Genomic DNA, 72089 nt, shown 5'->3' with positions numbered 1-72089 from the left:
TATTAATCAATAAGATTGAAATATGACAAACCCTATCCATATGAGCCCATCGGATATAATCACGATCTAAAGCTGGATCATTTATTCTTTCGATCGGATCTAGAAATAACCGTGGCCATTGGTAATTATCAAGTCCAACGTCTTCCCAATTCTTGATCTCATGTAGCAACCACCTATCAAAAGAAGTCTCTACACAAGTCCATTTAGCTGATGGAAATGCACGTCGCAACATCACTATGTAAGAATCAATATGCTGTAACAGACATATGTAAATATAATGTGAAATCATTAATAATATAATAACATTAGAATGGATAAATAAACAAATAATCAGTGAATATATATTACGTACCCGATCCATCAGTCACTGATTATCTTCACATAATGTTTTCCATTAGTCATCTTTTCTGCATAGCCCATACAAAAAGGTATTCGCTGCAACATCAAAACTTTCCCCGTACCATTTTAAATATTCAATCATATTATCCTTTTCTCCATCAGGGTGTAAGGGTTTGAATACTTCTCATGCACATGGTTGTCTCAACGGATCAGTGTATGGACTCCGAAGCGAACGACCTTTCTTTACAATCTTTCCTCGTAAAGTCTTACGAGTATTAGATCGTTGTTGAATTGGTGTTTCTACCACATAACCTATTGATTGCTAAAGTTCCATTTCCTCTTACCAGAAAAACTCAATCACCACTTCAAGATCATCTTGAAATTTCAGAGAAAATATTATAAATTATCGTAAAAATATAACCACAAATTATGAAAGGGATTGCGTTATACATATGTTACAACTCAGATAACTTGGCTTCTATTGATGCTTGACGTGCTTCAAGACTCGTTTGCCGCTCCTCAATGTTTCCAAATCGCTCATCAACTTTTTGCATAAACCTTTCAATGAGATGCTGAAATTGATTGAGTTTATCTTCAATATTCGATGTGGGAGCAGGGGTAGTGACTTGGGGGGTTATTTCTGTAGTCAGCTGAAATGATGCCATGATGGGGCTATGTATAGATGAAGTTGATATAATAGGACTACGGATAGGTATACTTCAATGCCTATGAAGATCTGAATATGGAGATTGGATTCTTGGAAAAATCTTATAGGAACATGGGCATTATCATGCTCTTCGCTTTCACCAACATACTCTATAACATCATTGTAGCATGATAACTGTTGCTCAGTTATAGATGGAATCAAAATAGGAGTTACAACATCCTACAAAATATGATCAATTGGTTAGTCACAAAATTTCTAAAAATGGATATTTAAATTTATATAATTAGGTATGTAGGGTAATAACATACTTTCGAAGTTTCAAATATTGGATAAACATCCTCCTAACTTGGACCTTCTAAACTCTTTCATTATAACATTCGAGGAATACTGTCTCTAGTTTTACGAACTACGAAGCGCCCTAAATTATGCAACGTTTCATATATCCAAATCTACAATATTAACAATATCATATTAGATATATCTTTAACATAAATACATATTCAACATAAATATAAAATAAATTTAACATTGTATTACCTGAAATGCCACTGCATATCCTATTATCAAATATGATATGACTGGGATATCCTCTGAAAATGGTGGATATGCTCTTGAAACTTCTTCATTTTTTTCTCCAGAATCTGACTCATAGATTCTGCAGTCATCTTCCAAATAGGTGTCGCCCATGGATACATATTAAAAGCATCCCAATCATCAACAATACTTAATGTACGTTCTAATATAGCCTTTCTATTATCTGCTCCCATTAACTGTAATATCTTCAGGTATGTTTCAGAGGCATTTATATCTTTTGATCCTGTTTTAAGATATTTCCAATATATATATATATATATATATAAAATATGGACAAAAAATAAAATAAAATAAAGTTGTATATACATATAAATGGATATATATCCATATCTCAAGAGAGAAAAGACAAAAAGAAACATTTTAAGCCTCATTTTCCATCTTTTCCTGTCTCTTCCAGAAGAAGGCAGATTCCTTCTTACTTTTGTTGTGTTTTTGAAGAAAGGTGGGTGATTTGGAAGGGTTTTGGAAAATAAATAAGGAAAATAAGAGGAAGCACTTTGAGAGCCTTGATAACCAAAAGATCTCCTCATTTTCCCTTTACCTATGTTTATATATTGGATGTATTTTATATGAATATGTTAGTAAGTTTTGATGTTGATTTAAGGTGATTTTGGTGATAAAGGAAGCAAAACAAGGAGGAGGGAACCAACTTACAAAGATTGACTTGAAATAAGGTAAGGGGTATTATCCTTGATATGTTTCATTTTTTATGCTTTTGGTTCCTTGGATCTATGTTATAAATGATGATTTTGAAGTTGAGAAATGTTGTTTTGCCATTTGGGGTATCTATGTGTGTGATTTTGTTCATGGCAGAAAGTTGGATAATATTTACTATTTTGCCACTGAATTTGTCCCACGTTTTGACTGCCTTGTCTAATGAATTATGAGTGCTGTTATATCTTGTTGGAAAGCTCTTTGAATTCTCTTTTCAGTGATATATAACTTGTATGAATTAGAGACCGTTTGGAATGTTAAATTGCATGAACAAAAAAACTGTCTTACCAAACAAATAGTGAAGACAGTTTTTTGCCACAGACTTCATCCCACGTTTTGGCTGCCTTATCTGATGAATCATGAGTGCTATTATACCTTTTTGGAAATCTCTTTGAATCCTCTTTCCAATGATATATAGCTTGTATGAATTAAAGATCACTAGTACTGTTAAATATTGTATGAACCAAAAGGACTACTTTACCAAATAAACAGTGAAGACAATTTTTGCCACTGATTTCATCTCACATTTTGACTGTCTTATCTAATGAATTATGAGTACTGTTATATCTTGTTGGAAAACTCTTTGAATCCTTTTTCCAACGATATATAGTTTGTATGAATTAGAGACCGTTTGGGCTATTAAAGTGTATAAAAAAAAGGCTACCCTACCAAATAAACAGTTCTGTGAACAGTATTTACCAGTTTTTGGAAAGAAAGAAAGAAAGAAAGAAAGGAAAGAAAAGGAAAGGAAAGAAAGGAGAGAAAAAGAAATGGAATCTGGGGCTCAAGATTCAGAGGTCGTCCCAAGAGTATGGTTTGGTGAGTTATAAATAGATTTAGATGGAAGCAAGATTAGTAAGATATAAGACACGCATGCATGCTATGAACTATGAGGGGGCACTTTACACTACACTGCCCACAGTAGGGCACGTCCACAGTAGAATACGTTTGTAGTAGGACATAGACCCCCAGTAGGGTCTGCTTACATACTCGTAGTAGAGCTCAATCCAGATTTAGAAATAGTGTAGTGAGAGAAAGGAAGAGAGCTCGAGCTTAGAAAAGTATCAAATCTCTATAGTCAGCTTCTAGAAATTATCAAATAGACACCAGATATGACAAAGTATGACCCAAATAGTAAAGAATGAACTAGATTATCCCCTCAATTTCTTATGAAGGTTATGATGTGAGGTTGAGTCCTGAGAATGAGTTAGAACAGGAAAGAAGATAGTTTACTTAATTCTTTCCCCTTACTGAGTGTTCTTATCTCTCACTTCCTTTTCTTTCATGATTGTAGGTACAGGTGATCGAGGTAGCTGCGAGGTAGGGTCAGGTCAGCGAAAATAGATCTGATTGGAGTAGATTATCTCTGGTTGTTCTTGTTGACTTTTGACCTTTTTGAGATGATTGTACAGTTGTATATGATTACTTCATGTTTTTAGATGCTTTCATATGAGATATATACATCTTTTGTTCCCTTCCAGATTTTCAATTTTCTTAAAATAATTTCTAAATACTTTTAGTAATGAGTTGAGTTCCAAGTAGTTTTAAAAAATAAATAAATAATAGACGCTCCGGATATTAATTCATAACATTTCTCCTCCAATGGGTAGTACTTCTGGGGAGGGATGTTACATTAACCCATAGTGAAGCAAATACAAAACAGTTATTTTTACAGCATCCTCATTATTACTTCCCCATGTTTTTTTCTTTAAAAGCTTTTACCACATGACTATAGGTTACATGCTTAACCCCTAGAAAATACTTATTCCTTAGCTTTGAATCTCCTATAATCCTATCACTTCTATCCATCTCTTTACCAAATTTTAATCCTATTATCAGAGCAAATTCAACAAGACCAAATCTACAATCTACTCTATTCAGTCGGAACCAAAACTCTTTACCCAATACTCCTTTATTAATCTATCGAAATAATACAGAATGCATAAGAGGAGAATTATGTTTCAAAATTTCTAAACTAAAAAATTGCCCCAAACAACATTCTTTAAACATTTGTTTTTGTCGAGCAGTCAGTGCAGCCCTGATATGCTTCACTATTTCTACATGGCTTCTAACTTTGATTATAGCTGTAAAATTATAGGCATCATTGTAAGGTCATTCACAGAGCTCATTATTAACTGAAATTCCCTGAAAAGAATCCTGAAAAATAGAAAATTTGTAATTTAGGTAACGGTGCTTATGGGGTGCGTGGGTGCTTACGGGGTGTGTGAAGAGTGCATGCGGGGTGCGTGAACAACAAACATTTTCCTCTCCGTCACTGGTAACACAAACAGAATAAAATCTGACCAAATATACTATATAACAAACCTAATAAACTTTAAACTAAAAGCATGCATGACAGTCATCTCAATCACAATTACAGTTTTGACAAAGGCATCCAAAGATCCACGTACCTCAAACGAATCTGATGACATTCTCGATCACAATGCCGATCTCAGTAGAGCTAATGTAAATGGAAGTATGATAGGAGATGGGTGGGTTTAGTGTGTTTTGGGTATGCGGCGCTGGAAGGTAGGAACCAAATAGGTTGAATAACGCAATTAAATCGCGCACTCAAATCACACTCATACGTACTCACGCACCTTGCGCACCTTACCCACCCACGCACCCAACGCACTCTACGCACTGTACGCACTTTACGCACCTTATGCACCCCGCTTTGCCTAACTTTTCACTTTGTTAATATTTTCGATTAGACTGAGAATTGATATTTCGAATAAGTTTTTCAATCTTTGAATTGTCAATGTAACAAATATACGATGTTAAAAGCTTTTTGGAAAAAAAATTTTCATGTAATTAAGCTGGACGGTTATCTAATAAGCCAGAGAGGGTATTTTTGGAATTAAAAATAAATTTGCTTATAAAGGTAAAACCGCTGTACGTTTGCCTAAAAAAGTTTACGCAGAAAAAATTTTGTCGATTTTAATTAATATCCCAATATACAACCGAAAATCGTAAATTATAAGTCAATCATCTAAATCGCATTTTATTTATTTTTTCAAATGATGTATAATCATTTTAAATTACTAATTATCGTATCTAATTAAAAGAAATTCTTTAGTTTATCGATGTTATTATGATAAACTTATTTTATGTAACTTTGTCTTTGTGGCTTACCTTACATTTAGGCCAAAAAAATTATATTTCATACGTTTTACTAACGAAAAGAACTGACTAACTCATGCGCCTGGCCTTCAGATAGTATCATTTGTAATTTTTGTTATACATGTTATTATCATCATTCTCTTAATGTTTATTAACAATATAATTTCTTTTTTATTTTTATAATTTTATTAATTAATATTTTTTAAAATATTATCATAATGAAAATTTTTAATCTACTTTAAACAAAAAAAATTGTGCAAACGATTGTGACAACTTAACTTTTGTAAACTCAATTAATTGGGAATGAGTGTAGTGTAAATACTCTAACAGAGATCGTGTGAAGTTGTCTCAATCATTTGAACACTTTTTTCATTTAGAACTAAGTAAGTGTTTTCATTATCAAAATATTTAAAAGAAAATTAATAATTACCGAAATTGTAAAAGCAAAATAAAAACTAAATTGTTAATAGATATTAATGGAATGATGATAGTAGTGGGTATAGAAAAAATGTAAGAGACACTGTCAGACAACCACTCACGCGAGTTATTCAATTCTTTTTGGTGGTTGAGCATATGAAAAATAGGTGTACCAACTCAAGTGTCCAATAAGTTAAGTAGACGTAGTTAGAGAAAACAAATTCATCACAAAAACATCATTAAATTAAAGAATTTCTTTTAATTAGATACAATAATTAGTAATTTAAAATGATTATACATTATTTAAAAAAAAAAACAAAATGTGATTTGGAGGATCAATTTGCAAATTATGATCCTCGGTTATATTAATTTGAAAGGTAATTTATATTAGTAAATTTAAATATTTATTTAAATTTTTTTAAAATTATAAACGGATCGGTCGACATGTCGACCTGACCTTATAAACATAGGGTCGGGTTGGGTTGTGGGCCTTTTATATTTCTAGGGTCAGCCTAACCTATTGCCGCTCCTAATTTGGACCCATAGGAGTGTCTACAAGCTCGTATGGCTTGGGTAAATACTCAACGCATTCTTGAACTTGATTAAGTTCATCAAACTCATGAGCTTAACTAGACTTGAATAGAATTAACAACGAATAATATTGAGCTAGATGATGTTGACATTGGCACGGCCTATCATACCACGAGTCATCCATGTAATTTAGGCTTTAGTGGATTATGTTGGTCTATAAATTCAAAAGGTTTAGGGCATGCCCACCACATGATAAATTGTATCTTGATGGACTTTTTAATAGGTTGGGTTGTGTGCTTTGTGGTGTGTACCCATCAAAAATTATTTTTTATTTTTTTTATTTTAATTAATTTTTATAATTATTTTTCTAAAAAATAAGAATAGAGCATATGAAATTTTAGTGAAAAGCCATCTCTTATTGCAAAGGGAAATTGTGATCACATGGTTATAAAAATTAAGCTAATAAAATAAAATAACCTCATGATTTACATGAAAAAATAAACTTGTATGTACAATCATCATACATTTTAACTTTCATTTGTGTTTAAATTCTTGAATTTTCAAATATATCATCAACAACATAATTTTGTATCTTGAAATGCATCATCACTTTTTTTTTTCACTCAATATTTCATGTGCATGATATTTTTCAACAACACTTTGATTTAAGCTTGATCTTCTATTGTCTAATATACATCACTTGAATTAAATCAAAGGCATTAATAAATAACGTGTCAAAACGAAAAGTATAGGATAAAATTTTTCATGTGCATTCCACCATACAAGAATATTAAATTGATCATTTTTCATTCATAATTTCAAATAAATTATCGATATTTAAATCATTTTTAATTTATTAAATGAAAAACTTTTGTAAGATATAAATTCATGTTTCTATTTATGCACAAACACAAAACATACAAGATAGAAACTAGGATGATAATTTGCCGAATATAAACACTAACCTCTCATCATTGCTTGATGATTTTTTGCATAATAAACCACTGAAAACTTTAAATGTTATGTCTTCTAAGTGATCTAATTTTACAGTATATGGTTTATGCATGCTTTTCAAAAAATCATTCACCTAGGGACCTTGAAGATGGATTAAATACATCCTACCATAAAAGATGTAAACTGAAGAATGTGAAGGGGAAAGATTTACAGACCAATTAACCTCTTCAATGACTATTTAATTTTTGTATTAATTGTTTTAAACAGTTACCAAAATGATAAGGGACAGTTACCAAAATGAGGGAAAACTGACATTCTTCCACTTGATTTGTAATTCAAAAAATTTGCATACTAAAGGTAAATAAATAAAATACATGAATCATGATGGTAATTTCTCTAAGAACGAGTATTATCTTCCATGTATCACGATGTATCCGTTTTTTTATAACTTAATGAATAAACCTTACGTTTATTCTAGGTCCAAAACTTATTGTTATTCTCAACAAAAATGTGCACATAAAAATGAGAAAAACAAATCAATTGAATACTGAATAAAAATTTTATTATTAAAAAAATGTATATAAATCAGTCATACGGTATAACTAACTCCCATCACAATTACAATATGGGACCAAATCCTATTTGCGCTATATGATCCTTAAAACTTTTTGGTGGCATACCTTTTGTCAAAGGATCAATATTCATCAATTTAGTGTTGACATGTTTAATGACCATTTGATTCTCTTTTACACGTTTCTTTATGGCTAAATACTTAATGTTGATATGTTTACTTCAACTATTACTTTTATTATTTTTAGTCAAGAAAATAGCAACTGAATTATTACAATAAATTTTTATTGGCTTGAAAATAGAGTCAATAATCATAAGCCTAAATATGAAACTCTTTAGCCATATACCATGTAATATAGCCTCAAAATAAGAAACGAACTCAGTCTCTATGGTAAAAGTAGCAATCAATGACTGTTTGATACTCTTCTAAGATATCATTCCATCGACAAACATGAAGATATATTTAGATGTTAATTTTCTTAAATTAACACAACCACAAGATCTGAATCAGAATAACCAACTACCTCCAAATTATCAGTTCATCTATATATAAACATGTACTATTTGGTTTCTTGAAGGTATCACATCATTTTCTTTGTAGCTCTCTAATGTTTTATATCTGGGTTACTCTGATATCTTCCTAACATCCTAATAGCAAATGCAATGTTAGACCTTATGCAGATCTGAGTATACATCAGACTTCCAACAGTTGAAGCATAGGTAATGTTTTGCATTTGTTCATTTTTAAGTTTATTTTTAGGGCATTGGTTCAAATTGAACTTTTCATCCTTCATAATTAGTGCTATATTCGGTGAAGAATCTTTAATTTGAAAGCTCTCTAAAACTTTGTTGATATTGGTTTCTTAAGACAAACCTATAATATCTTGAGGTCTATTAGTATGAATCTTAATGCCAATGATATAAGATGCCACCCATATCCTTTATATCAAAATTTTTAGAGAAAAATTGTTTCTCTTCATAAAACAACCCCATATATTGGTTGCAAGTAATATATCATCCATATATAAAACAAGGAAACAAATTTTACTCTCATTAATCTTTTGGTATATGCATTGATCCATGTTCTCTACGAAATTGAATGAAGAGATAACCTTATGGAATTTTAAATACCATTGATAAGGGGCTTGTTTCAATCCATATATGGATTTCTTATGCTTGCATAACAAATGCTTATCATTACTAGAGGAGAATCCTTCAAGTTGTTTCATATAAAGTTTTTCCTTTAGATCCCCATCAAGGAATGTCATTTTCACATCTATCTGATGCAATTCTAAGTTAAAATGGGCCACCAATATCATAATTATATGGAAAAAATCTTTTTTAGATACAGAAGAAAAAGTCTTTGTGTAATTAATTCCCTTATTTTGAGTGAAACCCTTAGCAACGAATCTTGCTTTATATCTTTTAGTGTTACTGATAAATCTTTCTTTGTTTTGAAGACTCATTTACACCCAATAGCTTTTGCCCCATTAAGTAACTTAACAAAATCCTATACTCCATTACTCTTCATATATTCCATCTCATCTTCCATGGTATCGTACTAAAAAGCAGATTTACTACAATCCACTGTTTATGAAATCATTATATGATATCGACTTCTAAATTATGGTCAACTTTTTATAGATACACTATGTAATTACTAGATATAGTTGATTTCCTTATTCTCATTGATTTTGTTAATGTTATATCAATATCCTCTTAAGGAGTAAATTGTATAACTAGTGGTTCAATAATGTCTTAAATTTGTTGAATAGCTTAATCTACTAGACTATTATCGGTAATTTGTGGAATTTTAATTATTGGTTGTTCAATATCTATTTGAACTAAAGAGGTATTATGAATAATAACCAATATATTATTTGAAACGAATGGTTGAGTGTCTGAATGATCTTTCTCAAAAACTAAGTTTTAAGACTGATCACTCCCACTAATCAAGTCATTCTCAATAAATTTTGTATTTCGAGATTTCATGACTCTAGTGCTATGTGATGGATAGTAAAATTTGTAACCGTTAGACTTTTTGGCATATCCAATGAAATACCCACTTATAGTCCTTGGGTCCAATTTCTTTTCATGTGGATTATGAACTTTTACTTCATACGAGCATCTCTAAATGTGTATATGTCGCAAAGTTAGCTTCCAACCTTTAAATAACTCAAATAGTGTTTTAGAAACAACCTTGGTGGGAACTCGATTTAATATACATTGACGTTTTAAAAGCTTCAAGCTATAATGATTTAGGAAGTTTAGAGCTGCTAAGCATACTCTACACCATGTCTTATAAAGTTCAGTTTCTTTTTTCTACTACACCATTTTAGTTCGGAGAACTAGTCATGGTGCATTGGGTAACTATCCCATGCTCTTCAAGAAACCTTACAAATGGACCAAATGTTTGACCATCTTAAGTGTATCTACCATAATATTCTCCATCTCTATCTAATCTCACAATTTTAATTTGTTTTCTAGATTGTTTCTTTACTTTTTCCTTGAAAACCTTAAAGGCATCTAATGTTTTGTTCTTGTTATGAAATATGTAGAGATACAAGTATTATGAATAATCATCACCAAATGAGATGAAGTATTTTTGACTAGAAGAGTCTATATCCAAACAACAAATATTTGTATGTATGATTTCTAATATGTCTAAACTTTTCTTGACACATTTCTTTGACTTGTTGGTTTGTTTTCCCTTTATGCAATCCACAAAAGTATCAAAGTCAATAAAATCTAAAGTATCTAGTACCCCATCATTCATTAACCTTTTAATTCTTTCTATGGAGATATGACCCAATCTCTAATGCTACAACATAAAGGAATTTTCATTCATAACACTTTTTTTAATACCAATATTATTTTGAACGTGCATCAAATTAAATAAAACATTGTTTTATAAGTGAATTCAAAACAAATCACCAAACAATGTACCATTTCCTATACTATAGATTTATCAAACAAATTAAATGTAGTATCATAAAATGTAAAGGAATATTCAAAAGGTACAAGTTTTAATACAAAAATCAAGTTTTTGGAGAAAGTTGGAATATAAAAGGTTTGTTCTGAATCCAATACAAAATTAGTATCTAAAGATAATTTGCATGTCATGACTGTTTCGACATGTGAACACATCTTATTTTTTGAATAGATGCACTATTCATTAACCATCGACTTCCTTTGATTTAGAAAACCTTACACGTTATTTGAAACATTGATTGTAGAACCAAGATCAATCCACCAAGTGTTATAACATACATTAACCATATTAGATTCATAGCATACAAGTGAGATTGGATTAGCTTTATTTTCAAGCCAAACCTTAAATTTAAAGCAATCCTCTTTTACATGTCCTTTCTTTTTACAAAAAAAAAAAAAAAAAAGCATTTGGATTCCTTCTTGAATTTAGGTTAAACAAATATTTTATCTTTTCCCTTATGCTTAGCTTGGTTTTTCTTCTTCTTTCAATGAGTAACCATATATGCATTTTCTCCATTTTCATCAATAACCTTCATTCCTCTTATACACACATGGTTAGAAGCTCATTAATTGACCATTTCTCCTTATGTGTGTTATAAGAGATTTTGAAAGGTTTGTTTTATTGTGGAAGCGAATTTAGTATGAAGTGTACAAGGAAAGATTCAGACATCTCAATCTCAAGAGCCTTAAACTGAGCCATTATATCCCTCATTTGCATGATGTGCTCACGTACACCTCTAACACTGGTAAGCTTCATCAATCATAACTTTGTCATAAGAGTGTTGACAAGAGCTTTATATGAAAACTCAAACTGTTCATCAATAGCCTTTAGTAATTCCCAAACAATTTTACACTCATGGATTGAACCACGAATACTAGCAAATATGTGTGTCCTAATGAACATTGTACTTAAGCGATTAGATGACTCCCATCGTTCATACAAGGCAATGTCAACTTGAGTGCTAGTTTCTGCAGGTGTAGGAGGTTCATCCTTCCAAATGATATAATCAATGTCCATACACCTTAATTGAAAAAAAACTTTCTTCTTCCAAATTTTATAGTTATGACCACTCAAATAAGGAACATCACATATATTATTAAAGAAATTCACAGGTTGAATAATTACAAATAAATATAAACATGCACACTTAAGTCACAAAATGAAGGTATACAAATATTTATATCTGTTCTACTAATGTATAAACACGTTGCAAATAAATAAACCACATAACATAAAATCTGCCTATGGGCTAAATTTTTAATTTAAATAAGTTTACATACATATATTGAAAATCGTATGATGAAACTATTGAATTATATTTCTTTTATTAATTCTTGTGGGTAGATTAAGAAAAATAATTTGTCATTTCATCCTAATTAACCACGTAAATATAATAAAAATTTTTGTAGGATAAGATTTATCATATTTACAATGATTAATAACAATTAATGTCATATAACTATATGTAATCCTAGGATACTTGATATATAATTTTGATGTCATCAAAGATGTTGTGGCTACTTTTTGATTAATCAAAATCATACTAATCACTTGACATCTAATTTTATGCTTATATTCCTTAAGAAATTATTTGAAAATAATTTCATCTAAACCTTAATTATGCATCAAATTTATTCAATTAATTTAATTAATACTGCATAAATTGGATTGAAAAAATTGAAGTAATCTAATTGAAAAAACCCATTATGAAAATCAAATTTTTATATATATGCATTCTGGAGAAACATATTTAATAATTTCAAAATATTTGCCCATGCTGTAAAAAATGAATTCACTGCCTAGTAGAAAGCCGATTTCTACATAGGATTTGTAGACACATGTACGAGTCTCCGGAAATGCAACTTTTTGCAAAAACACAAGACATAAAATCTATGACAATTCAACAACAAACCAAAGCAGAGGTCATAGATGCTCTGATATCAAATGTAGGACATGAATTCATAATTCTGTCTATGCATAAACACAAAACATACAAGATAGAAAATAAAATGATAATTTATGGAATATAAACAGTTGCCTCCCGCCATTGCTTGATGATTTACTACAGAATAAACCACTAAAAATTTTGAATACTATGTCTTCTAGGTGATCTGATTTTTACAATATATGGTGTATGTGTGCTTTTCAAAAAATAATTTCCTAAAGACCTTAAAGATGGCTTAAATATATCCTACTATAAATGATGTAAATTGAAGAAGAATGCGAAGGACAAGAAGTTACAAACCAATCAACCACTCCAATGACTATTTAATTTCTATATTAATTGCTTTAAGCGGTTACCAAAAATAACAAGGGTTAGTTACCAAAATGAGGGAAAACTGAAAATTTGAACCTTTCAGTTGTTTACCTTTAGTGAGTATAAACCTAAGATGTTGTTTACCTTTAGAGGATTTTCAACTTAAGCATGATTATGATATATTTGTATTGTTTTCATATTTGACTTCATACTAATGTTGTTCATGATAAAGGGTCTCTAGATTTTTTTAAAATAAATTCTAACAAATTCGTTATTTATAATAAAATTGCCCAGACATCTAGCACAATAATAAAACAAACAATATAGATGTATGTTCCCAATATTTTTAAAAATTTTGCTCCATTATTTTTGCAATAAATCCAAAAAACTTTATGATTTCTATATTCTTTAAAACTAAAACTAATATTCATTATACAATATAAGACTAAATAGGTTGTACGATAATAAATACCGGAAAACATTTATCAGTAGAATTTTGTTAAAGTTATAAAATATTCATTAAATAAGATCAACCTTTCGAATCATTTTCAAGGAAAAAAGTTAGGATTGTTAGAAACTTTTGGTTGAATTAAAATATTGAGAAATAGTGTTTTCATAACGTTCACAATATTTTAATATTAAATATGTGGAGTTCCAATGAGTTTTAACATTAGTTTTTATTTTTTTTTCAAATTTCATTACACATCACATGATATTATTGTAAACATGAAAAAACTTAGAATATACATGACCTCTACATATTATTCTTGTACTTTATTTCCTATATTAGCTAAAATTTTCTTGCTTATTATTCTTGTACTTTATTTCTTATATTAGCTAGAATTTTCTTCTTTTTATAATATCGGCATTCCAATAAGGTTGATTGACTTTAGCCTAAAGTTTAGCCTTGTATTTGTCTAAATATGTATGTTTGTAATGAGAATTAGTATGAAGTAGTTTTTCCATTCGAAATTTTTCATGGTATTAGAGCATTGATCCTTCATTATTTTATTCTACAATGGATGATTCTAGCACCAAAGCAACATCAAAATCTTTAGATGTTGGAACATCAATTGCTTCAAACCATGAACCAAACTCTTCATCAACTTTTTATATTCAACATTTCGATAGTCTATGAACCATGTTAATCTCATAGCTTTTGGTAGGGGACAATTATCTCATATGGAGTCGTGTCATCACCATGGCCTTTGAAGCAAAAAACGAATTGGGATTCATTAATGGAAAAATCAAGGAGCGTGTTACAATATTGCTTACATATGACTATTTGAATTGTTATAATAGCATGGGTTTTTCTTGGTGGCTTAATTTTGTATCCAAAGAAATTGCCAACAGCGTAATCTTCATGAAGAAAGCCTCTGATGTATGAACAGATCTTCATGATCGATTCTCCCAACAAAATGCTAATCAAGATTTGAGATTCAGCAAGTTATATGTAATCATTTGCAAAGGAATGACTCAATGGCCACCTATTACATAGAAATTTATAATACTCGTCAAGCTTGTTCATGTGTGCAATCAAAGATCTCAACAATATTTAGGAATATGATAATCTTATTCAATTTCTAATAGGACTCAATGAGTTTTATTTTTATTTAAGAAGTCAACTTCTCATGATGAATCCTTTACCATTTGTATCAAAAGTCTATGTGTTGATTTTGCATGAAGAAAGGCAACGATCCATCTAAATGATTAATCCAATAGGTTGTCAAGACCAATTAGCCATGGCAGCCTCAACTCATGCTGTTTTTGCTTCCTTCAGTTCAAACTAACGAAATTAGCCAAGTGGAAAAAAGCCTCGTTATCATTGTGATTATTGCAGAAGAGATAGTCATTCTAAGTCATGATGTCGTATAAAGCCAGAATATGCAAATTATGACCCAAATTTTTGGCGAGTAAAATTACATTTAAAACAGCTCAATATGTGCAACAAAATGGTGAATTTGCTAAGCCCAATGCATCTTTCAATCATAAAACTAGTAAGACTCCTGTAGTTGTTGCAGACCAAGGGACATCCAATTCTAGTTCAAACCATGACTTGCCATTTACTCAATAACAAATATAGCTAATTCTAGCTTTAATATAACCATAAATGTTTGTGGTTACCATAGTCTTCCAATTAAATTACCTGATGGAGATCAAGTTCTTGTGACTCATTATGTTCTTGTAAATTTAATTTTCATATGCATTTAGACAATATTCTTTATGGTCCTTCTTTCAAATTTAATATCATGTCAATTAATAAAATAACTGAGGCTCTTAATTGTTCTGTAATGTTCTTTCCTTATTTTTGTGTTTTTTAGGACCTAGTGACGAAGAAATTGATAGGTTTGGCTAAGGAGCATGATATTTTTTATTACCTTGACACTAGTCCAAATAACCTAGCACCGATATCCCTTATTGCAACTGCAAATACCTCAGTTGTAGATTTTTGGCATTGGTTTCTTAGATATCATGATCAACATGTTTATAAGGAATTTTCTCTCATAGATCATAATATGTCTTTTTCAAATAAATGCCAATGAGTTATTTTTCCTTTAGCAAAATAAACTCGTTGGCCTTTTCATACTAGTTTTATCTCCATAAATGGATGTTTAACCTAATTTATTTGGATATTTGGGGGCCATATACAACCCCTTCTTTGAATGGTGAAAAATTGTTCTCACTATTGTAGATTATTTTTTTATTTGTGATACTTTGGCCTTTTTGTTGCAGCCTAAATCTTAAGTCCTAAATCTTAAGTTTGTGCTTATATTTAATTTTAATTTTCAATGGCCAAATTACAGTTTAATACCACATCTGCAGAGTTAGGAGTAGGGGTGGATTCAAATCAAACCGAACCTGAACATAGGTTCTTTTGAGTTTGCCTTGAATGATTTTAGAGTTTGGCTGAACCTAATTTATTTTGATATTTGGGGGGCCATATACAACCCCTTCTTTGAATGGTGAACAATTTTTCTCATTATTATGGATGATTTTTTTTGTGATACTCGGGCTTTTTTGTTATGGTCTAAATCTTAAGTTTGTATACTTATATTTAAGTTTAATTTTCAATGGCCAAATTACAGTTTAATACCACATCTGCAAAGTTAGGAGTAAAGGCACACTTAAATCAAACCAAACTTGAACATAAGTTAGTTTGAGTTTGGCTCTAATGATTTAGAGATAGTTCAAGTTTGGTTCGAGTTCGTCGAACTAATTAGAATGAAAGTTTGAGTTTAGTTCAAAAGAAAATTTTGAGGTTCATAGCTTAGTTCGAATCTATAACTGAGTTTGTAACTCGAATTTAATGTTCAAATTCGTGATTCAATTTTTTATTCGAGTTCAGTAAAAATATTTAACAAAAAATAACTTTGGCACAGGATGATTGCATGAATTGAGAATATGAGAGAACTAAGAAAGTGATGGAGAGATATGGAGAGAAAATGGTTCTTAGACGATTAAGAGCAAGAAGAGAATAAGTAATATTTACTATTGTAGGTCCTTCTCTTACACACTCTCTATTGGCATAATTTTTTTCTTTCATACTGTTTGCCTCTTTCTTTGGTGCACCAAAGTTCGATGAGCCATTTTCTTTTTATTGTCTATCTGTGTGAAGGAGAAATGAGTGTTAACAAAACTAAGAGGGACGAAAATGCTAGAAAGAAAGGTGAAGAAGAAAGTGTAGAGAGTTAATGGAAAGAGAAATCTTGATTGAGAGATATATGGATTTTTTAATTGAAAGTTGAAAAGTCAAAATAGGAAATGTAAAAAGGTGGAGGAGGCATAATTGAGAATTGCAAAAGTTGTAACTTTTTTCAAGGTAGCTGAGCCAGCTCTATGAGCCATCACTCAACTCAATCTGAGTCAAACTAATGGTTGGCTTGCAAGCCAAACTGAATTAAATTTAATTTGGTTCAAGTTCGGTTTGTTTTTTAGACAAGCCATGTTTTATGGTTCAAATTCGGCTTGAGTTCATACAAAATGAACTGTAATTGAGTTACTGTAAGCTGAGTCAACTTTTGACATCGATTTGGCTCAACTAGATTCAGTCCTAGTTGGGAGTGATAAGGGCATTGAATTTTTAAATAATGCCACCACTACCTTCTTTCATTCCTTTAGAGTTGTTCATAAACATAGTTGCGTCACACACTTTAACAAAACAATATTGTGGTGCATAAACATAGGCATTTGCTAAACATGGCTAGAGCATTTCGTTTTCAAGTTGGTTTAACATTTAAATTTTGAGGGAAATGCATTCTCATAGTTGTGTATCTTATTAATCTAACACCTTTTAAAGCGCTTAAGTGTAAGACACCTTTTGAGTTATTATTCAACAAACCAACCACTTTTCAAGACCTTTATGCATTTGGGTGTTTCTATTTTGGACTAAATGTCTATATATATTAAACATAAGTTTGACCAAAAAGCAACACCAAGAATTTTTATTGGTTATCCATTTGGTCAGAAGGGTTACAAAATTTTTTATCTTCACATATAAAAAATTATGTGTGTTGTTATGTAATTTTTCATGAACACAGTTTTTCATGCATGTCCAAAAAGTGCAATGATAATAGACTCCTTCTTTCTTTCCTATTAAAAGACACTAATCCAATAGATATATCCATTTTATCCTGATTGTCCCAAAATACTATTTCAACATATACAACCCTATCTACACTTCCACTTTCATGATGATTTCAGAAATTGGCATTAATTGGAAACCATCCATGGAGTAGGAATGATCGTTCTTGTAGTTTTATTCATAAAATAAAATAGGCATATCCTATTTGGCTCATTAATACCCTATTTTGCAAATCAAACAAAAGTGAGTGTGAAAAGACATTATTGGGATTATAGAGAAACATCAGAAGATCTTAGATGGCTAGACTCACCACAACCACATGAAGATTTAGCTCTTGTTAGAAGCCAAGTAAGTAGTTGCCCTCTCTTCTTTCTCTTATGTGGTTTGGTATATATCTTGATGGCTACAATTTTGTTAATTGATAGGTATGCATAAGAGTGTTATATAATGATGATTAAAGGACTTAGTACCAATATTTGAACCTAGAATCTAAAGAGATAACATGTTGGATTGTATTTATACATGCTTATGGGTTAGTAAGTTATGATTTATTGTATGATGATTTCATTCTAGGGTTAAAGGCGTGAGCAATCATTTGATATAGGATGAACACATGTTTACGGCATTACAAGATGAACGATAAAAGGAACAAGCGTTAATTCAAGGTAAGGATTAAAGGTATTAGTCAAGTGTTAGTGTGTCATTAGTCAATGGAAGGGTGAATGCCTATTCATAAAAGGAAGCACACTTATTCATGGGCTTAAAAGATGAACAATGAACAAGGGCTAGTGATGTTTATTCATGTAAAGCAAAAATGCCCATTTCACCCTTATGTTATTTGCTAAAGTAAGGATTAAGTTAGAAAGGCCTAGAGAATATGAAATTAAGATAACTAGCTAATGAAATATGTCCAATTGTGTGGAAGACAATATGGACCCTAACTGAGGTGGATTTAGGTGGAAACTAAAGAAAATTGAGGAAAGTGGTGTACACCTAGGTAACCATTAACTGTGTGCAAATGTGACATTATAAGTGAAAGCAATAGGGCTATGCAAGAGATAGATACCCATGAGATACATCATGCACTTAGCACCAAGGTGCATTATCCACTTGTTTTAGTTTAGGTACACTGGGTAAAGGATAGTGATATTCCAGTTACTTCTTTACGTGGTCAGTAAGATGCATCACATAGTCATCTATGATAAGGGTTATTCAAAGATGATTATCCAATTAGTGGCCTTGTAGTTATGGAAATATGGTAAGAGAGAGGTTGCAACCAATTTTTTTATATGACCATGATATCATAACTAGTTAATTTGATAGTTCGACTAACATTATGTATAAGGCATATTGATAGTAGACATCTAGAATGTCGATTGCTTTTATGAGAACATCAAATATATTGAATTCAATTTAGGCCTTAGCCATCTAGGATGACATTGCCTATGTTTTAAAGCATGAAAGTGTCATAAGGATATAAATGAGCATAAAAGGATGTCGGAAAACATTTGAAAGTAGTGATTAGTGATGGAACACAATGATTATGAGTTATGATATGAGAACGATGTCGATAGGTCACTTATTGAGTGTTTTTCACTCATGTGTTCCATTCTATGTTTTTGTAAGTATAAGTGAGTAATAGGGCATGTGAGGAGCCAATAGTCCAACTTAGGTCGTTGCATGAGAGGGAGAGGCATTTTTGTCTTTTTAGACATTTTATATTCATGTATTTTGTGTGATGGCATGAGACTTTGTGGAACATATGCACTATTTGTTTATGTTATGAGATTTCAAACACTTGTTATCTGAACTATTTTATGGCTTTAATGTCAAGGTTATTTAGTTATATATTTATGCACTTTTTTGCATGCATCTTGAGTAAGTGGTTGTAAGCATGTTTTTTATTCCATTATATTTAGTTAAGAGTTCAAATTATATATATATTTTTTGGTCATATTTCATGTAGAAGTATGTATATAAATAGAGGTGTTATATGTATAGTGATTGTGAATAATATATGGTGGTGAATAATCGATCAAAATCTCCTATTTTTAAACTCAATTTCACCAGTAATTGATTTTAAATCTATTCTAACACAAAATCATTGAAAATTTACATGAAAATCACAAATAATTCAAATTATTTTATACAAAAACTCAATCAAAAAAACCGTATATCAAAACCTATGAAATCTATGGGAAAAAAGGCTAAATATCAATATTATAAATAATAAAACATATGAATGAATGATGTACTAACTTTTTTTTATCCTATTTTAAGTATTGAAAAATGATTGAAATCGTAAAAAATGTCGTTAAAATTTTGTATGTACATTTTGTTTTTAGTATATGGTTTACCACGTGTGTTTTTTAATTATGAAAAATGAACTTCAAAGTTCATTTATATATGAATAGTTTCGTTAAAATTTAATGTGTTGATTATATACAAATAACCCTTATGATTTGGTTAATTTTTATATATGCCTTTAATTTTCATTAAGTTAATTAATAACCCTATATATGGAGTAAAATAGTATGATTTATGTATTTATTATTTAATTGTTAAAAATAAGTTTTGTTGAGTGCAAAAAATTGTTAATCACTGTTTTTTAACCTTTTTAAGTACATACAAGATAGAATATTGCTACAAGATTTAGTGAACTCGATGAAATGGGGATAACTCGGAATGTAGGATTAAAAACCATATGCTATTTATGTGTTTCAAAGCAAAGCAACAATATTATCAAATTTTCACAAAGATAGAATATACAGGAATGGAAAAAAAATGTTATAGGAGCATAATTATCTAAAAATACATTTGAAAAAATATAATCATAAAGATTGGATATAAAAAATATATATATATATATATATAAGAGGTATATATTCCGTTTAATATAGTTTATCATCAATAATACATTTATAAAATTACGTCAATATTAATAATAATTTTAACACTTTTTATAAAATAATTTGTTAAAATCATTCAACATCTTAAATCAAGGATATTGAACCAAACACCACCTATTGGGCTCACCTATACAATTCTACCACACTATTTTTCTATTAAATATTTTTACTACAAAGTTAGTTAAATATCTAAGCTACTCATATCTTCATTTTTATAAACAGAAGGAGAGATGTCCACATCAACATTAAAAAGCAAAATAATTTTTTCAAAGATCTTGCAGATAACTTATCTTAATCTAGATGAGTGTTGATCGATACCTCTTATTTTACGTATTTTTTTTTGTATAATAGTTAAAAATCATAAATTGTATACTAAAATAGATGATTTATGATAAATTTATAAAACAAGCCATTAATCAACAATCTTTTCGTTAGCGTCGGTTCAGCTTCTTCTCATCGACATCGGTGGATTTCCTTCTCATCGGCGTCGATCATTCACTGGTTGCAAACATAACACTTGGGCTTATGGTCTCCTGGGTTGCTTTTATAAGCTTTTCCCTTTTACAATATTTTCACTGAATAGTTTTTGCAATATTCTTCAGTTTTGTTTTTTCCCTTGTTTGGTTTTAGAAGGTATCCCCTATTTTGTGCATTCATGCGTGAACAATTATGAATGTGCCGGCTCTAACATTGGTCAACAATAGGGGTATTTTAAAAATTGTGCATATTTTATAGTATAATTATTTTGTGTCTAAAATATATGATAAAATTGTAAAAGCGGGTCTAAAAGGGGGCATTTTTTTGTCTACGTTTTTTCATGCAAAATAATAAATTACAAAAGGTATTGGTAAATTGTAGAATTCTATCATTAATTTTAGACAAATTAATGTTTTTTTATTATCCACGTTAATGGTCAAGCGAGTTTAATACTGTGCATTATTCTTCATTATTAGGCTAAAAGACTTAATCCGATCCAAGGTTTGGTTTCTCTTTAACTTCCCTATTTAAAAATCTAAAAATTTAAAAATTTATTATTATATTAAAATCTTCTATTAAGATTAAAGATAAAATTATTATTTAAAAGATTAATATTTTATTTTATTTTTTTTCTTAATTTAGAAAAGCTAACCATTTCCCTTAACCTAAGTTTTAAAAAATTACATTTTTTCCTAAAATTTCATTTTTTTCCAACATTTTCGACTAGCTTCTTCGTCGTCAGTGGCTTCTTCAACCCACCCATCCTCATGTCTGACACTCTCTCTCCCTCTTCACGCATCAAATTGTCGATTTCTACGAACCGAACAAGGACTAAACCAAACAAAATTGATGCATCTCATCTCCCTCCCTTTCACAATGGGTTGATTTCAAATGAAATTAAATGAATATAATTGGTTACAGAGTCTTCGTTTGGCCTATAAAAAGAGTCAATTTGGTGTGTCGAACTGAGTGTCGTATAGATAACAAAGAAGCAGTTTAGAAATATTAGAAAAAAGTAAAATCCTAAGAGAGAATATAATTTTTCAAAACTTACGATGAAGAAAAATTATCAGTTTTTTAATTTAAATGAGAAAATAAAATAAAATTATAGTTTTTAAATATTTTTATTAAATAACGATTTTACCTTTATTCCTAACAAAATTTTTTTTAATAAAATAATAAATTTTTAAAATTTTAAAATTTTACAATAAAATTTGAAAATTGACCAAAGCTTAGGTGCGGATAAGTTTATTATTATTATTTTAAGATGTTTTCTGGAAATACATATTTAAATTATTATTATTTTTAAAACGACTATTCTTCGGTCTTGAGTCTTCCACTTTTAAAGTAGGGCCATCCTGCTTGACGGCTAACCATAGTTAAAAGCGAAAGCAGGGGTTAGTCCCAACGGATGCGCGTCACCGTTTGACAGTCAAGGTGAAATGAAAATCAACGATAAAACACGAAACATGCGAAGTTCAAACGTCCAATCACAACTCTTTATCCAAATAAACCAAACCTAACAGTAAGCTTCTTCTTTATCTTCCCATCTGCTGGAAAATAAAACCTAATAGGCTAAATACCGTGTAATAATTCGGACCCTCTGGATCCGAACTACAATTTATCTCAATTTTCAACCCAAATCTACCCGGTCCTATCTGTTAATCCTTAATCGAAATGGCACGCCGATGCTCGCATTGCAGCCACAATGGCCACAACTCTCGGACATGTCCCAACCGTGGTGTCAAGCTCTTTGGAGTCCGACTAACCGATGGTTCCATCCGAAAGAGTGCTAGTATGGGCAATCTTAGCCACTACACTGGCTCCAATTTAAGTCAGAACAATCTTAACGGGTCAAACCCGGATGCTTCACCCGGTGAGACGCTGGATCATGCTGACGGGTACGCCTCCGAGGACTTCGTTCCCGGCTCGTCATCCAGTCGTGAACGAAAGAAAGGTTTTTCAGTTTTGGACTTGCTTAAATTCGCGTTTGGTTATAAGTTTATTTGATTCAAAATTTGAACAATTTTCTTTGGGTTTAAGATTAACTTCTTGGTTTCAAGTACTTGAATTGAAGTTGTATATGGATTTTATTGTTTTTGGCTTTTAACTGATATTTGATTTACCCATAGAGAGAGACATCTTTGAAGTTTGATTAAATAAGCTTAACTTAGCTTGTAACTTTTGTTGTACTACTTGTGTGTTTATGGAATTTGTTGTAGAATTGAATCGGAGATTATCACTGATTCCACTCAAATTATTGACTTCTAATTATGTGCTACCAGTCATATCAGGGAGTCCAAACGGATAAGTTTCGAAACTTATGCAAATGTTGTTTTAAATTACCAAATTTAAAAATTGGCATTAGCGGTAAATTCTGTGGATAATTAATATTCTAAGTGAATAGATACCTTAAGCTGGTAGCATAGAAATCATTGTCTGTTGATCTCATATATATTGATGTAGAGCTAGTCTTTGGTTTGATTTGCTTCATTATAGAGAGGAATCAAACTGTGAAACTGATTCTTGGTAAACAAAATCTTTAAGTTATGGAATGATGCTTTAAATTCTACTTGAGTTGCATGCTTATTACTTAGATGTTAAGTGGATCCTATAATCTAATATGTACTTGTATTGTGTGTGTTGCCTTTGTCTTTGAAATGGCTTATGAATTTATCGTGCAGGAGTTCCGTGGACAGAGGAAGAGCATAGGATGTTTCTCCTAGGTCTACAGAAGCTTGGCAAAGGTGATTGGCGCGGAATTGCACGTAATTATGTTGTATCAAGAACACCAACACAAGTGGCTAGCCATGCTCAAAAATATTTTATCAGGCAAAGCAATGTTTCCAGGAGAAAAAGACGCTCCAGCCTGTTTGACATTGTTCCCAATGAAGTTAGTAGTCTTATCTCTTTCTATGTCTCAGTTATATCAGACATGCACTCTTTTTTGTCATTCTATGCTTCAATTGTATGGTAGATATGCACACTTGTGTGACTTGCAGAGATACAGCACACATGTGAAAATGACCGAATAATGCCATTTCCAGGCTATGAGAATCATTGTGATACTGTTCTTTGCTTTACTGAAAGAGTTACTCTTGGTTGCTTTTTCTTACCTTGATCTACTGCAAGCATGAAGCAATAGCCATAGCCTTGATATTCTATTTTTGATTTGTTTATTCATTTTACTTGAGCAATCATCTGGTTTTGCTAATTTTGCGATATTGTTGAGGTGGATGGTTTTGGTCCTCTCATCTCCAAATCTATGTGCATTTGTTGTTTGATGTAGCTTTCCAGATGGGAGGTCATTTCCCATAGTTATTTTCTGTGATTTCTTAAACTGCTCCTTCTATGAAGCTTGATAAATATTGTTTATGTATATTTCTCATATGCAGACAGTGGACAGTGCAGTGTTATCGCAGGACCTTTCCTCTGCCAACCATCCTCAGGCTGAAATACAAAGCAATAACCCACTACCGGCTGTTCCTGTGGTAGACGAAGAATGTGAATCAATGGATTCTACCAACTCCAATGATGGAGAGCCTGCCCCTTCAAAGCCAGAAAGCTCACAGTCTTCTTTTCCAGTAATATATACTGCTTATGTCTCACCGTTCTTTCCATTTTCTTTTCCTTTTTGGTCTGGGTATAATACAGAGCCAACTAAGAAGGAAACACATGAAGTGCTCAAGCCGACAGCAATACATTCAAAGAGCCCTATAAATGTTGATGAACTGGTTGGCATGTCAAAACTGAGTTTAGGAGAATCTATTGGTCAGACTGGTCCATCTTCCCTTTCAATGAAACTTCTTGAAGGGTCATCTAGACAATCAGCTTTCCATCCTAAACCAGCCACTGGCAATTCTAGCATGAATTCAAGTAGCAGTCCTATCCATGCAGTTTAAGGGCAGCTTTGCTGAGGTTGATATCTATATTAGCTCCATGCTAGTGAGCTCTACAGATGAATGTTAATACAAGACTGATAATGTGTGGCCAGATTTCGGTTGAGTCATATTTCTTTGTGGAATTACCTTAATAAGATTTTTCTTGTAGTTTGGATAACTCATTCCATAGCTTGTAGGTTGTAGCATATGCTCAGAAATTACTTGAATATTTACAATTTGCGTTTTCTTGCACTTGACTGTTTCTTCTCAGTTTGCTGGGGTAGATGATTTTAGTCAGCATACATATTTACTGGTGAATACTCTCCGGTGGAGTTGTCTTATTGGTTTGATTATTGCTGGTTTTTTTTCTTTAGATTTAGAGGGTGTTTGGTTTGGATAATGTTTTATTATCAAAATAGAGAGATTACTTTGAAGATAGATTACTGAGAAGATTATTGAATATAAATGATTATTACGTTTGATAAAATTTGATAAAAATGAATGGGTTAAATAATTAATATGTTTAGTTAACAATAATAAACATATACTAATAAATTATTTTACTTAAATATCTTTAAATATAATTATTTTTAAATTTTTTTATATTATTTATTATATTAATTAAAAATAAATTTATTTTTGTCTTAAAAAATTAAAAAATTATAATATAATTATAATAAAATCAAAATTATTTTGATAATATTTTAATACTTAAAATACAAGTAATAATCAAATTATTATCTATATTACCTATCACATTAGTATTGATAATAAAAAAGTATTATAATGTTTTATTATTGATAAATAAAATAAAATAATATAAATAATAAAAAATAAATTATTAAAATAATCTTTAAAACAGTCAAATTCGGATGACCGGTTAAGATAATTCAACACTTTCTTTTGGGTTTAATTTAACTTTGTCAGACATTAATGCACTTGTACTTGGGGATTGAGATGGACTTCCGTATATACAAAACTCAAAGGGGGAGGGGATTTTGGGCAGGGATAACATTTGTTTAATTTGGTAATTTATTATTTATTATTAATATTAATTTATTTAATTTATTTTTTAATATTTAATGTGATAGGGGATTACCCCTTCACTTTAACAATTAAAAATTTATTAACTTAATCTTATTTTCATTATAAATTTTTCTTTGATAATTATTTTCTAGAATAAAATTATTTTCGTTTTCAATTAAGATAATAAACAACTTAATTATCAAATTAAACTAATTTCATTATTTGACAATACAGTAAATTGAAAAATTATTTAATTAATTAAATTTATTTTTAGAGAACATAAAAAAAATTCTAATATAATATTAAAATGATAAAAGGTATTTAAGTAAAATAATATTTAGAATTCTTATTATTATAAACTAAATACAATAATTATTTATAAATACCAATATTATTGAATTAAATATTAATTTACCATGTTTTTCCTTTCATCAATGAGCTGCATACAATTGTTGGGTAGATTGATAAATCCTTTACAAACTTTACTAAGATCACCAAGCTATATTAGTATCAAACAGAAAAATACCCCAAATGATTAATTTTGTCGCAAAGTTCTTCATTTTATCTCGCCTCACTTTACCTGAGCTAAAAGACATTTTAATTTGTTAGTGCGTTGATTTTTTAAAGCTATTTCTTTTGTTTGCAATAACACAATCCATTTATCTTTTCTAGAGATTTCATTACACCTTAATGCAATGGAAAGATGCGGTGTATATGAAAATACGGATTCTAAACGGCTAACTTAGAGAAAGTAGTGGGCAGTGTCGAGTTGATCCTCATGGGGCCTATCATGCTCACAGCTTATACCAGCGTGAGGTCTGACAATGGCAGGTCTTGCGGGTAGGGACACCCTGACCATGATTTCGCAAACTCTTAATACGACAACCTGTGTGCTAATATTCGATAAATTATATGAATATTTTAAATTTAAAAAAAAATAACATAATTATAAAAAAAAAATTAATGTAATAAGTAATTACGTATAACTATTTTATATTGTGATTTGTAGTTATTTATAAATAAAAAGTAATTGAAATTATACTATTAAAATTATTAAATTTTTCAATAATTTTTAATTTTATTAATTCATAATTTTTAATAATATCTTATTTAAGAGTTAATCTAGTAATTATTTTAAATGCAAACTGAACACTATTTTGTATTATCCATTCTAAAATTTCATCTTTAATATAAGAAAAAGGTTGGTAGAAATAATAACATATTTGGTCATATAGTCTTGTATTTTTATTTGATTATAAATGAAAATAGACATTTCGTTTATATGTTTAGAGCAGCTTGGACCTCTTGCTGTATTGACATCAAGACTAATAGATCGCGATTAGATGAATGTAATTTGTTTTTGCCTTTTGATCTCACATGAAATTTTTTTATAATAAGTAGTAATATGTCGACAAAGATGACTTGTACAACCTGAACTTGCATATGTTAAACTTGAATCGCAATATTTGTACATTACTCGATGAATTTGTTTTTCTTTGATCATTTCTGTTATTTGATCAAAGTGATCTCATATCATAGATTTTTGTTTTCTTTTTGTCTTTATCGAATATATGACTGTCACACTTTCATCTGTTAGTGCCTTACTTGCACTATATAGATCATCAATAATATCATTTGTACTAGTATGATAATATTTAAATAGATTGAAATCATGAGACCCTGAATCCATTTGTAAAATATTTTTTATCAATTAAATTATAACAAAAAAATTATAATTGAAATAATAAAAATTATAAATATAAAAAATTATTATTTGTGAATGTAGAGAGTTTTAGAATGAGAATTGACAAGAGAATATCAGATTGAAAATAACGAAAGATTGAGAGAGATTTAGAGAGTGTGTGTGTGAGTGAGTGTGTATATATGATTGAAAAAAAATTGCCTTTTACAAGAAGCCAGAATGGATAAATTTAAAAAAAAATGAAATTTTTTTAAAAAAATCTATGCATTATGCGTGAGCTAGGTTGGGCCAACCGGCGAGCCTGATGCCTAGGCGTAAGGCCCAGCCTTGTAGAGCTTAATACCATGCTTTATAATACGGGTCATGCTTTTTCGATTCTATCTGATCCATTTGTCCTGTCTCTCCACGACGCCGCACCACTTAACTTGAGCCGTGAGATATATATGTATATATATATATATATATATATATATATATATATATATATATATATATATTTGTGTGTATAAATTATTAAATAATTTCTAAAATTGTATAGATCTCCGCAATGTCATAACAAAAAATAAATCCATCCTAAAAATAATAGATGCGTTAAATTAATAAGCGATATGCAAGTCAGTGGTGAACTCCATGACGAACTTCAATGAACAAGAATATGAACTACACCCTTGCCAATTAATGTCTCAAACTTACTTCAATATATAAACTCCACCACCTTAGATTTGTCTTCGTAGCCTTATTTAGCAAAACTAAATTCACAAAATTATGTTTTGAGGTTTTCGTCAAATCTATCGCAAATGTGCGGCGCTAATTATCTAGCTGAGGAGAGGAACAAGGCCCAATTCGATGTCAGCGAGATGAAGATCGTCTGGGCCAGCTCTCGCCACGCCTTTGAACGCTCAGATCGGATTGCTCGACTAGTCGCCAGTGATCCGGTGAACTACTACATTCTTCTTTTTTTATTATCTAATTCTAGTCATGATACATTTTGATTTTTGATTATCGTATCTGGTGATCATGTAAATTTAAGTTCTGTTGCACAATGTGATATTTGTAATCAATGTAATTGAACTAAGTGTTGATTATCAGCAAACATGTTATATCTAAAGGAATAAATTGGTCAACAAATGCTGCTCAAAATTTCTAATGTAAGTTCATGCTGCATTGAAAATTATATGCACAGAAAGCATTGATTATAAAGTTCCTTTATCTAATTTGTGATTCTAAGATTACGCTTCTGTTGTTTTTTTAAAATTATTTATCATTTAATTTTTTTTCGGGTTTGTAATTTTTAGTTTTATCCTTTCTTATTTTAGGCCTTTCGAAAGGATAGCAGACCTATGCTAAGTAGGAAGGAGTTGTTTAAAAACACTTTGAGAAAGGCTGCTTATGCTTGGAAACGGATCAATGAACTCCGTCTAACTGATAGGTCTTTAATTGAAGTGCTTATGTAACTGCCACCCCTTCAAAATTTGTTATTTAGTTCTTTGCTGGACAACTATGGGTGAACTCTTTTATGTTTCGCTAGAGTATATGATTTAAATGTGCAAGTTTTGTTTGTTGCAGAAGAAGAGGCATCTAAGCTAAGGTTTTATGTGGATGAACCTGCTTTTATGGATCTTCATTGGATATGTCTCAATTCTTGTCTCAATGGCTTTATAATTTTGCATATTTCAAGTATATTCACTGAGGAACATTCACATATTTGTAGATGATACAGTGATTTTCTATTGACTTCATTATAATTCTAATTCTTAATAACAGAAGAGATTATTCTTCATATCCCATTTAGGCTTAGTCTTAAATAATTTATAGGCTAGGCCAATTTATACATGTGTATCCATTTATATCTAGCGTTTTAAATTCTTTACAGGGAATGTTTGTACCAGCTATTAAGGGACAGGGGACAGGTGAACAACAACAGAAATGGTTGCCATTGGCATATAAGATGGAAATAATTGGCTGCTCTGCACAAACTGAGCTTGGTCATGGCTCCAATGTTCAAGGGCTTGAAACCACTGCAACAATTGATCCTCAGACTGATGAGTTCATTATTCACAGTCCTACACTTAGTTCAAGTAAAGTGAGTAAAGTATAGAGCTTTCACTTGAATTTTGAATGGTGTGATTATTTTTAATTTTATCTATAGTCTTAAGATTATCAGAGACAGTTTTTTAGCCTTAATAGAAAGGAGAGATGTTTTGCTAGTGCTAGTCATAGGATTAAATCTGCCAAACCGTTTTCTCCTTGTACATGTGTGTGCTTTGTTTGGTATGAAGGGTGCATCTACTCAAATAACTGTATCTACTCTTTAGGATTAAATCTGCCAAACCGTTTTCTCCTTGTACATGTGTGTGCCTTGTTTGGTATGAAGGGTGCATCTACTCAAATAACTGTATCTACTCTTTAGGATTAAATCTGCCAAACCGTTTTCTTCTTGTATATGTGTGTGCTTTGTTTGTTATGAAGGGTGCATCTACTCAAATAACTGTATCTACTCTATGCTGTTATGCTTTTTTGTAGAATTGATGGAATATTCTTATATCAGATTCTTATCATTTTTATCTTATTTTCTCTTATTATTAGTGGTGGCCTGGTGGATTGGGTAAAGTTTCCACGCATACTGTTGTTTATGCTAGTTTGTTGCAGACTTGTAAGAATGGCCAAATATCCAGCTAACTGAAGGTTCCAGCAATTCACAACAGCTCCTCTAGCAAGTTTCCAGACACAGCCACCTCCTGTAGTTTCAGTGTTCTAGGGTCTCTCCAACAACAACTCAATTCAACAATCCCCAAACATTCATTCACAGCCAAGGAAAGAAAGGAACATTCACAGTTATATCTTTATTCTCAATTGCCTGTTATCATATAAATATAACTGAACAGTTTTCTATTGAGAAGAATTAAGCAGAGTTTAATAATTCATTCCATGTCCATGATGAAACAATAACTTCAATAACTTGCCCAGTCTACAATAATGAGTTCAACAACAAAACCAAACAAGTATCCCCACAAGGCAACAACAAAAACAATAACAAAACGGCGAAACGACTATTTCCCACCCAAGGTTTGATGTTTTCTCAAAAGTCCCTCCTTTAACTATGGAAACACCAAATACCCACCCATGGCCGGTTAGATTTAACCAAACCCTAACGCCTGAAAATTTTATCTCCTTTTGCCCCCCTAAACTTTAAAAACTGAAATTTTCCCCCGCCTAAGTTTTAAAAAATGGCAGTTTCACCCTAGGGTTTGGTTTTGAAATCTCCGACGACCTCTCCGGCTCCGTTGCCGACGACCGCTCCCTCCCGAAGCAACCTCTCCTTCCGACGATCTCTTTCCTCCCATTTGGAGGTCCGATCGACGCCCGGAGACGCCGTGGGAGACGAAGAGACGAAGTTCTTCGTCTTCCCAGAGGTCTTCTTCTGGGAAGACGATCGTCTTTCCAGACGAAGACGACGGCGTCGTCTTCGTCTGGGAAGACGAAGAACTTCATCTTCCCGACGAAGTTCTTCGTCTCCCACGGCGTCTCCGGGCGCCGATCGGACCTCCAAATGGGAGGAAAGAGATCGCCGGAATGAGAGGTTGCTTCGGGAGGGAGCGGCCGTCGGCAACGGAGCCGGAGAGGTCGCCGGAGATTTCAAAACCAAACCCTAGGGTGAAACTGCCATTTTTTAAAACTTAGGTGGGGGAAAATTTTAGTTTTTAAAGTTTAGGGGGGCAAAATTAGATTCTATTTTAGTTTATTTTTAATATTATAGCAAAAATGACGATTTTACCCCTACCACCGTTAGGGTTTGGTTAAATCTAACCTGCCATGGGTGGGTGTTTGGTGTTTCCATAGTTAAAGGGGGGACTTTTGAGAAAACGCTAAACCTTGGGTGGGAAATAGTCGTTTGGCCTAACAAAACAGTAAAAATAAGCTAAAAGAATGCTGGGTTCCGAGAGCCAACCCTCTCCAAATTTGTTCTGCCACTAAAAAACAACATCCATAATGATATCCTCCTCATCTATGCTTTTCCCATTATATGCGCAGCTTCTAACCATCAATAGACCCCACCACTAAAGACTCTTTTCTGAATTCTGGAAAGGAGGCTTCAACTAATTTCAGGTGCTTGGGTGCACTGTCCAAACTGCCCTCACCCATTTGGTCTTCACTTTTGCTCTTAGCTAGGCTATTATCCACACCCCCTGGACTGCCTTCTAGATTGTCCCCTTGGGCCTGCGGTGGTAGACTTTTGTAGTTAGATTCCTAACAATAACCCTGCGCAGCTTCATTCGGTTTGACGGTGAAAAATGATTTGCTCATAAGGGGTACGTTTTTACGTCGACCTGAAACGGAGGAATAACTCCTCCTTCAATTCTCTCCATTCCCTGAACGGCTGCCATAGTTCTCGAAATTGTAACTAACTCAAGGCCTCACCTTCAAAACAGAGTATTATCGTTGGTAGACGTTCTCTTTCATCCATACCATTCATCTAGAAATATCGCTCAACCTTGGTGATCCAACCCTATGGGTTTTCTCCGTTAAACAAAGAAAGTTCCATCCTTCTGTGATAATGGTCCCGTTGATTCCAATGATCTGCATGTCCAAGGTGTAGCCTATAGTTGTTTCTGGAACCTTTCCCGTAAACTACTCCAGCTCCAGGAAATAAAGGCGATGGTGGTGGAATGGCCTGGTCAAAATTATCTCCCGTAACAACGCATGTCTTCGGTGGAGGTGGTGCTTGTGAATGACCCATCGTGGGTGTCGGCTGTGTTTCAGTTTCTTTCCCTTTGTTATTCTTTATCAATAGTTGTCGTATTTCATACAAATTTCCATCTATTTTATCAAGCCGTGAAGTTGATTGAGCTTCAGATTGCCCCAACTTCTCATCTATTGTCACCACTTTCTCCGCCAAGTCCTTGTAATGCTTCTCTAATTCCTCAACTCTCCCTTCTATTCTTGTTGTTACCATTATCCGGCTCGTCAACTCTGATACCAAGTTTGTTGCAGACCTGTAAGAATGGCCAAATATCCAGTTGACTGAAGGTTCCAACAATTCACAACAACTCCTCCAACAAGTTTCCAGACACAACCACCTCCTGCAGTTTCAGTGTTCTAGGGTCTCTCCAACAACAACTCAATTCAATAATCCCCAAACATTCATTCACAACCAAGGAAAGAAAGGAACATTCACAGTTATATCTTCATTCTCATTTGCCTGTTATCATATGAATATAATTGAACAATTTTCTATTGAGAAGAATTAAACAGATTTTGATAATTCATTCCATGTCCATGATGAAGCAATAACTTCAATAACTTGCCTAGTGTATAATAATGAGTTCAACAGCAAAACCGAACAAGTATCCCCACAAGGCAACAACAAAAACAATAACAAAACAGTAAAAATAAGCTAAAGGAATGCTGGGTTCCGAGAGCTAGTCCTCTCCAAATTTGTTCTGCCACTAAAAAACAACATCCATAATGATATCCTCCTCATCCATGCTTTTCCCATTGTATGCATGGCCTTCTAACCATCGATGGACCCTACCACTAAAGACTCCTTTCTGAATTCTGGAAAGGAGGCTTCAACTAATTTCAGCTGTCTAGGTGCACTGTCCAAACTGCCCTCACCTATTTGGTCTTTACTTTTGCTCTCAATTGGGCTATTATCCACACCCCATAGGCTGCCTTCTGGATTGTCCCTTTTGGGCCTGCGATGGTAGACTTTTGTAACTAGATTCTGTTAGAGAAAGAGTTTATGTGAGGAAGAAAGGAAGGAAGAGAGCTGCAATGAAGAGAACAGGTGGCCAAATGGGGGAGCTAACAGATGGCAAAAACCTGTTGGAGAGACAAGCAACAGATAGCAAAAAAGATGCAGTGCCCAGGCCTTCAGAAAAGAGGACCACTGAGAGCATGTACGCTGAGGTGGCACCCTTAGAGAAAGAAGGCAGTTATGAAAGCATGGGGGAATATAAGCAGGAGGCAGAAAAAGGACCAGGGGAGGAGAAAATAGCAAAAGTGGAGCATTGAAGGAGAGTCCCAGCCTCTCGAAAGCTGGTGGATTTGTTGTTGAGTTTATTTTTATTGTTCTGTAATGACTTTTAAGGAGTGATTGTGCTAGCATTGGGTTGATAGGAACCAAATTGAATTCACTTTCAGAGTACTTATTAATAAAAGAAAAACTAATTTCATTACTGTTACATTGAGTTATATTTGATTTACATTTAGCAGCCATATCTACATTACATTCTCACACTCTTTACATCTATTTCTCATGTTGGTTTCTTCATCCACTGGAGTTAGAGCAGTCAACTTGTAGTGGCAGCGCCAGGTTCCTATCATAGTGGTATTAGAGCATGACCAGAATGGAGGCTAGGGTGGAAGGAGTTGAGAAAGAAATAGGAGGGATGAAAGAAAGTTTGGAGGAGATGGGTAGATAGATGGTTGAGATGAACAAAAAAATGAGTGAACGAATGGATAACATGGAATCAAAGGTTGAATCCCTTCATGGGTACCTCCGTGAGTTGTGAGATGCCATCGTTGGAAAGGAGAATGGGAGTAAAGGCAAGGCTCCAATGGGTCAGGGGACGTCCTTTTTTTATTCACCGCTGCCACCACCACCACCACCAACAGAGGCAGAAGTTCCACCCGTCACAGGAGAATGAGAGACAGAAGGAGGACAAGGAGCAACCTCAGGAGACACCATTATAGGTCCTCGAGATACCCCTTACCGACGTTTAGACCTTCCCATATTTAGCGGCGACGATGCTCTCGAATGGATTTTCAAGTGTGAAAGGTACTTTGATGTCAACCATTTGGACGAATGAGACTCACGGCGGCTGGCTCAAACGTTTTCGATCAAGGCACGAACGAACGCCCCGAGAGGAGTTGTTGGCTCTCCGACAAACAGGTTTGGTTCATGAGTATCAGTGTCGATTTGAGTTACTATCATTGGCGGTAGATGACATGACGGAAGAGACCTTAATTGATTTATTCATGAATGGCTTAGTGGATGGCATCCGAGTAGAGATCAAATTGTTTCACCCACGTGACTTGGAGGAGGCAATGCAACGTGCAGGAGAAGTAGAGGAGAAGAATGAGATAATTGATGGAAAGTAAGGAGTACGACCTGACTCGACGAACCCGAAACAAACTACCAACCCTACCCGTTTCATAGGCCCATTTACCTTTAATAACCCAACAACCCAGCACTTGAACCGAGCCCAAAGCCAAACCGCGTCTAGCCCGACCCACACCGTTCATCTTAATCCCAATCAGAATACATATCTGACTCATCAAACTGGTTCCATTAGAAGCCCCGAAAATTTTTGTCCTTCTTAAACTAGCACAAACCAAACTCGCTGGTAACCTCCACAACCATGAGGGCTCCCATTAATTCAGTCGTGTCTTCTTCCACTCTCCGGCGAGATGGAAACCCACGACGACTCTCCGACGAGGAATATCGAATGAAGGTAGAGAAGGGGTTGTGCTTCTACTGTGATGAAAAATTTGTACCTGGCCATAGATGCAAATACCGACAGCTAAAAGTGATGATAGCTGGTGAATAAGAGGAACGAGAGGATGAAGCTGAAGAGGAAGAGGAAGAGGAGTCGACGTCGGTGGAGGAAAGAGAGATGGAGGCCACTTTAAACGTAAGCTCTGTGGTCGGTATTAATAAGCCTAAAATCATGAAAATCTTGGGGTCTGTTAGAGGGAAAGAAATGGTGGTTCTCTTGGACAATGGAGCCACCCATAATTTTATTTCAGAGCAGTTAGTGACGGAGCTGAGAATTCCAGTAAAGCCTGCAAGATTTGCAGTGATCTTGGGAGATGATCGTAAAGTGAGCAGAGTGGGAAAATGTGAGGGAGCCGAAGTGAACATGCAGGGAATCAAATCACTCAAGATTTCTTGCCTTTCCGCTTGGGAGGGGTTGACGTTATTTTGGGAATTGATTGGCTCAGTAGATTGGGGGAGGTAAAGATAAATTGGAAGCATCAAACAATGAAATTCACGTGGTATGGCAGTATGGTGGAATTGAGAGGTAATGTATCATTAACTCAATTGGAAACGTCACTGAAAACTGTGTTAAAATCTGTTTGGGAAGGTGGAGAAAGCTATTGGATTGAAGTGAGACCAGCCATGAAGGAAGTGGTAACTATGGGAGAAAATAATGTGCCATAACTAAATAAATTATTAAAAGAATTCTATTCCTTGTTTTCAGAACCACAAGGTTTGCCGCCCAGTCGCACTAAGGACCATGTAATACGTCTAATGGTAGAAGCTTAACCCCCTAATATTCACCCTTACAAGTATCCACACTACCAAAAAAATGAAATCGAAAAGATTGTCCAGGAGATGCTCGTGGCTAGAATTATTAGACCTAGCACAAGTCCGTTTTCGAGTCCGATAATTCTTGTAAGAAAAAATGACGGCGGGTGGCAATTTTGTGTTGATTATCGGGCATTAAATAAGATCACAATCCCTGACAAATTTCCCATACCGACAATTGATGAGCTTTTAGATGAATTGGTTGGAGTTGTGATTTTCAGTAAGTTAGATATTAAATCTGGCTATTATCAGATACGTGTTAGAGAAGACGACATCGAAAAGACTGCCTTTCGAACACATGATGGGCATTACGAGTTTCTTGTTATGCCTTTCGGACTATCGAATGCTTCAACGACCTTTCAAAGTGTGATAAATGAAATTTTCAGGCCTCATTTGCTAGGTTTGTTCTAGTGTTTTTTGATGATATACTAGTGTATAGCAAGGGAGTTCGAGAGCACTTACTACACCTTAGGGAGGTGTTACGGTTGCTGCAAGAAAACAACATGGTAGTTAATAGAAAAAAGTGTTCATTTAGGTGTGAAAGAATGAAATATTTGGGGCATTTGGTCACCAAAAATGGGGTGGAGGTTGATCTAAGAAAAATTGAAGATATGCAAAATTGGGCCACACCGAGGAACTTACGGGAATTGAGAGGGTTTTTGGGGTTGATAGGGTACTACCGTAAGTTTGTTAGGGGCTATGGGAGGATCGCAGAACCTCTTACAGACTTGCTAAAAAAGAATGCCTTCCAATGGAATGAAGAAGCGCAAAGGGCTTTTGAATGTTTGAAGGCTACTATGACAACTACTCCCATGTTGGCCATGCCTGATTTTTCGAAAGAATTTATTGTGGAGACTGATGCTTCCGGGCAGGGGTTAGGTGTCGTGCTCATGCAAGAAGGGAGGCCGATTGCATTTCTAAGCAAGGTGTTATCCCTAAGAAACAAGGGAAAATCGGTGTATGAAAGGGAGTTAATGGCGATAGTAGGTGCCATGCTCATGCAAGAAGGGAGGCCAATTGCATTTCTAAGCAAGGTGTTATCCCTAAGAAACAAGGGAAAATCGGTGTACGAAAGGGAGTTAATGGCGATAGTATTAGCTTTTCAAAAATGGAGACACTACCTTTTAGGACGACACTTAAAGGTACGAACGGATCAAAAAAGTTTACGTTTTTTAACCGAACAACAGATAATCAGACATGAACAGTAGAAATGGTTGATCAAGATTTGGGGTTTGACTTCGAAATTGTTTATAAGTTGGGGTGTGAAAACAAGGCAGCAAATGCCTTATCTAGGAACCCAAGATTTAATGAAGAAATGAAGGCCATTTCCGTAAGCAAGGTGGTGGAAACAAAAGGCATTCAGCAAGAGGTGTTAAATGATGCAAATCTCCAGCAGGTGGTTCAACAAATAATTAATCAGCAAGGTAGTTATAAAGGGTATTCACTCAAAAATGACACCCTTATTTACAAAAACAGATTAGTGTTGTCGAGGCACTCACGACTCATTCTTCAACTTTTGGCGGAATTTCACGCCTCCCCTTACGGCGGACATTCAGGTTTTTTTAGAACATATAAAAGGGTCAAATCAATATTATTTTGGGAAGGAATGAAAAGGGACATTAAGCAAGATATAGCAGAATGTGAGATATGTCAACGAGTTAAATACGAGACAGAGTCTCCAGCAGGTTTCCTGTAGCCATTGCCAATTCCGTCAAATATTTGGGAAGATTTTTCAATGGATTTTATAACGGGGTTGCCAAAAGTTAAAGGGGCAGATGCTATACTGGTGGTTATCAACAGGCTCTCAAAGTATGGACACTTTATCACAATTCGCCATCCTTACACTACAAAAGACATTGCTGAAATTTTTATAAAAGAAGTTGTGCGACTCCACGACTTTCCTCAATCCATTGTCACGGATCGTGATCGCGTCTTCATGAGTAGCTTTTGGTTAGAATTGTTTAAGGCAGCGGGAACAACTCTAAAATTCAGCTTGGCTTTCCACCCCCAAACAGATGGACAAACTGAGGTTGTTAATCGAAGCATTGAAGATTATCTTCGTTGTTTTTGTTGGGACCAGCCAAAGGCATGGGTTAAATGGTTGACGTGGGCTGAATATTGGTATAACACAAGCTTCCACAATGCAGCCAGGATGACACCATTTAAAGCCATAAATGGGAGAGAACCGCCACCTCTGGTGAGACTAGTGGAAGAGGATTCAAAGGTGGAGGAAGTGAATGTAATGATTTAAGAAAGAAATTCAGTCTTAGATCAGCTAAAAGTGAATCTCAGCAAGGCACAGTCTCGAATGAAGAAAAATGCAGATAAGCATCGTAGGGAGGTAGAGCTCCAGGTGGGGGATTATGTATTTCTTAGACTACAACCTTACCGATTTCGTTCGTTAGCTTCTCGTCGCAATGACAAGCTAAGTCCACGTTTCTATGGGCTTTATGAAGTGATCGAAAGAGTAGGAAAAGTCGCATATAAGCTGAAACTATCAGAGACAACACTAATACATCCCATATTTCATATCTCATAGCTCAAAAAACAGGTAAGAGCGAAGGCCACCTGTCAACCACTACCAGTTGGGATAAATAAAACAGGGGAGTTGGAAGTACAGCCTGAAGAAGTGCTTACTCACAACTACAATCAACATGGGGAGTTAGAACTCTTGATTAAATGAAAAAATTTACCTACTTGTGAAAATTCTTAGGAGCTCTTTGTTAAAATTAAACAACTTTTTCCTACTTTGCACCTTGAGGACAAGGTGCTTGTTGATGGTGAGGGCAATGTTAGAGAAAAAGTTTATGTGAGGAAGAAAGGAAGGAAGAGAGCTGCAATGAAGAGAACAGGTGGCCAAATGGGGGAGCTAACAGATGGCAAAAACCTGTTGGAGAGACAAGCAACAGACAACAAAAAAGATATAGTGCCCAAGCCTTTAGAAAAGAGGACCACTGAGAGCACGTACGCCTGAGGTGGCACCCTTAGAGAAAGAAGGCAGTTATGAAAGCATGGGGGAATTTAAGCAGAAGGCAGAAAAAGGACCAAGGGAGGAGAAAATAGCAAAAATGGGCATTGAAGGAGAGTCCCAGCCTCTCGAAAGCCGGTGGATTTGTTGTTGAGTTTATTTTTATTTTTTTGTAATAACTCTTAAGGAGTGATTGTGCTAGCATTGGGTTGATATGAATCAAATTGAATTCACTTTCAGAGTACTTATTAATAGAAGAAAAACTAATTTCATTACTGTTACATTAAGTTAAATTTAATTTACATTCAGCAACCATATCTACAGTACATTCTCACACTCTCTACATCTATTTCTCACGCTGGTTTCTTCATCCACTGGAGTTGGAGCAGTCAGCTTGTAGTGGCAGCACCAGGTTCCTATCAGATTCCCAACATAGTCTAATAATAGATGGCAAGGACCATGGAGTGCATGGTAAGTATGTCATAATTATTTGTAGTTACATGAGTGCTTAATGGCCTATTGTATTGGTTGTGAAAACTTTCCATTTTCAGGTTTTATTGTACAGCTACGGAGCTTTGATCATGTGCGTATCCCTAGGAATCAAATGTTGATGCGGTTGGTCCTGACTTTACTGCTATCATCTGTATGGTTTGAACTTGTTATTTTATGAAATGCATATCGAGAAAATTGCTTCAAAAATTTAGCAATTTTCTGCAACAATTCCTTTATTGAATAGTTTATGTTTGATAAAGAGTCAAAAGGCTGAATCTCTCATCACCGTTATTATTATTAAATACAGAAAGACTATTAGAAGAGTAAAAGCTGTATTAGTACCTTACTTATACATATATACATGCAAGATGTATAATGTGATTCTTCCATGGTTTTGTAAAGCGATACGTATTATCATTATAGATATTTGTAAACTGTAAGTTGAAGTTTGTTTCAAATGTCTCAGGCTTTCACAAGTTACAAGAGAGGGGAATATACACAATCCAATGTTCCACGACAATTAGTTTATGGTACTATGGTGTACGTTCGTCAAATGATTGTATCTAATGCTTCTAATGCTCTTTCATGAGCAGTTTGTATTGCCATGAGGTATAGTTGTGTTCGCAGACAATTTGGTTCACAGGATGGTGGTGCTGAGACCTAAGTATGCTAGAATGACATTTTTTTTTAAATTGTCAAGAATTTGGTACCGTTTGAGTATATGCCCCTTCACATTATTTACCACACTTTAATTAGCTGAAGTTTGTGGTAGTTTGGCAGTTATGATTTAGTTCATACCTTACTGCCTACTATTTTAAATATACTGAAACTTGAAGATCAATATTGAGAGGATCCTCATGGTTTTGTGGGTCTTAGATGCAGTTTTTGTCTTCTAAATTGTCAGACTGACATTAAGTAGCGATTTCTTGTTTACAATTATAACATATAGAACAAATAAAATTTAATATTGCTGTTGAGTTTTTGGTCACCGTTTTCCTGTTTGTTACAAAATAGTTGTATCTTCTGTTTATCTTACCTTCTTGCTTTAGGTGATTGATTACAAAACTCAGCAAAATCGACTCTTTCCATTGGTCGCTTTTGCCTATGCTTTCAGATTTGTTGGTGAGTGGTTGAAATGGCTGTATACTAATGTGACACAAAGATTGCAAGCTAATGATTTCTCTACATTGCCCGAGGCTCATGCATGTACTACAGGTTTGAAGTTTCTGACTATTTCTGCCAATGTTGTATGTTTACTTGAACTAATGTTTGGGGCTTCTTTTAGTTAATTGTTACTATTCTTTAATTTTGTGTTCAAGGAGTTGATTGGCTCTTCACTACTCATCATTATTCTCTCACGATGACCTGGCTAATGAGGTTTGAACAACCATGCTGGATGGATGCTAGTAATTAACTTTTACTGAACACAAACTTCACATCAATTCGTAGTCACACATTTACCCTGTGCTTCATGGTCCATATATTTCATTTGCTTCAACCATGTTTTCATGATCCTTTTGTATAGGGATGTCATTTATGGTTTCTGCTATTGAAAAAGGAGGGGGAAAAAAAAAAGGGAAAATATTGTCTAAGGTTTTTGGTAGTCTTTGGCGGCTTTGAACTTGGAAGGAGTTGACAAATTCTTAGATATGGGAGTAATGTATTTTCGGCCACTTCTCCAACTCTAGCTTCCAAGTCTCTAGCAAATCTCCATTTGACTCATGCTACCATTGAGAATGAAGAATTAGCTCCATGCAAACCCAAAGATTCATTGCCTTTTCCACCTTGGCCCACCTTTGCTTATGGGTGCAATGCTATTACTTGCATCCAAAACTCTCATGATCTAGTAGGTCTTAAAGACCCAAGAAGTCCTCTTTTGAAGCCCAAGTGAAGTTGCAGCCATCCATCACTCCATTTTAAAGCCCAAAAAGGTGCTCAAAGCCCAATTGGAAGAGTTGGACGAAAATAGATGAAAGAAAAACTTTGGAGGAGACAAGAGTCCACCTTTTATGGAAATAATAGTGACATTTTGTCTTATTGCATTTATTTAGAGTATGACAAGACTTATTTTGTGTGGTTTAGAGTGAATCAAGGGCTAGCTTATTATTTTATTAAAAACCTATGTAAACTTATATTTTTGCCACCACTTACTCTCTATATAAAGTGGCCATGCTTTGTAAAAATGTTGGTTTTTGCTCTTGAATGAAAATTTGAAGAGAGCTTGTTGGCTTTTTTTTCTCATTTTCTTTATCCAATCATTTTTGGTGGAAGATTGGTGGTGGAAGACCCTAAGGTTGGTGGAACTTTCCTTTATGTCTTGGTTAATTTTCTTGTTACCCTTGAAATCCAAAGTGTGAAGATTTGAATGTGTGTTGTATGTCTCAGGTACTGTTCATATTGCGTGATTTTACAATTTTCAGTTTTTGCCAGCAAACTTTGAAGCTAGTTTTGAATGCTTTGTTGATTGAGTTGTGGTTGACATTATGTACCATTAGAAAACTCTTTGAATGTCTTTTCCAATGATATATAATTTGTATGGTTTGGAGGTCATTTGATTGGTTAAAATTGAAAGACAAATTGCTATTATGCAAAATGAATAGTAATTTCTAGAATTGAGTTTGTGTGTTGTTGCATTGTCTTGATGGAAATGCATCAGGGAGTGTTTGGAGTTGAATCTTATGGTCCTTATCAAATTGGTTTGGAAAAGGATGAAGAGTCGAGTTGGTGAAGATTTTATGGAGGTTGTGAAGGAGAAGCTAAAAGTCTTGAATAATTTAGCTAATAGATTTAAGGCAATGAAAGGGTACCTAAAAGAATGGAGGGAGGTGATTGAGAAGGGAGGTGATTGAGAAGCAAGATGATGAGATCAAGGCTAAATCTAGAGCTCTTGATGTGTTCTTAGTGGTGGAGGATGCTGGATTTGGCGAGATTAAGATTTGCGAGATTAAGATTTGAGGCATCTGTGACCGAGTTGAGGGGAAATGGCATCGAAGCAACATTTTCAATGATAGCAGACAACATGAGGTTGACTTTTTTAGTAGCAATTGGACAAATAAGAAAATAGAGATTTTTTCAAATTGGGTAAGAAGAAATGTAAAAATAAAAAATTTATTGGCTGGGTCATGAAAATGGGTGTGTGAAAAAAGACTAAAAAAAAGAAAAAAAAAGACTATCCAATTTTTTCCCAAAATATGGGCAAGGCTATAACATTGGGAGGAGTTGGCACCTTTACCAGTATTATGTAGATATAGGAGTGTTGTGGGTCCCTATCACATTGCCCTGTAGGATCCAAGAAGTGTTTTTTCAATTACTATTGAAAATCCTATTATATATGCTTTCGGTTTTTTTTTTTTGGTGGTTGTTGATCACAACTATTTTGGGTTTCATTTAGATGGCCATATTACTTTATGTTGACTCTACTACTAACTTCATGTCTGGCAGTTTCTTTTGCGAGTGGTTGCATTCTATTTTGATAATCTGTCTTTAAATGTTGATTTTCAGTATCATGTTATTCCTTTTGGAATATTCCTAGTGATTATTTCTTTGATGGCAGGATGAGATTGAGGAATGTCGAAAATTATGTGGTGGCCATGGTTACTTGTGTAGCAGTGGACTTCTAGAACTATGTGTAGTATATGTCCCTACTTGTACATATGAAGGAGACAACACACTGCTTCTTTTACAGGTATTTTGAAAAATAAATTAATCTGAGTTTGATTTCAAGAACTTTTATTTGTATTTATTTTTTCAGTCCTCTTGGTTTCTTATTGTACTTGGCTTTTGTCTGGGTAAAAAGGTTTTTGAACTGATGAAGGAGGTTTCTAAAATGTTCAAACTTCACACTGTTTAATTTGGGTTCACTTTACGATTAGCATATGTTTATTCAGTTCTCTGTTGGAGCACCCTGTTGTGAATTTGTTTGCAGTATATAAAGGACCACAAATTGTATGCACCTTCTTTGTTGTTGGCTTTGGGTTGGCTCTCTTCCAGAGCTGACTCTAAATGATGGTTTGGACTGTGAATGTGATAGGTACCTGAGGGACGAAACGGCGATTCAATGTACTTCTCCCACCGAGGAAACTTTGCAGGCCTGGTTTCTTGCAGGATGAACTAGTGAACTGCGATTTCTATCTATTTCTTCACCAATGTAACAGTGTAATAAAAAAAAACAGAGGCATGTAAGAAAAGATTATCTCTATTGCAATATATCTGTTTGGCATGAAATCAAGCAAGTACTGCATTCCCATGGTATCACATTACAAATCATTGTCAACTTGAGGAACATATTCTAGTTAACACTTTTACAATAATGTATCTCAATGGTAAAACCAAATAACGCAACAACACAAAAGATTAAATAAAGCAGATAATCAGGCCACAGAGCAAATTCACTTCCAGCATTCGAGAGGCTGGTTCTCTTCCTATTCTTCCCTTTCTTTTTCCTCCTCCCTTTCCTCTCTCACCAGACTCTTAATATTTGGCTCCTTGCTGTAACTCCACCAATCCTCGCGTGCCAGCTCAGCTTCTAACATCTCCAGGGCGCCTTCTTTTCCTAGCATATCCCCATATTTTTGCTGCCTGTTTGCTACTTTAACTGCTACTGGGAAGCTGCCATTTGGAGGTCCTGTGGACTGCCCACCAGAGTTATCATCGGTACTGCTAGCATCAGATTTGGAATTACAGCCTTCCGCTCCCACAGTAAGCTCTCCAATGCCGTTATTGATGTTACCGTCTGTTAGTTTCTCAGTTCCTTCAGCTTGTAACTTCAGCTTTGTTTTCCTGCCTCTTCTTTTCCTTTTCACATATACTCGAGCCCTAACATTACCCTGCCCATCCAGAGGCACCTTGTCCTCAAGGTGTAAATATGGAAAAACATGGATTAATTTTTTGTAGGATTCCTAAGAGTTGTTGTGTTCGGGTAAGCCATACCACTTAATAAGCAACTTCAAGTCGCCATGTCGAGAGTAGCGAAAATCCAGAACATCTTCAGGCTGTGTTTCCAGTTCTGCTTCTTCATTTAAGCAGGTCAGAAGGGGTGTGCAGGGCATCGAAGAGCCTATTTTTTTCTTTAGTTGGGAAATGTGAAAGACCGGATGAATTTTTACCGTCTCTGGAAGCTTGAGTCTGTAGGCAACCTGTTCGATTCTCTCCTTTATTTCGAAAGGTCCGTAAAAACGTGGACTAAGCTTCTCATTAAGTCTTGATGCTAGTGAGCGGAGCCTATATAGTTACAGCTTAAGAAATACTTGATTGCCCATTGCCCATTCGGCTTCGCGCCTGCCTCGGTCAGCTATCCTTTTCATCCTCTGCTGGGCGTTGACGAGGTTGGATTTCAGCCTATCCAGAATCTCATTTCGTTGCCTTATCATTACGTCCACCTCCTCAACCTTAGATGACTCTTCCACGAACTTCAGAAGAGGCAGTGGTTCGCGCCTGTACACTGCCCTGAAAGGCGTCATCCCTGCTGATGCGTTGAAGGTGGTGTTGAACCAATATTTCGCCTAAGACAACCAATTCGGCCACATCCGCTGTTGCTCAAAACAAAAACACCGGAGATATGTTTCTAAACTCCGATTTACTACCTCGGTTTGCCCATCTATCTATGGATGGTAGGCTGAACTGAATCGCAACTCTGTTCCTGAGGCCTTGAAGAGTTCGGACCAAAAAGCGCTTATGAAAATACGATCCCTGTCTGAAACGATGGTTCATGGGAAGCCGTGGAGCGATCCATAAAATGTCCATACTTCGACAAGCGATCCATAACAACCAATATAGTGTCGTAACCCTGGACTCTCGGCAGCCCCACAACGAAGTCCATGGAAAGATCATCCCAAATTTTGGAGGGGACAGGAAGAGGCTGTAAGAGTCCTGCCAGTGTCGTGGCCTCGTATTTCGCTCATTGGCATATGTCACATTCCGCCACAAATTTTTTCACATCCTGTTTCATACCTTCCCAGAAGAAGATTGAAGAAATTTTTTTGAAGGTGCGAAAAAATCCAAAGTGTCCGCCGATAGGAGTAAAGTGAAATTCAGATAAGAGCAACTACACTAACCTGAATTCCCTTGGCACTAACAAACGTCCCTTGTACATGAGATTCCCTTTTTTTAGCTCATACCCTGCGTGAGTGGTTGTACCACTGAATAAGTCTTGTATGACTGCCTTCAATTTCTCGTCCTTCCCCACTTCTTCTTGAATGGCGTCCGCAGTGATTGGAACAGCCATCGAAATAGCCAGCAGCTCCTCATTCTCTATTGGTTTCCTGGACAAGGCATCGATTGCTTTGTTTTCACAGCCGGGTCTATACACAATATCAAAATCATATCCTAGCATTTTCACCGCCCATTTTTGTTGTCCATGGCTTACCACCTTCTGTTCAGTGAAGAATTTGAGGCTACGCTGGTCTGTTCTCACCTGGACACGTCGTCCTAACAAGTAGTGGTGCCACTTTTGCAAGGCCAGGACAATGGCCATAAGTTCCCTCTCGTACACCGATTTCTCTTTATTTTGACGTGATAAAACCTTACTCAGATATGCAATTGGTCTTCCAGCCTGCATCAGTACAACACCGAGTCCCGAACCTGAGGCGTCCGTTTCCACTGCGAACGTTTTTGAAAAATCTGGCAATGCAAGAACAGGCATTGTCACCATGGCTTCCTTGAGTTTTTTGAATGCTGCTTGCACATGCTCAGTCCACTTAAAGGCGTTCTTTTTCAGTAGGTTGGTTAATGGTTCTGCAATTTTTCCATACCCTCGAACGAACCTCTGATAATAGCCCGTGAGCCCCAAGAAACCCCTCAAATCCCTCAAATCGCGTGGTATGGGCCAATTTTGCATATCTTCTATCTTCCGGGGATCTACCTCTACACCTTTCCTTGAGACAATATGGCCTAAGTAGCCTATTCTATCCCTGTCAAATTGGCACTTTTTTTGTTAACCACCAGTTGGTTGTCTCTAAGTAGCTCCAGCACGGTTCATAGGTGGCGCAGATGATCTTCGAGCCCTTTACTGTAGATCAGTATGTCGTCGAAAAAGACTAGAACAAACTTTCTCAGAAATGGGTAGAAGAGGTCATTCATCAGGCTTTGAAACGTGGCTGGAGCGTTGGATAATTCGAACGACATAACTAGAAATTCATAATGTTTGTCGTGCATACGGAAAGCTGTTTTTTCCATGTTCGACTCTTTAATTTTGATCTGGTGGTATCTGGAACGTAAATCTAATTTGCTAAAAATTTTTGCCCCTTCTAGTTCATCCAAGAGTTTGTCTATCGCTGGAATCGAAAATTTCTCAGGAACGGTTATGCGATTCAGGGCCCTATAGTCAACACAGAACCTCCAGCTCCCGTCCTTCTTCCTCACCAACAACACTGGACTCAGTAAGGGCTCACATTGGATCTGATGATTCCCGTCGTGAGCATTTCGTGTACTATTCTTTCCACTTCAGCTTTCTGGAAATGGGGATAATGGTAGGGTCTTAGATTAGGGGGTTAGGCTCCCTCCACTAGCCGAATAGCGTGGTCTCTTGCTCGTTTCGGTGGCAGCCCGTAAGGTTCGGCGAACAATTCTTCGAAGTTTTTTATTAGCGGTGCCAACTTTGACGGTATCGCCCCGTCTTCCTCTCCCGAGTCCCTGTGTTCCCTATTTGCCTTTAGAGAAAATCTCTCACCCCCCTGTGCCATTGAATTCAACAAGGCCCCCACCGTTGCCTCTAATCTGGTGAGTGAAGTATCTCCTTTCAACTTCACGTTCTGCCCTTTCCATTTGAAGCGCATGATTTGTTTCCCCCAATTTGTCTTTATTACTCCTAGCTGCCTTAGCCACTTTATTCCCAAAATGACATCCATACCTCCTAATTTGAAAGGGAGGAAGTCCTGGATGATTTTAATCCCCTGCACCGAAATCTCGACCCCCTTACATTTGCCTTCTCCCCGAACCCGACTACTATCCCCCAATATTACGACGAAGTTGGCTGGTTGGACTGGAATTTGTAACTCGGTGACCAGTCGATTAGCAATGAAGTTATGCGTCGCCCCACTATCTAGTAAAATCAATACCTGCTGCCCACCGACGGCTCTGATGAACTTCATTGTTTTCGGAGAGTCGATACCAACCACTGAACTTGAGTTTAGGTTTGCCTCCAAGTCCCTTGCTTCTTCTTCATCTTCCTTCGCTTCCTCTTTTTCGTCCTCCATCGTGTCCTGTTCACAGGCTATCATGATTCGAAGTTGTTAGAATCGGCATCTGTGCCTTGGGGTAAACTTTTCGTCGCACCAAAAGCATAAGCCCTTTTCGATTTTGGAGCGGTACTTTTTGTCGGACAGCCTTCGAAAGGTGTTATCTCGCCGTTGGCTGGTGGAAGATGCAATTAAGACATTTGGGTTTCTTGTCGCAGAAGCCGCATTTGTATAAGGAAATATGCTCTCCGTTCTGTTTTGACCAAAGGGACGTAAGTTTAGGGCGGGGGGGTCAGTCCGAAGGTTTGGGTCGGGGTTGGGCCAAGTGTTGAGCGGTTGGGCTACATGTTTGGGTTTGGATTGAGTTGGGTGTTGGGTCGATAATAAGTGGGCTGGTAGGTGGTGTTAAGTGGTGCAGTTGGGCCTGTGCTAAGGTGGGCTAGGTACTGGGTTGGATTTGGTTGGGTTCTCGGGTAACTCTTTCCGGGTCGGCCTATTCCCTTATTTTCAATCAGCGCGTTCTTCTTCTCTATCTCCTGAGCTCTCTCCATCGTCTCCTCCAGAGACGTCGACCGAAATAACCTCACCTCTTCTCTGAGTTCCTCCGGAAGCCCGTTCATAAAAATTACTGTTAGGGTGCTGTCCGTCAACTCCTCAATTTCCGTTGACAGCAGCTCGAACCGACATCTGTACTCGTGGACGGAGTCTGCTAGTTGAATCGCAAACAACTCCTCTTGAGCCATCTGTCCGTCGTCCGTCCTAAATCTTTTAAGGGTCGTGTTTAGAAAATCGTCCCATCCCAAGAACGACTGTCGTCGTCTTCTCCACCGAAACCAATGGAAGGTTACACCCTCCATACACACCCCTACTACTGTCAATCTCTCTCCTTCTGAAATTCGGTTAACGTCGAAGTATCGTTCCACCTTTTCTAACCACTCCAAGGTTTGTTCGCTAGTAAATAGTGGAAGGTCCAAACGGCGGAATTGTACATCTCGCCGAACTCCACCCTGGTAATCCTCTCCTTTCTGTCTTATTCTTGATGTCTCCTCTCCTCTGTTGGATTCCTCTATCCTCGGCAGTGGGTGATCGGTAGTGGCACCCTTGAGTGGGTTGTGGTTAGGAGACTGTTCTCCTCCACTAGGAGCAGTGTTACTGTGACCCGCCACAGGGTGGGTCGAGGTTCCTGGGTTCATCGGTGCCTTTCCCTTGTCACCGCCCTCCTTCCTGATCATTATTTCTTTAAGGTCTCGGAGGTATCCTTTCATGACTTCCAGGTCTCCTTCTATCCCTTCCAGCCTCATCTGCGTTTCTCCAAACGTATCCCTCACTTCCTTGTCCAGCCCTTCCAACCGGTTGCCCATCCCAGTCAACCTCTCACGATCCTCCGTCAACTCCTTCTCGAGCCCTTCCACCCGACTCTCGATCCTGGTCATGGCTTTGATACCACTTGATAGGTACCTGAGGGACGAAACGGCGATTCAGTGTACTTCTCCCACCGAGGAAACTTTGCAGGCCTGGTTTCTTGCAAGATGAACTAGTGAACTGCGATTTCTATCTATTTCTTCACCAATGTAATAGTGTAATAAAAAAGAACAGAGGCATGTAAGAAAAGATTATCTCTATTGCAATATATCCGTTTGGCATGAAATCAAGCAAGTACTGCATTCCCATGGTATCACATTACAAATCATTGTCAACTTGAGGAACAGATTCCAGTTAACACTTTTACAATAATGTATCTCAATGGTAAAACCAAATAACGCAACAACACAAAAAATTAAATAAAGCAGATAATCAGGCCACAGAACAAATTCACTTCCAACATTCGAGAGGCTGGTTCTCTCCCTATTCTTCCCTTTCTTTTTCCTTCTCCCTTTCCTCTCTCACCAGGCTCTTAATATTTGGCTCCTTGCTGTAACTCCGCCAATCCTCGCGTGCCAGCTCAACTTCTAACATCTCCAGGGTGCCTTCTTTTCCCAGCACATCCCCATATTTTTGCTGCCTGTCTGCTGTTTTAACTGCTACTGGGATGCTGCCATTTGGAGGTCCTGTGGACTGCCCACCAGAGTTATCATCGGTACTGCTAGCATCAGATTTGGAATTACAGCCTTCCGCTCCCACAGTAAGCTCTCCAATGCCGTTATTGATGTTACCGTTTGTTAGTTTCTCAGCTCCTTCAACTTATAACTTCAGCTTTGTTTTCCTGCCTCTTCTTTTCCTTTTCACATATACTCGAGCCCTAACAGAATGACATTCTATGGAAAATTCCTTTTCTAGGTTGCAAGGTTTCTCATGAAAACTGTCTCTTAGCTGGGATCAGGAAAGAAGCTTGTTGGGACAATATCTTATATGGAATGAGTGGAAGATCTGATGAAGTGTCATTGTGAGCTTCAAAGAGGTAATACTTTTAAAAAAAAAAAATTAATGTTCAAAGCAATTTTGTGTGTAACAAAGACTTTGTAGTTCACTCCTTTCAGAATAGAACACTTGCAGGTTCATCTAAATGTGCTAATGTATATTCACAATCTTCTTTTTTCCTGTTTCTTTCAATGGCTTGCAGCTGACGATTGGTTAAAGCCTGCTGTCATACTGGAGGCTTTTGAAGCAAGAGCCACTAGGATGTCTGTTGCTTGTGCTCAAAACCTGGGCAAGTTCACAAATACAGTAGAGGGTATGTTTTCTTTACCGTTATTCAGGAATTGGTATCTGTTTCACATTTATCTATTATCTTTTCAACTTTCCGTGTGACCAAATTTATAAACAAGGTGCTTGCAAGGGCTGCTAACCTTAAATTTTTTCCTTAATTGACATATCCCCCTCTAATTTTAATATGAGCTATAGAAGGTTGAGTTTTGGACTTTAATATTATTGTGAACATCCTAATTCCTGACAGGCCTGCAAATCTGGCTTCTTTATGACCTTCGAAGTTGAGCTCAAAACATCTGATGTGTTTCACTTATTCTTCCTTTCTCTTCAGGCTTTTCGGAACTCTCAGCTGATTTAGCTGAGGCACCAGTTGCTCATTGCCAGTTGATTGTTGTTTCAAAGTAAGCTCCTCCCTCTTATCCAGTCAATGATCTCAAATTTAAAAGTTGATCAGCCTTCTTTCCTTACATGAAAGAGCCTAGCTCAAACATCAATTTTATAATAAAGTTCACAGAAATTGTTAGTGAAATTGGAAGCAGAAAAAGTTGTATGCTGTGGGTCAAATTTCATTCGATGCGTTTGTATGTCATCACAATTTGTTAAGGTTTTCTGAAAAACATCATTCGATTTCAGGTTCATTGAGAAGTTGCAACAAGACCTCCCTGGAAAGGGAGTGAAACAAGTCTTAAGAATGCTCTGCAACATTTATGCTTTGCATATTCTTCACAAAAATCTGGGTGATTTTGTATCCACTGGCTGCGTAACTCCCAAGCAAGCTTCTCTTGCTAATGAGCAGCTTAGGTCTTTGTATGCCCAGGTATGGGCTTCTTGCAAATAATTTACTCAACTTCTCTTGCTGAACTATTAATTTTTTCATCCATCTAATCATGATCTTGAATTTGTGTTGTTAGGTCCGTCCCAATGCAGTTGCCCTGGTTGTCTTTCAATTATACTGACCATTACCTGGGATCGGTTCTTGGCCGGTATGATGGCAATGTGTATCCGAAACTCTATGAGGAAGCTTGGAAGGACCCTCTAAACAACTTGGTTGTACCTGATGGCTACCATGAATATATTCGCCCCATTCTGAAACAACTCAGAACCGCAAGACTCTGAGGACATAAGCACTGTAACAACTGCGATTGAAAATTAAAATAGCATAATCAGTATCATAAAATAATTAACCCCTACCCTATGAAAGTTACCTAGATTGTGATAAGAAGACTGGGTTCTGGTCACCTATACTGTGTGCCTTAAATGGAAAATATTGGCGAATAAGACTATAAAATTTTATTGTATTTAAATTATTGCAGAAAAAAAATTAAATGTGTTGAAGAATAAAAAAATTGATTTTTATTTTGTTCTTCATTGGTGTGTGTATTATACATTGTAGTGTTTTTTCAGTTGGGACAGTTTTTTTTTAAAAAGAAATAATGGTTTTTTTTAGTATCAATGTATTATTATTAAGTATTATTTTATCTTTAATTTAATTATTTTAATATCATATTATTGTTATTATAATATTGGAATAAAATATTTCTACTTGATAATAATTAGGTAGAGGTGGCAGTGGGTTTCATCGATTTTGACAGGGTTTATAATGCCTATGGTTTGTATCATGCCCAAGGTCTATACAATCGTAGGTTTCTGTATCGGGCTACCACTCTAAAAAGTAAGGGCCCATGACACAATTTTATATACAGACGATCGTGCTGTGCTATCTTGTTAATTATATATAATTTTTTTAAATAATTATTAAACTTTACTAATTTTAATTTTCTTTTGAATTAATATAACTAAGAATTGTAAATTGCAGATCGATATTTCAAATCACATTTTGTTTATATTTTCAAATGATATAAAATTATTTTCTATTACTAATTGTTGTATTTAATTAAAGAAATCTCTTTATTTTATCAATGACGATGCGATGAACTTGCTATATCTTCTTGGTTTATTCGATGCTTGAGCTAAGAAAACTATTACTCATATGCTTTGTCAATAAGAAAAATTGAATAACTCGCGTTCATTATCGTCTAACATGTCTTTTATTGTATTTTTGTTGTATACTACCACCATTTCTTTAATGTCTATTAATAACTTAAATTTTGTTTTATTTTTTCGATTTTGTTATTTATTATTTTTCTTTAAAATATTTTGATAATAAAAAAATATATATATTCTAAAGGAAAAAAATTTCACTTTTGTAGATTTAATTGACAAGAATAGATGCAATATAAACATATAAGAGAGACTTTGCAAATACTATAGAAAGTCTCTCTTACAGTGTTTACATTACACTCATTCCTAGTCAATCGAGTCTATAAAGTGAAGTCTCAATCGCTTGTACACCTTAGTCATTTAGAACATATTAAATTGTTTTCATTAACAAAATATAATAATTAACAAAATTAGAAAAATAAAATAGAAACTATGTTGTTAATAGATATTTAGGGATAATAAAAATAGTAGGTATAACAAAAAAAAAAAAACGAATGACACTATTTAAAGGCCATGTGTGTGAGTTTATTGTTTTTTTCTTATTGGCACAACGTATATTAATAGCTATCCTATATTTCAAGCATTAGGAATAAGCTAAGAAAATCTAGCAAGAGAAACCAAGTCTAATGCATTATCACTGATAAAATGAAGAGTTTTTTTTTTTTTTTTAAATTTGATACAATAATTAGTGATATAAAATGATTTTACATCATTTAAAAATATAAACAAAATGTGATTTGGAAGATCGATAAACAGTTTACGATTTTCGATTGTATTAATTTGAAAGGAAATTTTAATTAGTAAAGTTTAATAATTATTTTTTAATAAAAAACTAAATACAAAAAAATAAATACAAAAATTAAATGAAAAAATGTAGAGAGAAATTGAGATTGAAATATTAAATAAAGAAAATGTAGAGAGAAATTGAGATTGAAATATTAAATAAAGAAAATGTAGAAAGAGATTGAAAAATTACGTTTGGATACATGTGGTTAGAGAGAGGGTTTTACATAGAAAAAAATAAAAAAATTTAAAGCCAACGGCTATTGGCTTAGCCAATAACCATTGTGCTTGTGCAAAAGCAAAACGATTTCTACAATGGCAAAAGTCGTTCTACGATATTTAAAATATAAATATAAATAAATAAATAAATAAATAAATATATAAATATTCTTTAATTTTTGTTGTCTATAGTGGTGTGTTAAATCAAACCGGCCAATGAGTCTATCATGACCTGTTATAGTAACGGGTCATGTTAAAATAAAGGGGCTCGGACTACACATCAAACTCCACTCCTTTGACACAACTAGACATTTATACATCCATTTCAAAATTGAACTGGAATTTGATTGATGCATATGCTATTGGCACTTGTTTTATCATAATATCAACAAATGTTTGATCTTCTGTTTATCCTTGTTCAAGAAAGTAAAGCATCTAGGAAGCATTATGGAGATCACCAACTCTTTAAGGTCCATAAAATTTAGTCTAATTGTTATCATTCCCTGCATAAGCACAAATAGAAACAAATAGTTATACAGGGAAATTAATTAAAGATCTCAAGTTAGACTCAATAACTTGTAATCTAAAAGAATGCATAGAGTCACAAATACTATCCCCCAAGTGCTAATTAATGTTTTCCCTTCGTCTCTTGTTTATTCTTATGGGACTTCATTTGCTATGTACCCCAAAAACTCCAGACAAATTCCAAACCCAGTCAAAGACCTTAATTCATTATCAACAAACTAGTACATTTCAGGCTCTAATCCTTTTCAAATAGTTCAAACATGGCTAGAGTTGGTTCCCTTGTTAATCTATTGATCTTCTACACACTTGAGTGAGCATTTGTTATAAACCAAATTGATTTGTTAAGCAAACACACTGATTGAGTTAGTGTCAAACTACTAGAGAAACTCCTATTTTTATATATATTTTGCATAATCTCTACAATGTTTAACAACTAGATTTATATATTTTTCTTAGGGATAATTAAAAACAGGTCAAAATAGCAATGACTAAGTTTGGTGCTTAAGTAATGAGCCATAGTTGTTTGCTGATAAGGCAATAACTTCACCATGATTAAGTTGCCTAGTCGAAATAAGATTTCCTTTCTCTTCCAATTAGCCTATTGTTTTATTCAATCATGAGTTTGGTTAAGATGTTTTTTTAATCTCATTAATAACACACCTTTGGTACTCAACACCCTATCGACTACTTGAATAAACAAATTTCCTTGGGTGCACGAAGGGATTATAGGTGGCAGTCTTCTGTATATGACTTGAAATGATGTTGTGCCTATAAAAGATTGGTTGGTCATGTTTTAATGGTCCTTAAACCACCTTAGGTAAGCTAACTATTACTCAGGATGATCTGTAATAAAAGTGCATAGGTATTACTCCAAATACAGATTCAGGACTTCGTTAGGTTGTTCACTTGAGGATGATAAGGAAAACTCATCCTTAATCAAGTCCAACGAGGTGAAAAATTTTCCTTTAGAAATGGCTTGTGAAAGTTAGGTCCCTGTTAAAGACAATATAATAAGCCGTACCATGTAACTTAATGGCATATTACAAAATAATTATACTACCTACGAGACCATGTAGTCTTTTGGTAGTATGCCAAAATGCACATACTCCTTAAAATATGGTTGACCATTACTAATATTGTTGTATTTCTATATGAATTAGGTGATCCTACTACAAAATCCAATGTTAATTCTTTGTACACTCATTTTAGTAACTCTGATGGATGCAATAAACCATAAGAAGTCATTATGGAGAAATTAATGACTTGGGAAGTCATATGTTTATTGACGAAATCCTTAACCATTGTCTACATTCCTACCTAATAAAAATTTATGGCTAACCTAATATAGGTCGTTTTTGTCCTATCATATCCACCTATAAGACTTTCATGGAACTCTTTCAACATGAGTGTTTTTAACTTTGAATCCTATCCTTAAAGAAACATTCCTTTAAACAAAACATCTCTTTTTATATGGTATGATCTTCCTTTAATAATCTCCCATTATTTAGGTTCGAGTGCAAGTTTTTGAATTTTGGCAATTCTCTGATTTCTTTCTCAACTCTATTGAAATTTAAATATAGGTGGAATAAATGGATTCCAAACATAGGTTTTGTTGTTTATCATGATCTATATTGCAGTCGGAGTTGATGAAAGAGTAAATTGAGTTAGTTAAATGACTGATGGATGGATTACAGATTTAGTCAACTCTTGTGGATGAGATTTGTATGGCTCGATAGCTAATGAGTGGTGTGTATTGATAAGGCAAAAGTCATTAAGGGTACTAAGGTAAAGTTAAGTGTGGTTGATGATGTGTTAAGATTTTGTGGCCAAATTTGTGTTCCCTGAGATGATGATTTGAAGAATAGGATCCTTATAAAGGCATATAGTTCTTTTTACACTACTTACCTTGAGAGTGTAAAGACGTATCAGGATTTGAGGAGGTCATTTTGATGGTCTAACATGAAAACAATGTTGTAGATTTTGTGACCAAGTGTTTGGTATGTTAGCAAATTATGGCTAGACATCAAAGACCATTGAGGTTATTATAGCTTTTGAGCATTCTTGAATGGAAATGAGAGCCCATTTCTGTGGATTTTATTATTAGTTTGTCAAAGGTCAAAAAAGGTTATAATGCATTATAAGTTATTATGGCTTGGTTGACCAAGTTGACTCATTTTGTTCTAGTTAATAATTCCACTAGCACTGATCAGTTGGGTCAAATTTATATAAGAGAGATTATGAGGTTGTATAGAGTACCTAAGATAATTGTGTTGGATAGAGACATAAGGGTTGTACAAGCTTTTTGACAAAGTTTGTAGAGATCTTTGTGTACATGATTGGCATTTAGTATAGCTTATCATCCTCAAAATGACGAACATACTGAGAGGGTGAATTATGTGATTAAGAACATGTTGAAAGCCTGTTGTCTCAATAGAGAAGCGAGTTTGGTTGATGTGTTGCTATTGATGGAGTTTCCATATAATAATAGTTTCAGACAACCATCTAGATGACTCTTTATAAGACACTTTATAGGAGAAAATACATATCACAACTCTTTATTTGGATAAGATAGGTGAGAGAGATGTTTTAACTTAGGCTTTGGGACCAAGAAGATGATTAAGGATATCAAACTGATCAGGGAGAGGAAGAGATAAACCCAAGATCATTAGAAGAACTATATTGATTAGAGGAAATGAGATATAAAGTTCTAGGTGGGTGATAAGGTCTTTGTGAAGGTTGCCCCTTTGTAGACACATGATGAGTTTTGGTCAGAAAAGTATATTGGCTTCGAGGTAAACAAGACCGTTTGAGATTTTAGAGTGTGTAAGTAAGGTTACCTACTAGCTTTTGTTGCAAGTGAGCATGAATCGCATTCATAATATATTCCATGTGTCATTGTTGCACAAGTATATCAATGACTTGACTCATGTGCTGAAGATTAAGGATGTGGAGCTTAAGGAAAATTTGGTCTAGAAGGAGTCCTCGATTCAAATTCTGGATAAATCGATGAAAGAGCTAAAGACAAACAAATTCCTCTAGTTAAGGTTCTATGGAGAAATTATCAGATTGAAGAGGTTACTTGAGAGGTGGAGCAAAAAATGAGGTGGAGGTTCCTACAATTGTTCAAGTGAATTTTGTAGACAAAATTTTTTTAAAGAGAGACAAATGTAACACTCATGGTATGTTTAAAAGTAATTGTGTCTTTTCCTCTAATTTGGCTTGATTGCATGTGTTTACATGCCTCTTTGTGTGTGTTAAGAAGCGTAGAATTGTCATTTCTTGTAAGGTGCATAATAATGGCTAAATTTGAAAAAAACACACACCCATGTATGAAGGAGTACATACTCATATGTGTTCAATAAATTTGAAAATTAGATAAGGATAAGTTTTGCAGTAATTTCAAAAGCTATCATTAATAGGTAATGAGATGAATCCCTATGTATGGGGAGACACACAATCATGTGTCGCGTTTGTTTGGAAAAAATAAAAAGGAAAACACAAGGCTGTTTAGCTCAATCTATATTGTGTATTTTCAAAGCACAAAGGGAAGAGAGAGTTGAAAGATTCTAATGAGTTTTTGAGCAACCAAGATGCAAGGATTAACCTTTGCCATGTGAAGATTGTATGCTCGCCAAAAAAGAGGTAAATAGGTGATTTCCTCTCTCTGATTTAATGGATGATGTACTTTTATGCTAAGATCTATGAAACTAATGTATGCTAAATTATGTATTACAAGTGTAGTAATATTAATGTGTTGATGATGATTAATTCCTTGTGCAAATTGTTAAATGTGCTAAATTAATTATATGGATATAGATGAACATATGAGAGGCCATTATGATCTGTTGAATCAATGGATATTTTATGTTTATTCTGCACGTTAAAACATGGTAGACTTGGTTATTGTCAAGTTGGTACAATTCTATAAGTTTGAGATTGAGTAAGGTAATCGAAAAATGCAAAAAAAAAAAAAAAAAACAAAAGGTCATGAAAGTGTTGATCGTGATACACGACCGTGTGAGGGTAGGAGACATGCCCATGCATCACCTTAGGCTAGAAGTGTATATTTGTTTGTGTGCTTAAGGTTGAGCATGAGGTATAGGACACATACTCATTAATGGCCCTATGGACACATGCTCGTGTGTATAGGAAAGCATGTTCGTGTATGATAAGGTAGATTTACACACTCATGTAGGATAACAACATAGTTGTGACTATTGGAATTAAAGATTCTTGCGTATGGCTAAACATAACATAACATTAGTTAGTAGTGGAATGACAAGACCATCCATCTAGAAATAGGATGTCCATATGTAATTGGGAATTTTAGGACATCTATGTTATTTTTGTTGTGTGCAAGGTGTTAATAGATCCTTACTTAGTATTTTCACTCATCATGTCCCTTGTTGTGGTTTTATAGGTAGGTATGTGGATCAATAGGGCAGTAAGGGAGCCAAAGGATCAACTTAAGGTGTTGTGTAAGACAAAGGGTAATTTGCACTATTGTGATGTTATGGATTTCAGACATTTTACATTGTGGATGTTGGGACTTGATTATTTATTATATTTAGGTATCTTTAGTATTTAGTATGTATACACCTTTTTGCACGTTGTATGTTAAGTTGAATTAATAGTTTGCCTAAAACTCCCTTATGGGTATGTTTAAGGGAAAAAGTTCATGTTAACTTGTCTCTTCGGGTCCATATTCTAGATAGAGGTATATATTTAGAGAAGGTTGTTACAGATTATCTCATAGGTGTTCTCTTGTAACGATTTTCATGACATATATCGACTAATAAGTGAAACTAGTCTCATGGTTAACTAGTTAAGGCATGGCTATAGGTATGTATGCATGTAACTCGAGCCACCTAACTATGGGCTCATAAACAACTTTCACCCAACCTAACTTATTCCATTTTCTTTTCAAATCTTAGGGTATAAAGGTAGGGTTTCATTATCGTGATGTTTCATATACATATTCCCTGCCCTTGGGGACTTCTTCAAAACTTCGTTTGATACTTAACTTTTTCTTTTTTTCAAATTTTCTTTAGTGCACGACTGTGCACTATCGAGTGCATGGTTGTGCATCTTTCTCTCCATGAACGACTCATCCTCTTATGTTCATATGCATAAGCATATATCCTCCTTTCATGTATGACCATCCATTGCTCTTCATGGTTGTGCTCTAACCTTAAAGGTAATTTCATAATTTTGGCTATGGATGATCATACAAGCTTTTGCACAATTGTTCACATCATTCTGATATATAAAGTATGGACAATCGTGCATGAATGCTACACAATCATCTATCATTTATTGGAAACCCTAAGGCTAAATGGTGCATGGGTGTGCATGACCACATATGGCATATTATTCATATGTTTTTAGGCATATCACAACTATGCTTGTCCTTGGAATAGTTATGCATGACGTCTAAATCCTTACTTTTCAATGTAAAACACACCTGATTGATTTCTTATACCCCTAATATGTATAAATTAATTTGGTGTTTACCTCCAGATGCCCTCAATATGTATAGATTAATTCTTGTATCAATATTTGGACGATATTGGACTGAGTAACCCTATTATGCTCATAAATATTTTTGGTTGTTGATATTTATCAGTTTTGGCCTGTCAAAGATATTAGCTTTTGTGCTCAAAAGTGATGAATTTTTTATTGATCCATCATAACCTTCATACATATCTCGATTTGACCAATCATCACATTTTTTAGTAATCATATATAATGGCCACAATGGACTGGTGTTAGACCATACCAATCCTTGGACAAGATAACTTGTGATCTCAAGTTTAAAGACCACATGTATCCTTGTTTGTTAAAAGGATTTATTTCATAGATACTATAACAATCATTCATATAGAATCCTCTTGGCGAGTTTGTTCGGTGGACATGTCTACAATATGCACTTATGTGTTACATCAAGCTGTCAACAAATAGCTTTAACTTGTGAGATATGCCACATTTTCTCGATAAGGACATTAAACACTATAATTGTAACACCCCTCTCTAGATACTACCTCTATTTGGAATATGCACTCGAAGAGACATGTTAACTTAAAATTTTTTCCAAGTACACACAACAGTTAGTAAATGCATGGTAATGAATGAACTTTCATATACAAAAAAAGGTGCAACTTAGACACGTCAATTGGGTCGGGTTGAATAGAGGCCCGAGACGAAGCACGAAAAAAAAGCACGGCACGAGAAAACCCGACCCGATACTATAGCGTGCCAAGCTAGGCCCATAGACATATTAGGCCGGGCCTCGGGTTTTAATATTAAGCCCATGGCTTGGCCCAACTCGGCCCGATACTGTTTAAAAATAATTTTTTTTTTCTTATTTTTGCTGGCAGAAGGTTTTGCTTTGTATACAAAGCCCAACTCGGCCCATGGCTTTTGCTTTGTATCCTTCTGCCTTGTGGTAGAAGGTTTCTACTACAAGGCAGAAGCCTTGCTTCCCTCAGACAGAGGGAAGCAAGGCTTTTGCCTTGTAATAGAAGCTTTGACCTTCATTTTTTTTTAAAATTTTTTATTTAATTAATTTTTTTTATATAAACCAATTCAATTTTTCTTTATTTTCACTTTTATTTACAAATCTATCAATCTCAATTATTTCATTATATTTTCAATCTCATTTTCTCTCATCAATTCTCTTTCAGAAAATATCTGAATTCACAAATAATAATTTTTTGTGTTTATAATTTTATTTTTATTTTTATTTTATCATTACAAAATATTACAAATGGATGAAGTATCAAATGAATTCAATCCATTTGAATATTATCATAGTATATATTTATTTATGTTTTATAATTTATACAATATGTAAATTAATTTATTTATACTATGTTCAATTTATAATATTTTTCATCATGTAACTACGAAATTCCTCCGTCATAAGTGAGATTATAAATAAAATATTTTGAGTATTGTCTTCGGTTTTAATAATTGAAAAATAATTTGTGTTTAAAAATTTTAAATAATTTTTTTTAAATATTGATTAAATGGGTCGAGCCGACCCATTTAAAGCCCGGCCCAACCTGACCTATTTTTATATAGGCCAGGCCTTGGGCTTTTATATATTAATAGGTCGGCCCAGCCCGAAAGCCCATTACTATTTGGGCTTCGAGTCTGGCATGGCCCATTAGCTCGATGGGCCGAGCCTGACCAACCTAGCCTGGCCCATTGACACCTCTAGTGCAACTCATTAAATAGAACATCATACATACCATAAATAATGCAATCCTAACACCATAATAAATGTATGTATCTCTGTCTGAAAGTTAAATATATAATTGATAGTACATAAAAATGACCAAAATGTCCATCACTCATGCAATGTCTTAAGCTAACCTATTGGGTCCCTTATCACCCTGTTACTCCACAAACCTACCAACAAAACCATAGAAGGAACATGGTGAGTGATAAATATTCAGTAAGTAGGTAACCTCTCGACACCTTGCACATAACATTAACAATAACCAAAATCCATATGTGTTCCATTTCCAAATCAAGATGTGGTATCTTTAGATGTTTCCCTAGTATCTTGAATGCCCATCCAAATTATTTAAACACCAAATGCCTAATCTTTAGAAGTGGTATCATTCTAGATGGCTAATGCTAAATGATTTACATCGACATTCCAAATGTCTGCTGAAAGCATAAGACATCCTATTTGTCAAATACAAAGTGTAACCAGTACACTTGCTGGCTAGGCTTCATGCTACAAAAACCTTATCATAAGAAGAGTAAGACCAAAAAGCTTTCACAATATTACACAATCATCCCAGATACTAAAAAGCCTAGTGTCAGTGTGTGCACAAGCATCTTAGATGCTAAGACATTTTATACCAGTACATAATAATCAAATAGGTATGAAGGTCATATAGAGTAGCTATAATGTTATCAATACCACACTGCACATAGCTTGGTGACTGAAATAAAATAATACATCATTTTTAGTTTTTAACTCAAAATCACTCTAGTAGGATCCATGCCATCGTTCACATAGTCAGACAGTCCTAAAATATCTTATGTGCTATCATACATATAGTTAGACACCTTCAAAACAATTTTTTGTCTCATAATGCCTTTGTTGGGACCATATTCATAATATTCCCCCACAATCTCCTCTTTTAGGGGTGAAATTGCCATTTTGTATCCATGGACCGACATGACTATCCTTTACATACTCGTTCTCAAAATCCTTCAAAATACATGGTGGTGCACATCTTTACATAAGTGTATGCCTTGCCCTAAATCTAAACGCTTATTCGCTTAACACACATGAGAATTATTTGCACCTAAAAACACAAGGACATGTTAACAAACTTACACGGTCATGTGGCATTCGTTTAACATAATTTCGGCCTAAGTTTTCTTGTGTTTTCTAACCATCCAAAATGCTACATATGAGCTCAAAGTAATTCTACAACATTACCAAGTATTTGTGACATGCCTCTACTTCATATTACACATCAATAACAACCGCAATAGTAATAAGTACTAATCAATTTCCATGGAAATATGCAATTTACATAACTAATTCTTAACACATTCCAAGCATGATCATCATCAATTAGAAGAAATTTTCTTTATCAATAAAGAGTTAGAACAAAGCCTTATTTTGTCTATCAAATAAGTATAGTTCACAGCTTATGCTTACATAGATCGTCTTTTAAAAACCAAACTGCATTGAAGTCATGACCATAATTGTAGCATGCTCAAACATCATTAATAAGAATAACACAAACAACACAACTTGCATGAATCACTTTAACCAATAAAAAAACACAATTCACATCTAGTAACTCAAAAATCAAAAGAATTGACCACCGTCTTTACCTCTCTTTTAGTGAACAAACAAGTTTTCATGTGGCAAGAACAATTAGCTTTCTAAAAATAAGGTGAATTCTCTTAGCTAAATGCCTTTGCATTCTTTTTATTTTAATTGAAAATCACCACACACGACCATGTGCCACCCTATACATGGGTGTGCCTATTATTACACATTAATGGTAGTTTTCAAAATCATCATGAAATTGATCCTTATCAATAATTCAAATGATTAAACACACACAAGCATGTAACTTTTCATACATGGGTGTGTGTTTCTTATAGACTTAGTCATTTTCATGTACCTTGTGGGAAATAACCATTTTACACTTGCTAACACATACGCGGGTGTGTGAACTCTCTTACATAACTATGCACACCCAAAATCACATATACATTATTAAACAAGCATAATTAAGAGGCAAATGATCAAAATAACCTTGCACATACTTGCAAGTCTTACGATGACAGTTCTAACTCTATTACTAGTACCTTTAGTCATGCAACATTAGAACTATGAATGTTTCTAGAATAGCTACCTAATGTGAACATAGGGCCTTCCTGATCAGTTGTCATGAAGTAATTCTTTGGTCACAACTCAATCATTCTAAAATAATTTGTCTGGGTATAAACATATGATCCTATGAACAAAGAGAGCCACAAGAAATTAAAAATATTACCTTTATTCATAAGCATCTAATGTAAGAAGGATTTGCTTTAAGGATTAGGTTTGTGCCCTAGAGCCAATTAAATCAATTGTAATTTGTAATTTATTTTATTCATTACTAATAAAAGGTAATTTATTGATTATTCATATTGTCTATGTTTACTTTATGTTTGTACAATGAATATACCCTTAGAATGATATAACTATGATAAGGGGATTATATGACTAATTATAAGAATCCTATGTACACATTGGATGACCATTCTAAAAATGTTGATAATCCTAACATTCTTTTAACTAAGGGCACAAGTAATGATGATGAGATTATCATAATATTGAGTAACTTCACTAAATGGTGGTGATAATTCTCACATGTTAAAGTTTTTTATCAATAGTTTGGTACAACACATATGTGCATGTTGACTAGACATACCCAATATAAGGATTTTTATATGGATGGTTGTTATAGTTTCTAACTTGTAGATATATGTGATCCTTTCACTTGAGATCATTGAACCATCTTATACAAGGATTAATAGATGATTCATCACTCTCAAGCATGGAAAGAGGTATCTTTAGCAAGTATACTAATAGACATCAATAACAACCAATCAAATTTGTGGCCATAATGGCACTAGGTAGTGTCTGATCTAAATCGTTCAGTCATTGATAAATATTAGTTCATAGTGAGGAGTTCCTAAGATAGACACTATATTTGTGTCTTAGCCTCGAGAGATGTCAATTGATAAGGATAATATTATACATAATCATACAGTCGATGAGGTTTAAAGTTATTCACTAACACTCTGTTGATTAGGTGGTCATGATGCCTTGCTAAAGGCCAATCTTTGTATGTGTCTAAATTTGACTTGAATCTATATACTATTAACCCAATGAATAGCCCATGGGTCACACATGATGAAAATTGATAGAACTCTAGAGACATCAGATTATTCAAGTTAAATCTGATCCAAATTCCAAATTGAAGGTTTGGAGGACTTAAGTTTGGTTTGAACTCAAACTCTTGTTTAAATTAAATATGAGAATCATGTTTTAATTTAAATTGTGATGATCTTGAGGTTTTTGGATAAAAGTAAAAGTCTAAAATGATTGCAATGTCTATTGGATTAGGATTTATTCTAATTGGATATTGTTGAATTTATATATAAATTAGATTAGGATTTATCCTAATTGGATAATGTTGAAATCATATATACATTGTATTAGGATTTACCCTAGTTGGATAATATTGAAATCATATATGGGTTTGACTAAAACTCTAGCTCCTAAGGTTTATCATTGTGTTTTTAGTTTTATTGATCTCCAATTTTATGCACTCAAATATCTATCCCCTATATCGTGAATTCTTGACTATTTTTCCGACATACAAAGTCTTCTTCCATTTGTGTTTCATGCAGGTATCAAGGTTCCTCTCTCCTATGGGTTGAAAAGCAATATTTTTGTCACGTAAAGATTAAGGAGTCATCTAATGCAAGTATATGATTCTTTAAATTTCTTTGAATGTTTTATGCGTCTTGCATGAATCTTTTCTCCTAAAACGGGATCTGCCTAAGGTTTTTTGGGTTATTGAAAATTTTTGTTTTATTTTCTATTGCCCTTGTCGATTTCTGTCATATCAAAAGCCTAAAATCCCTAATACATTTTCGGTTTGGTTTTGATAGTCGTCAACAATAGTGATGGTTGTGGTGCTTTTAGTGATGATGCTTGGTTGATTCTAGTGATGGTGTTAGATTGGTTGAGGCGACATTGAGTGAAGGAAGAAGAAATGGGAGAGGAAAAAAAAAGGAAAAAAAATGGTGATGGCGCTAGGTTGGTTAAGACGATGTTGAGAGAAGAAAATAAAGATAATGAGTAAAGGAAAAATAAGAGGAAGAGAAAAAAAATAAATAATTGGATAGAAGAATCAAGATTTTGTTAATCATTAATTTTTTAAAATTATTATTAATATTGAAAAATAAATAAATAAACTTACTTAAATAACTTTACACAATTGAAATTGATAGAAAAAATTGAACACAAAATAAGAATTTATCCTTTTTTAAAACTTTAAACTTGAAAACTTATTATTTTGATTAAATTCACGGGAAAAATGATGAACCCATTAATTATCTCCAATTCTATTCATATCACTATAAATGTTTACTCAATAGAATATCAACAATCATAAGTTTTTCTTATAAGTATTTTGACTTTTTTGTTGATGGTATGGGATTATGGAATTATGTAATGTAATTATTATTAATAAAAATTAATTAATAATAATGTGGTCAAATATGGGTGACCAATCTGAGTCATTTGAGTCAATTTCTATTGCCAAACAAGTGAATTTTCTTTTCAACCAAATAAAAAAAGCAAAATATGAATAAACAATTATTTTTTTTTTATGAAAATGATTTAGAAGTTGCACTACTTAATTAAAATTAAGAAAAATAGGTGTTCTTTGGGTTGATGACTATAAAGACCTCATTTTCAATCAAATTAAAAGTAGTTACTTATAGAGGCGTTAGTGGGCTAGGTTGACTTTAGCATGACCCATTGGGCCTAAGGCCTTCATACTGGAAAAATCATGAGGCCCACGACATGACCCTTTGTATACAAGGTCGTATCATACCGAGCCTTAAACAGATTAGCACATGAGCTGACCCGTTTAAACAAAACTTTTAATTTTTCATATATTTTTTAATAAAATATTTAAATACAAATCATTTTCCAAATAATAAAACTGAGGATAATATCCTGACTATTTTATTGATAATCTTTTACTTGTGGTAGATGAATATCGTGTTTATATGATGAAAAATATTATAACATATTACAAATAAATTTATTTATATAACATATTAATACAAACATATATATATATATATACATATATATATATATATATATATATATATATGTTTGTATTAATATACATATGTATATATATATATATATATATGTATATATATATATGTTTGTATTAATATGTTATATAAATAAATTTATTTGTAATATGTTATAATATTTTTCATCATATAAACACGATATTCATCTACCACAAGTAAGAGATTATCAATAAAATATATATATATCATCCATCTATTTGTCTTCAACGTCCATATTATTGAATTCTTTGAAGATATCTGCTATGACCCAATTCTATAATTTGAAATCAATTTTGACCTAATCCTTCATACATATGATTGTCTCGATCATGTTTGAGTATAAATTGAATAACTTATTATCTAACATACATCCACCTGCATTAAAAGCATATTCTAATACTATAGTCAACACTAGAGGGGTTAGAAGATCTTGAGCCATGACAACCAACACAGGAAAACTTTCTCCCTTTTCTTTCTACCATGCCAAAACATCTAATTTCTTAGTAGCACCATATCGTTGAACAATTTATAGATAATTATTTATTGATATAATTATAAAACTCACCATAATTTGAACTCTAAGCCACCAGCTGCTTATCTTTGTGCAAGAGCAACCACATGCGTGACTTTTTCCTACTTGAACTACTGGAACTTACCTCTTGTTTTGAACTTTGTCCAACCCTTCCATATTTTTATTCATAAATATTATACATTTCCAATATAAATTCTTTAGCATCGTCTATGCAATTAATAAAGTATCATTAATAGTATGAAATAAAATTTTTACTTCTAATTTTTTTTCCCTAGGATCTAAAACAGTGGCAATGACATAAAGTAAAGGAATTTCGTTCTAATATTTTTTAAATTTGTTTCATTTGTTTAGATATATTTTAGAAAGTATTATCATACCTAAATTCTTCAAAAATATCACTGATTTCTATCATACTATATAAAATTGAACAAGTAATTGGATAATAGACATTTGAGCATTGGTCTATGGTTGTTTTCAACAGCTCTAACATGTTCATTAAAATTATAGCAATCTCCCAATCATAATTTGTCTAAAAAATAGGATGTTCCAAACATTTTGGTTTGGTATTGAAGAACCATGTTGTAAGTATTTCATACCCTTCACATGCTTTCAATATGATGTATGTTGAATTTCATCTAGTTTTAACATCTTCTTTTAATTTTTTTTTTGTCTTAGCCCCATTGATTTACATAATTCATTATATGTTTATATCTATGATGAGGATGATAAAATGTATATGATAACATGTTTAATTGTTGATATCTCATTTTTAGTCATGTTTAAACCATCTTGAGCTATTAAATTGATAATATGACATACATATCTAATAAAAAATATTTTTTTATTAAATGGAATAGGTATATTATTAAATATTAATTCAATAACTCTGTTATTATTTTTTGCATTATCAAAAGTAATTGTAAAAATAGAATTATTAATTTTATGTTCATAAAAAATATTTGTTAATGGTCAATAAATTGTAAGACCACTATGCGGATATTCTAAATTTTTAAATGCAATAATTTTTTTGCACAACTACCAATCAGAATTAATGTAATGGGTAGTTGCACATAGGTACCATATGTTTTGATTTGTAGCTATCCATAAATATGAAGTTATTGAAATTACACTATTAAAATTACTAAGTTCTCCAATAACTTTTAATTTTATTAATTCATAATTTCTAAGAATGTTTGACCTAGGAATTCTTTTAAATGTGAGTTGAACACTATTTTACATCATCCGTTCAAATATTTTATCTTTAACATAAGAAAATGTTGGTCAAAAACAAGAACATACTTAGCAATGTAGTATCGCATTTTCATTTGATTATACATGAAAGTGGACATTACTCCCATGTGTTTAGAACCACTTGGACCTCTTTCTACATTGGCACTAGGACCAATAGATCACGATCGGATAAAGGCAATTTGTTTTTGCCCTTTGAACTCATGTGGAGTTTTTTTTTTAAATAAGCAGTAATATGTCGGTGAAGGTGCCTCATGCCACCCAAACTAAATTATGTTAAACCTAAACCGTAATGTTTGTACATTGCTTAAAAAATTACTTTTCCTTCGATCGTTTTATGTATTTGATCTAAGTGATCTCACACTATAGACATTTACTTTCTTTTTGTCCCTATTGATCATATGGCTGTCTTACATTCACTTGTTGGTGCTCCATCTATTCCATATTGAACATCAATAATATTATCAGTTCTAACATAATAATATTCAAATAGGTTGAAATCATTTGACTTTGGATCAATTTGTAAAATATTTTTGATAAATTAAATTATAACAAAAAATTATAATTGATTGACAATATTGATATGAAAATAAAAAAATAAACATAGAAAATTATTGTTTGTGAATTTAGAAAGTTTCATAATGAAAGTTGATGAGAGAACATGAGATTGAGAATAATGAAATATTGAGATATGGAGAGTGTAAGTGTAAGTGTATATGAAATTTGGAAAAGGGAGGGGAGTTTATATAAGAAATTTGAAATGAAAAAAAAAAATCATTTCGCTAAACGGTTACTGGTCTACCAATAGTCATTTTGGCTTTTGCTAAATTAATTTTTTTTTTTTAGTTTAGCAAATAGTGCACTGGCTGGGCTAACCGGCAAGCTTGGCATGACTTGCTACAGTAATAGGTTGTGCCTTTTCGAGCCAGACTATTTTTTCGTGTTTCGTGTCAAGTCGTAGGTTGGCTTAACCTATTTCCCATGTCTAGTTACTTATAATATTAAAATTGGGAAATTAACAAAAAGACTTTTGTTATACAGTCAAAAAATCTTCTATTTAACTCTTGAAAATGACTAATGGGGGTGTGCATGGTCCAGTTTGGCGTGATTGAAGAGTTTTTTCAAACCAAATAGAAAAGAATTTTCAAATTATTTTATATTTTAGCCCAAATTAAATCAAACTAAAAAAATACAATTTGATCTAATTTTGATTGTAGTTAGAAGTTATTAAAATCATTAACTTCTAAATATTTATTATTTAATAAAATTAATTGAATTTATAGTTTTTAAGAACATAATATAAACATTTAAAATAAATATTTTATACACACACACATATATACATACATGCACACACACAAAATATATATGCAAAGAAAATGGCAAAATAAATATGAAAAAAGCAAGTTGTACAATTAATTGTTTATTGAAAAAATTTGTCAAATGTAGTTATGTATATATGTATTTTAAAAAAATACGGTTTATAATTTGGTTCATTTTGAAAATCACTCAAACCATAACCTAAATTGCAAATTATTTTTCAAAAAATTTATCAACAGAAAACAAACCATTTTATAAACTAAACAAAATCAAATCATAATTTTTAAGCAATTCGATCCAGTTTAATAATTTGAATCGAATTATACACATCCCTAATGACTAGATATAATGACTAACAGATAGCGACTAAACATTACTCTAACTTTTTATTTTCTACAAGCATAAAAACAAGATATAAGAATCATTCACATCATGATTTATCATTAATTAAATTAATGCCCTCTATTTAATAGTTTGCAATCTTGAGAAACTATGCTCGAAGTAGAAAAATCTTGATAAGCAATTAGCAATCGGACAACTCTAACTTGACATTCTGTTAAGTGAAGAAACCTTTCCAAGTTGAGATCATAGTTGTACTCCTGTTATAAAAAAAAAAAATACTCCCCTAGATTCCTTAGTAAGACATCCTCATAATGCTCATCCAATATGATGTTAATATCCCCCATAAACAAGATATAATTGATGGATGCAAGATTCCTTCTCAATTGAATTTAAATTGCAGATGCATTTTAGGCTAATTTTAATCAAATTGAATTTGAATGTATGATTCCCTCCAAGATATCTGAGATATGAGAAAAACAAGAGATGAAATGCGGAAAAAAGGAAGAACCAACGAGAAAAAATCATTACACTATAATTTTCTAGTAAATCATCCTTATAAGTAACTACATTCTAGACGTAGACATTCTAATAATTGGGCTTCTCCCCTTTATAATCGACTCCCATGTATAGGATAACATTCCTAAAATCGACTATAACACCCATCTCTAGAAGACTGCCTTCTAGAGAAATGTTACTCACTTTTAGTATTACACATGTTTAAACAATTAAAAATTGGATAAATTAACAACTTATAATTATTGAAATAATCTCAATATCATTAAATCTATAGAATAGGATGCTCACAAAAGATGACTGGACAATAATCGTTTATAAAGTGTGTGTGTAAACATAAATCTTAAAACATAACATCAAACGTCAATTAAAAATTCCTTCATGCATGCCCTAGCTAACCCACCTCATAGCAATGACCATAAAAGGAAATGAGTAGGTGATAGTCTCTACACAAATAGGACATCTTATACTTCAGTTATCTTAATTCCTTTTTTATACATAACAACTTACATACCCTACTTTGCAAACTTGTAATCTAAGGCATACTTACAGACCTGATTAGGATGAAATGTAATGCAATGCATGATAAAGTTCATTAGAAAACTTTGTTTTAGGCACCCTAGCCACGTGAGTCTTAATATATCTTGCAGTCACATAATATAATTAAACTCGTCTCAACACCTTTATTATGGGTGCTCATAATAAGACTCTTATAACATCACCACTGTTATGTTAGACTACGACACCTCTCTTCAGATATATAACTTTACCCATAATAAATCACAACCATCAAATCCATACATAAGTGTCTAATAATACAACCCAAATAGATATGGTGCATACATAACTCCATAAATACATAATATAATTGCCTAGAAACAAAATAACATGATGACAATAATGCCCTTCTCCTCATGCAACAACCCAAGCTATTTTTCATGTTTTAGGTGTTGTAAGTGTTTTAGAAACATAATAACATGAAAAAGAGAGGGATGACCATAAACTACCTTAAACAGAGTGTATTTTGTGGCAAAATGGAAAATGTAGTGTATGAATATTCATCCCAATGAAGAAATTGTGACCAACAAGTTAGCATTTCCACAACAAAACAGTGTAGATATTGCTCTAATCCCTTCTTTGTAACCTTTGTTAGGCCATCAGATTAGGGGTGATAAGCACTACTAAAATTCAATTGAGTGCAACTAATGTAGAACAATTTGCTCCAAAAAAAGCTTATGAAGAAAGGATCACAATGACTAATAATAGATTTCAACAACCCATGAAATTGGACAATCTCAATAGCAAAAATGTGAGTAATAGAAGTTGTAATAAATATGCTAGGAAAAGCAAAAAAATGAGAATCCTTCAATAATCAGTCTATAATAACAAGAATAGTAGTCTTACCATTAGAGACATATAATCCAACTATGAAATCAAGTGATATGTCTTCCAAAATAGTCGTAGGAACCTTGAAGAGTTATAGTAACCCTACAATAGTTGAGAGCTAGACCTCATAATGATATGATCATAAAGGAAAATCATATTATCATGCACCTTAAAGGTAAGGTATCAAGAAGGATGTATTGTGAATTTCGAAAGCAATTATTGTAACTCATCAAGTTGTTTAGTTTTAGCTTGCATGACAAAAAATTGTTTGGCTTGGATAAAGGCTCATAAAGAGCAGATGGTGACCTTTTCTATTATTATGAAGGAAATAAGTCTGAAATTTCAAAATCTAGAAAGACGTTTTATTAGAACATTTGTAATATGGAATCTGTGAAGTTAGAGGGTTTATTGACCAAGAAGAATTGTTCTTATATGTTTTCCGATCCGAGTTAGAGGGTTGGAATCTATGATTAGTGA

General features: G+C 33.7%; 3 protein-coding genes across 14 annotated transcripts; all 3 read left to right on the top strand.

Moving 5' to 3' along the window:
* The first annotated feature begins 22609 nt into the window (after positions 1–22609).
* Positions 22610–25259, top strand: LOC123203825 (transcription factor KUA1). The gene is made up of 3 exons (XM_044620268.1): positions 22610–23083; positions 23811–24019; positions 24522–25259. The coding sequence occupies exons 1-3, from the start codon at positions 22804–22806 to the stop codon at positions 25026–25028; spliced, it is 996 nt and encodes a 331-aa protein (XP_044476203.1). The 5' UTR covers positions 22610–22803; the 3' UTR covers positions 25029–25259.
* A 3024-nt stretch (positions 25260–28283) lies between these two features.
* On the top strand, positions 28284–49210 carry LOC123204150 (peroxisomal acyl-coenzyme A oxidase 1-like). Of its 11 annotated transcripts, none has more exons than XR_006499456.1 (8): positions 28284–28670; positions 29609–29818; positions 39407–39488; positions 39569–39632; positions 39976–40118; positions 40559–40724; positions 43063–43194; positions 43540–43733. XR_006499456.1 is itself a non-coding variant. In XM_044620730.1 (6 exons), exons 1-6 carry the CDS (start codon positions 28533–28535, stop codon positions 43065–43067), a joined length of 600 nt encoding a protein of 199 aa, XP_044476665.1. In that variant the 5' UTR covers positions 28284–28532; the 3' UTR covers positions 43068–43192. The 11 variants fall into 11 exon arrangements, 4 of the variants coding, with proteins under 4 accessions (XP_044476665.1, XP_044476662.1, XP_044476666.1 ...); XR_006499451.1 differs by having other exon boundaries at positions 39569–39660; XR_006499457.1 differs by lacking the exon at positions 43540–43733 and having other exon boundaries at positions 40624–40724; positions 43063–43080.
* A 460-nt stretch (positions 49211–49670) lies between these two features.
* LOC123204151 (peroxisomal acyl-coenzyme A oxidase 1-like) lies at positions 49671–51667 on the top strand. 2 transcript variants are annotated; one of them, XM_044620732.1, is made up of 6 exons: positions 49671–49805; positions 49961–50081; positions 50244–50354; positions 50661–50730; positions 50963–51146; positions 51241–51667. In XM_044620732.1, the coding sequence occupies exons 2-6, from the start codon at positions 50054–50056 to the stop codon at positions 51283–51285; spliced, it is 438 nt and encodes a 145-aa protein (XP_044476667.1). In that variant the 5' UTR covers positions 49671–49805; positions 49961–50053; the 3' UTR covers positions 51286–51667. The 2 variants fall into 2 exon arrangements, with proteins under 2 accessions (XP_044476667.1, XP_044476668.1); XM_044620733.1 differs by having other exon boundaries at positions 49758–49841.
* Positions 51668–72089: the final 20422 nt, after the last annotated feature.

This window comes from Mangifera indica, chromosome 20 (assembly GCF_011075055.1).
Source record: "Mangifera indica cultivar Alphonso chromosome 20, CATAS_Mindica_2.1, whole genome shotgun sequence".
NCBI classification, from domain to species: Eukaryota; Viridiplantae; Streptophyta; class Magnoliopsida; order Sapindales; family Anacardiaceae; genus Mangifera; species Mangifera indica.
Note: the sequence above shows the minus strand (reverse complement) of the source record. Positions and strands in the feature narration are given on the sequence as shown.

Bases quoted from the DNA above. Each gene is read 5' to 3' on its own strand.
- LOC123203825 (XM_044620268.1), top strand. From the start codon at position 22,804: ATGGCACGCCGATGCTCGCATTGCAGCCACAATGGCCACAACTCTCGG. The intron at 23,084-23,810 runs GTTTTTCAGTTT...TTTATCGTGCAG, and splicing joins CAGTCGTGAACGAAAGAAAG to GAGTTCCGTGGACAGAGGAA. The intron at 24,020-24,521 runs GTTAGTAGTCTT...TCTCATATGCAG, and splicing joins TTGACATTGTTCCCAATGAA to ACAGTGGACAGTGCAGTGTT.
- LOC123204150 (XM_044620727.1), top strand. From the start codon at position 28,533: ATGTGCGGCGCTAATTATCTAGCTGAGGAGAGGAACAAGGCCCAATTC. The intron at 29,819-39,406 runs GTGAGTAAAGTA...GAGTTGGAGCAG, and splicing joins CTACACTTAGTTCAAGTAAA to TCAGCTTGTAGTGGCAGCAC. The intron at 40,725-40,828 runs GTTTGAAGTTTC...TTTGTGTTCAAG, and splicing joins GGCTCATGCATGTACTACAG to GAGTTGATTGGCTCTTCACT.
- LOC123204151 (XM_044620732.1), top strand. From the start codon at position 50,054: ATGAAGTGTCATTGTGAGCTTCAAAGAG. The intron at 50,731-50,962 runs GTAAGCTCCTCC...ATTCGATTTCAG, and splicing joins CAGTTGATTGTTGTTTCAAA to GTTCATTGAGAAGTTGCAAC. The intron at 51,147-51,240 runs GTATGGGCTTCT...TTGTGTTGTTAG, and splicing joins TTAGGTCTTTGTATGCCCAG to GTCCGTCCCAATGCAGTTGC.